A 71,523-nucleotide genomic window follows, 5' to 3' on the forward strand; every position below is an offset into this window, starting at 1 on the left:
TTTCTTTCTGACAGTAGCATCTATGGGCATGGAACCGAGCATGTATAAATCTGACTGCAGTTCCAAGTCCATTTAATTGCCAATTAAAAAGCCTCCATTTCTGGCAGAGATAAAACTAAATAATGCAGGTGGCTGGACTGATTGGCTCAGTGGATGATGAGAGAGCAGTGGATGTTGTTTACTTTAAGTCTGTCAAGGCTTTCCACCCTGTATCCCATAACATCCTCATAGACAAACTAATGAGGTAAGGACTACATAAGTGAACAGTGAAGTGCATTGAAAATTGACTCACAACTCAAAGGGTTATAATCAGCAGCACAAAAACCAGCTGGAGACCAGTCACTAACAGTGTACCACAAGGGGGTGGTCCACAGGTAGGTCAGCACTGCCTAACTCCTTCATACATTTGGATGATGACACAGGTTGCACCTTCAGCAAGACTGCAGGCAATGTAAAACTGGGAGGAGTGGTTGATGCACCAGAGGGTCGTGCTGTCATTCAGAGAAGAGTACTGGGCCAAGAGGGACTTCATGAAGTCCAAGAAAGGGAAAACAGGAACAAGTTCTTTACCATGAGGGTAGTGGAATGCTGAAACAGGTTGCCCAGGGAGGTAGTTGAGGCCCCATCCCTGGAGATATTCAAAGTGAGGCTCAGAAGGGCTCTGGGCAACCTGGTGTAGTTGAGAATGCCCCTGCTTACTGCAGAGGAGGTTGGACTAGATGACCTTTGGAGGTCCCTTCCAACCCAGGCCATTCTAGGGTTCAATGATTCTATGATCCTATGAGATGTCAGTTCCTGCTCTTAATAAGAAACAACCCTATATACCAGGGCAGCTGAACCTGAGAAGGACCAAGGAGTTCTCGTGGACACTAATATCAATATAAGGCAGCAATGTACCTTTGCAGCAAAGAAGGTCAGTTGCCTCCTGTTCTGACACCTGCAGGTCGAGAAAGATGATCTGTTCCCTCTGTATAGCACCCATCAGACATGTCTGCAGTGCTGTGTCCAGTGCTGGGTTTCCCAGTACAAGAGACATGGATATACTAGAGTGAGTCCAGGTAAGAGCTGTGAAGGTGTCTGAGGGCTTGGAAAATCTGACATATGAGAAAATGACAGAGCTATAAGCCTGAAGAAAAGAAAACTGAGGGGGAATCCTGCCAATATGTAGAAGTACCTGGTGAGGAGGGGGGAAGATGAAGCCAAACTGTTCTCGGTAACACCTAGGGACAGGACAAGATGTAATGGAAACAAATCGAAGGGCAGGAAATACCACTTCCATGTTAAGACAAAATTGTTTCATGGCAGGTGTGGTCAAACACTGACACAGGTTACCCACAGCAGTTGTAGAGCATCCATCCTTGAGCATATTCAAAACTCAACTAGGCAAGGCCCTGGGAAAAAGCTTTAGCTGAGCCTACTTTGAGCAGGGATTTGGACTAGGCATTTGCAGAGATGTCTTTCCATCTCAACTCTTCTGTGGTCTTAGGTTTGTAGAGTGAAAAAAAAACAGACAAACTTCTCTTTTGTCCTCATTTGTACCACAGGTTTTGAGATGCAACATCCTTGAAAGACAGACATTAGCCTTTCTGAAAGGAAGTAATTTGGCTAATGACTATCATTTGTACACTCTCTATTTCCTTAGTCTGCCTTAAAGTCTTAGGTGCAGAAAGATGCTTTTTATACACCAAATGATTCATCCCATCTTGCTCTTGGTCATAAAAAACCAATGAAGAAAAGTCCTTTTGAGAGTCTTCATCATGAACTGTATGTACTTCCCTACCCATGTCTCCATTCTCTATGTATCTTAGATGTCTGTTATGCTAACATAATTGCTCTCATACCTTGTTCACCTTGTAACCATGTATGCTCTTGTGAGCTGTAGAGGATTTTCTGGCTCCAGTGCACTGTAGAATTCACCCTTCTAGAAGTCAACAAAGCTGGATCTCTCACAGAGACCAATTATTGTAACACAAATGGTTCTCACTCTGAATTTAGTTTGCTAGAAAACCACTATTTTTTATATCATTCTACTGTCTAGGCAGTTTACTAACAGTTCTCCAGAATCTATTTTATGTTCATTAGGCCTTAGCAGTATGTCTAAACTGCTCTCTAATTTTTCCTTGCCAGCATGACCAGAAATTGTACTTTAGCCTTTCTAACTATTTTTACTCAGAGCTTGCAGCAACTGCAGCCAGATGTAGTTAAAGAGAATGGCTGTGCTGTGTCATTGCTTGCTCCAGAGTCTGAGCCCTAGGCTCTTCTTTGATGAAGGAAGAAGTGAGTTTTCTTCACAGATAAATTATGTGGCAGAAACCCACAAAATGTCTTTAAGTTCACTAAGAATTATGCTGAATTGGATACCACAGAACTTCACCCCATACTGCCTAGACCGCTTTCATTCTTTGAAATCATCTAACAGAGTAGCTCCAAATATCTGGAGCCTTTCAGTTTTAGTGACAGACTTAGAAAGAGCTCATCAAGCACAATGAGAACGTTATGAGTTAAAATAGAGTGCTAATGCCTCTTCTGAGCTCCTAATGTCTATTTTGCAGCTGATAAATTCCCTGGGCTAAATTACAGCCTTGGACAGGAAATGGCTATTGAAAAAAACACCAATGGGAGTTTGATGTGGTCATCAAGGAATGGTAAGTAGCCTCCAGGGAAAGCAATATAAACATACTGCTGCTTCTACTGGTCTATTCCACTAATTAAGAAATCAAAATGTGATAGGAAAATATTGATAATGTACAGATGCATTTGCTGAATGATTATTGCAAGTCTGTTGTCTAAAGCTAACATACACAGGAGAGAACTCTATATTTTACCATGAACTTTAGAAGTCTAATTCAGTGTTGCTATCAATTCTGTGCAAAGTGTCAGAAGTGTGGCAAGCATTTTGCTAAAGGTCACCTCTACATATGAAACATTTTGTGTCTAACTTAGCTGAAAAACAGCTAATACACTGATCTCATTGGCACGTTGCGTTCTCCCCATCTGTTATGCCAATGTGGTTTTCATCTCATTTTGTAAACAGTTCAGGATGTTATCAAAGTGGTTGTGATCCTAGCAGTCCTGAACTGAACTCTAATTTTAGGTCTCCATGGTATAAGAGAGTCATTCCAAAGTCTCCATTCATTCAGCTTAAACAGGACTGTATAAGTAGTCCTACTAGAAAACCAGAAACTGAGACACATTGAAATTCAAGTTCATAGTGAGCATGAACTGTCACTAATATGCAGATGGTCTGTTTGGTCTCACATTTGGGTTGATGAGAATTCTAAGTAAGCATTGAGGATAAGATCACTCACATTTCAGTGCTTAGAGAGATGCTCTTAGCTACCTAAGCTACCTAACAGAAAATTCTAATAGCAAATTTTGGGCCACACATTCATGAAACAGGCTTTGTCTCTTACAGCTTCTGCAGTCTCCTTGCTGTGTAACATGAGGCATTCAATTTAAGAACGCTTGCAAAAAAAGGTAAGGTTCATTTCCTTGAGCTGTGATAGACCAAAGAAATTTGTCATGAATTGTCATTGTTCTTCATATTTAGTTATACACATTTCCTCATTTCTTGACAAGATATCTACCCCTCAAGAAGACCTGCAATGACTTTATTCCAATTCTGTGCTTTCCTTTCAAACTGTGGGTATTTATAAGTGACTGCTTTGTACCTGATGCTGGAAGCATGCTACCTTGTACAACCAACAGAACAAGGAAGGATGTTGACTTGCTGGAGCGTGTCCAGAAAAGGGCAACAAGGTTGGTGAGGGGCTTGGAGCACAAGCCCTATGAGGAGAGATTGAGGGAGCTGGGGCCAATTTCCTAAACCCCAGTGATTTACAGAAGTTATTTCATAGATCAGAATTGGCCCAAGCATGAGAAGCTGCAGACCTTCCTGACAAAACAGATTGTCTGAGAAGCACAGTCAGGCTTTGAAGAATATGTAGAATCCAAAGTTGGATTTTTAGCTGACTGAGACTGCAATAAACTGTTTTTAAGAACCTCAGTATGGAGTTGGTACCTACTCATTTCCAGAAAATAAGGTGAATAATTCAGGTACCCTGGGGCTGTCATCTCCTGGTGGAATACAAAGTCCATATGCAGCAGGATCTGCCCTTTGATGGCAGTCTACAGGTCTTACATTAGCTGTGTCAACTTTTCCTTTTCTTTAGGCTCACATCAACATTTTCTTCAGAACTGGACAAGCTCCCTTGTGCTGTTCACCATCTAGAGGAGCTGATTAACATCTCACATACAGAACTGAAAGTGTGCTCATGCAGAAAATTGAAACAGATTTTAACAAGAAGAGAATACAGTGCTGTGCAAGATGGGGCACAGGGTTTGGCCAGAGGTGTTAACCAGCCGCTTGCTAGCACACAATAAGCTCCTTTTACTCTCCCTTCTCACTTTTCCCAAGTTTGGGCTTTTCCAGCCATCTTCATGCTTCCCTTTTTCTAGCCCCACATCCTCACAAATAAACAATGCTGACAGCTACTTTTCTCTCTCAGTCCCATTTTTTGCTACCTTTGTACCCAAAGCTGGAATTTCTGATGCTGAAGAGGAGACTCAGGGGTGACCTTATTGCTCTCTACAACTACCTGAAGGGAGGTTGTAGACAGGCGGATGTTGGTCTCTTCTCCCAGGCAGCCAGCACAGTCTCAGGCTGTGTCAGGGGAGGTTCAGGCTGGATGTTAGGAAGAAGTTCTACACAGAGAGAGTGATTGCCCACTGGAATGGGCTGCCCAGGGAGGTGGTGGAGTCACCATCACTGGAGGTGTTCAGGAGGAGACTTGATGGGGTGCTTGGTGCCGTGGGTTAGTTGTTTAGGTGGTGTTGGATTGGTTGATGGGTTGGACGTGATGATCTTGAAGGTCTCTTCCAACCTGGTCTATTCTATTCTATTCTATTCTATTCATTGATTATCTTAGTTACACCAAGCATTTTTTTCTCCAGCCTTTGCCACCTCAGTTCCCCAAAGGTCTTTAATGCTCCCCCTCTACATGTCAGTGCCTGTAAAATTTATCCATTCCTTGAGGTGTTTTTTGTCACCTTCTCACCCTGTAATTTGTCACATATAGCAGTTCCTCATGATCTGTCCATTTAGCTAAGCCAAAGGCCAGGGCCTAGTCATCACCCTGAGCACCTAGCTAGGGATATTTTTATTGATGAAGAGTCATCTTTGAGTATTAATTTTCCTGCTATTAATCACATTTCTTTGGACAAAGACTATTCTAGGGGTAGACTTCTGCATGCAGTACTATTACATATCCTTGACATGTATGTATTAAATGACTATAGTAAGAGTGATAGTCATTTCACTTAAATACTCAGAAATAAGTCATCTTTGTGGTCTAAATACATGTGACTTCTGCAAACTCCTCACAGGTAGTGAGGGAAAATGGGCAACTCTGATTTGATTTGATCCCATTGACTAGTCCTCTGAAAGCAGTTTACACTAATATATACCTTTTCTAGAGGTGATCTCAGATGCAATTAATTCAAGCCCAAGTGCATTCAACACTGATTAGTCATCTTAATCACTGCAAATATTAATTAGAAGCCATTTTCTGTTTACCAGTTTTTCAAGGTAAATTGTTTTCTCTCTCAAATTCTTTGGTTTGCAACACTAATTTGGTATAAACCTCGAGCACACACACTGGTTGCACAGTACCTAGTTCAAAAAGAGGAATTGCATTTCAAGCTGAAAAAGGATGCTCTGAAATTAATCCATCAGTTACCATTACAAAATGGAATCCATGCTTCATAGGAAATGCTTCACGCAGCACTTGTAGACAGTGTGCAAGGTGACTATGCATAATTTGATCTGGACACATGAAACAAAAATAGCAGATCTGCCTGTAGCAAAACTTCTATCTTGTGAAGTTACTTCTAACCAAGTGAGCTGCAATCCTCCAGGGTGAGCAGATTGTAATCAAAGCGACTAGAGACTATAGGGTGATGTTCAGGAAAGACAAGAAGTCAGCCAAATAATTATAGCTGTGAGCACTTTTGGTTACCTTTCACATGACAAAAATTATGCATTTAAAAAGCTAAGAACTTGACCAGTGAATCCTTTATTGTAGTTTTTATCTTGACATTGACAAAGTGCCTCTTAACTAAGGCATCCTGGCCTGGATCAGGAATTGTGTGGTCAGCGGGAGCAGGGAAGTCATTCTGCCCCTGTCTTCAGCACTGATTAGGTCACACCTTGAGTCCTGTGTCAAGCTCTGGGCCCCTCAGTTTAGGAAAGATGTTGAATTGCTGGAAGGTGTCCAGAGAAGGGCAAGAAAGCTGGGAAGGGGTCTGGAGCACAGCCCTGTGAGGAGAGGCTGAGGGAGCTAGGGGTGATTAGCCTGGAGAAGGGGAGGCTTAGAGGAGGGAGACATTATTGCTGTCTACAACTACCTGAAGGGAGGTTGTAGCCAGGCAGAGGTTGGTCTCTTCTCCCAGGCAACCAGCACCAGAACAAGAGGACACAGTCTCAAGCTGTGCCAGGGGAGGTTTAGGCTGGATATGAGGATGAAATTCTTCCCAAAAAGAGACTGGACGTTGGAATGTGCTGCCCAGGGAGATGGTGGAGTCACTGTCCCTGGAAGTGTTTAGGAAGGGCCTGGATGAGGCACTTAGTTCCATGGTTTGGTTGATCAGATGGTGTTGGGCGATAGGTTGGACTCGATAATCTCAAAGGTCTTTTCCAACCTGGTTAATTCTATTCTATTCTATTCTATTCTGAGACTTATTTTGATGACTTTTATATTCTAAATGTATTTTTAGTAATTTTATAGACTATGTATATATGTACTTCAATGATTCAGAAATGTAATTGTTCCCAAAATTCTATTTTATGGAAAAAATACTTAAAAACCCCTTAAATCTGTCTTTTCAGAATTCAGCACACAGCCTTGCTTGGAGAACCAATTTCCTCTTTTCCAACCACCTATGCTGAGGATCCACACCATGAATGCTTTGTTTAAGCTTCATTGCTATGGTAAACTCTAGACAGCTGGCCTTCTGTGTGACAAAAGAGGCTCATAAATACAAGCCAGATGAAGGGAAATATTATATAAAGACAGAATGAATTTTCAACCAGGGTTTTCACAGCAAAAGTCATGGAGGTTTCTGGTTTTCAACTTTTCCATCTTTGAAGAGTTTCCAAACGAAGTCCCAAGTCAGCCAGCCTCCTCAGTTAAGCGTTTGCAAACTCTGCCTGAAACATGATTCATCTCCCAAGGATTATTAGGATGCAGTTTTCACATCCCAGCTAAGGGCCTTCTTTTCTTTGGTCCCACTAGATCTCTCAGAATATAAATGAACACGTTCAACCTGCAAATTGAACAAAACCAGGGGAGAATTACACGGCTAAAAGCAAACCAAGGCCAATCCAGCCTGTGTGAGAAGGAACCTGCACCAGAAACTACCATGTTCTCTCTTTCAGAACAACTAAACACAAAGTTAGGGGTGCAGGAAGGAAGATGTTCTCTGGGGATTTTCTTGAGTGCAGTGCCTGTGCATCTTTCTTTGGGACAATGAGGCAAATGTGAACAACACTTATCCCCAGGCCACAGTACATGAATCCAGAACAGGAAGGTAAAGTCGTACTTCTCCTTGCAAAACATGACAGAGAAATTCCTACCCAGGGTTTGAGTATGAGGGGTTTGTTTGAAAAGGCAAATATTTCACACTTTAAACAAAAGAATTTTGGATCCTAGCATATTATTTCCAAATTAATTAATTTGTGAGCCACGGCTCCACAGCATCACAATTAATTGGTTATTATTCCCTTATTTTACATCTGGGAATGTGAAGCAATTGCCAGCAAGATTGGAAGGAAGACAGGAAGGATTCACAGGATCCTAGTGATAAGCCACTGTGCTGTTTCCTTGACAATTCGTGCTGGATGAAGTTCTGATGATGCCATTCTGATCTGGAACCCTAATTCTATTCCCACCTGGTATCTCATCCTCTGCTACAAACACTAGGTGAGACTATCTCATCAACAGCACAGACACTATCCTGGCTGAGTGAGCTACAAAGCTAGCAAGAACTGCAAACTCTTTTCATGCTAAATTGAACTTTGAATCACCTGTACCTGTAGTGTTGGGAAAAACAGGTCAATACTCTTTGCAACAGGTTCTTGCTGATATGTGATGTGTTTTGCACTGTTAACACACCAAGTATGGTTGCTCTGTAAATAACTTTTTTGCTGGCACTTTCCTGAGAATGTTGAGTTGTAGTGTTTGTTGGGTTTTGTTTGGGTTTCATTTGGTCTGAGGTTTTGGGGGGTTTTTTGTTCAATCCTGAATGTGTAAGATTTAAAATGAATCTAATGAAATTTACCAGCTTATAGGCATTGGACTGGGGATAAATAAAGCAAGTGGGGAGATTTTTAAAAGAAGGGCACTAATTTGGCCTCTAAAGAGGGTCAAAGGTAAATCAGCTTTTAGAAATGAGACAGTCAGTTGCAAAGCTCCCTGACATCAGAAGATAATATTTTAGCTGCACTTTGTCCTCTTTAGGGGGAAGATTTAGACCTGATAAAAACATGTGATAGAAACTGGTAAGAAAAGAAACATGAGTGAACAATAATATCACTTAAAACCTGACCATGAACCCACTGATTAGGGCTGTGTCACTTCCCTGCTACCCCTCTCTTCAAACTGCAGTTGCAGGTCACCTGAAGAGAAGATAGCAATAAAAGTTCTATTGTGAGATTAGCAGCACAGCCCCAGGCTTCAAAGTGAGGAAACTCTATCAATTCACATTTCACCAGAAATACTGGTAAGGCTAATTTACTATCAGCAGGTTCTGAGCGGCTTCTGTCCAACACATCACTAATATTATGGCATTACCAGGTACCACGTGTCTTCCACAGTCTAAAGCATAATAAAGAAGGGGGGTGGGGGGAAGGAGGGAAAAAAGACCAACAACAAAGTCATCACAATGAACTTTCAGATTGATTCTGCAGGAGTATGACTGCATAGAGTGCATTTTGCTGCATGGTCCAGCAGTAGCAAGATCAATAATCATGTAATCAGACCTTCAGCAGTGAGTTATTGCTTGCTATTCATGGTTTGGCAGCACAATTGCTGTATCCCCTCTGTGTTGCCCACCTAAGCTCTTAAAACAGCATTTGGCTCCTTATTTCCTTATTCTTGAATAACTAGTACTGAGGCATTAGAAAGGGATGTCCTAGGAATCACCCTGGAATAGCCCTGATGGGTGGAAGCCTCCTGTATTTTTTAGCACCATTTGTAGAGTTCAGTGAGAAGGAAAAAACACTCTTTCATGGAGCAATTTGCAAATGCTACACCTAGCTACACCTAGGTAAAGGACACAGCCCCACAGGGTAGTGAAGCCTGCATCCATCCCATCTATCTTTCAGTACCTAAGAGTACATCTGTGTTGCTAAACTGAGTGCCAAAAAAGTAAGCTGAAGCAGGTTTGCATGGCTGGTTAGCTCTCTGTCCTCAGAGTGCTTTGTTCAAGGCCAGTTCAAATATCTCTCACCATGAAATACCTGCTATGTGGAAGGCCAATTGCAAACAGTGTGAAAATGAGGTAATACCTGGCAACTGATTTAACAACACAGTTTATCTACTCAAGCTAGGCACATGGTTATCCATATTGACCACAGTCTGAATTCTGTATTACTGTCTGATGGCTTCTTCTTTGCTGGCAAAAGGTAGGAATGCATTTTACTGGCCTACATTCCTCATTTAAGCATTTAAACTTGTAGCCTCCTGCAATCAGACAGTCATCTTAGTAATAAACTAGCAAGAAAAGTGTAGGTGTCTTCTTCCCCTTTTGCTAAGGGATGCTTACCAAAATTATATGCAGAAGATTCTGTGGAGTGGAAGTGAAACCATCTGCCAACAGTGTTACAAGTATCGTGTCTCATGACAAACCTGAGAAGGAAGTTCAGTCTAAATACACAAGCAGAACCAGTGCAAGGGATAGTAGAAAGCACTGTAAGGGTTCTGGGAAAGTATGCAAGATATGTATTTTCTGCCTGAAGACAGGGTGCTGCATATCAGCACCCTTCAACAGGAAGTGGCTTCTGTTGGTTCTTTCTCAGAACTGTGAGTCAAGAGTTAATCATCCCCCTGAAGTCACAAGGTATTAAGCTGTTGTTTGAATGCCTCAGCTCAGATCTTTCCTGGATCCTGGCTGCTAGTTAGCAAGGCAACAGCTACTAGATCTATTGATTGCAAATGCAGGGTTTGTAGGATACATGCATCTTTTTTTTTTCTCTCATTTGAACAAAAAAATCAAAAGACATCTGAAAAAGGAACAGTAGCTTATTTGTTATGGTTCTCTCTGACTGCAATTACCTTGCTCCTTTTCCCAATTTGTTACTAGACCCTTATTCTGCAAAACTGCTCTAATAAACCTCTGGGCTTTATTTCCTGCTTAAAGCTTACCTCTTGTTTCTTTCCCAGTCCCTATTATTACACCACAGTCATCATCAGCATGCATGAAGGCAGTTGTCAGGTTCCAAGCAATATTTTATTGGCAGCTAGGCTCATGGAGATGCATGAAACATTGCTGAATGAATATATTTCATTATCCTTTATTTCAGCACAATCAAAACCAGCCAGATGCTGCTTGAAGAACACATAGGCAACAGCCTGGGGAAAAATCTATTAACAGAATTGAACCGAGTTGGCTGGGGGAGACACCAGGAATGTATGCAGCTTGGCCCTTTAACTGTCACTATAAATGCTAGGCATTTTCTCTGGGAGGTATAGGTAATGGGCTGGACAGCAGCTGGGTGATTATACTTTTGATAAATTAATGCAAATCTTTGAAGACTTTGGCTCTCAAGTAATACAAGGAAGTCATATTTCCCTATCATCGTTGCCTATTTGGGACCACCTACCAGAACATCTCTGCCTGATAATTACTTTTGTTTCTACCCTGATTAATCAAAATGTTAAAGTATTGCCCAGCTTCACAGATGGTGAACTTGCATGCTTATATGTTAGAATAGAATAGAATAGAATAGAATAGAATAGAATAGAATAGAATAGAATAGAACAGAACAGAAGTGAACTGAACTGAATTGAATTGAACTGAATTGGATTGGATTGGATTGAATTGAATTGAATTGAATTGAATTGAATTGAATTGAATTGAATTGAATTGAATTGAATTGAATTAACCAGGTTGGAAAAGACCTTTGAGATCACCAAGTCCAACCTATCACCCAACACCATCTAATCAACTCAACCATGGCACCAAGTGCCACATCCAATCCCCTGTTGAACACCTCCAGGAATGGGGACTCCAGCACCTCCCTGGGCAGCACATTCCAATGGCCATTCTCTCTTTCTGGGAAGAATTTCTTCCTAACATCCAGCCTAAACCTCCCCTGGCACAGCTTGAGACTGTGTCCTCTTTTTCTGGTGCTGGTTGCCTGGGAGAAGAGACCAACCCCCACCTGGCTACAACCTCCCTTCAGGTAGTTGTAGAGAGCCATAAGGCCTCCCCTGAGCCTCCTCTTTTCCAGGCTAAGCCACCCCAGCTCCCTCAGCTTCTCCTCCTATGAGTCATATAAAGTCAGATGTGATGCCTGTGACTGTCCTGGTTTAAGGCTGGAGAGATCCTCTATTGCCCCTGAAAGGGATGAAAGAATGACATCACACAAATGGACTGGAGAGTGATGGAAAGTTTTAATGGAAAAGCAATCGGTGTTCTACAGAAATCTACAAAGCATAGTGGCAAAGAATCCCAAAGCATACAGAGTCCCTTACAGCACACCCAAAGGCCCCCAGCACTTCTGGAGGGGATGGAAGGTGTCCAGAGAAGGGCCACGAGGATGATTAGAGGGTGGAGCTCCTCTCCTATGATGACAGACTGAGGGAGTTGGGGCTGTTTGGCCTGGAGAAGAGAAGGCTCAGAGGTGACCTAATTGTGGCCTTCCAGTATCTGAAGGGGGCTACAGGAAAGCTGGGGAGGGCCTTTAGGGTGTCAGGTAGGGACAGGACTAGGGGGAATGCAACAAAACTAGATAGATAGATTCAGATTGGATGTTAGGAAGAAGTTCTTCCCCATGAGGGTGGGGAGAGACTGGCACAGGTTGCCCAGGGAGGTGGTGGAAGCCTCATCCCTGGAGGTTTTTAAGGCCAGGCTGGATGTGGCTGTGAGCAGCCTGCTGTAGTGTGAGCATGGCAGGGGGGGTGGGAACTGGCTGATCCTTGAGGTCCCTTCCAACCCTACCAATTCTATGATTCTGTACTGGTGAAGGGAAAAATCATAGAAGCACCCATACCAAGAGATTTTTATTTAGCAGCCATTATTTTTCCCTATAAAATAAAGTACAAAACAAAACACTGCTAAAGCAGACACCCACTGTTAATCTTCATTGCAGTGAAAGGGGAATCACTGGAAGAAGAAATAATGATTCAGAGAAGAGGTTAATTACATGCTTTCATGTACTACTAGGCAGAGTTCAGATGCTCTAACATAAATAGCCCAGATTCTTCTTCTTTGTGTGCTTCATTTCTAAGTTTATATTCTATCAAACATCCTGCCAGAATTCAGGCTGAGCAGAAAACCTTCCAGCAAGAGTGCCTGAAATACATTCAGGCATCCCTAGAATTAATATTCTCTCAGAATTGTTTAGTTTTTCTTCTGTGTACAGTAAGAAAAAAGAAAAGGGTTTCAGGATTTAGTCCTTGCAGTGAGATCCTTCACTCTGTGGTGGTGAGTGACTCCAATCCCCTGTGCTTCCACCCACACACAATGCAAATGCTGACTTCCTCTTAACCTAACAGACTTTGTCCAGCCAACTGCTGGGTAACGACTGCTGCTGCTTGCAAACCAGGAACACAAAAGAAGTGTGTGGTACAGGCTGAATTGTTGCCTAGTCCCTTTCAGGAGCAGCTCTCTCCAGAGTCAGAGGATGGTGTTTTAAACCCCATGCACTCTGCCTAAGACTTCTGAACAGAGTTTGGCAGCACACTCTGGTTTGGTGGTGGGTTTATTTTGTGGGTTTTTTTTTCTTTTACAAAGTCAGCAACAGGACAGCCCAGGTCAGGCAAGAAGATCTCTTTAGCTAGATCCATCTGTGTGCTTCCCAAAGGCTGACCAGCAATTCACCTGGAAAACACAGAAATTCAGGTATCATGCATCATTCAGTATCAATGTAGCATTTGAATGCTAGATGAGTTTTTAGCAGAGCAATCTTAGAATCATAGAATCAATAAGGTTGGAAAAGGCCTCAGAGATCATCAAGTCCAACCTATCACCCAACACTTCATGACTACTAAACCATGGCTTCGAGTGCCATGTCCAGTCCCCTCCTGAACACCTCCAGGGATGGTGACTCCACCACCTCCCTGGGCAGCACATTCCAATGGCAAATTACTCTTTCTGGGAAGAACTTTCTCCTCACCTCCAGCCTAAACCTCCCCTGGCACAGCTTGAGACTCTGTCCTCTTGTTCTGTTGGTGGTTGCCTGGGAGAAGAGACCAACCCCCACCTGGCTACAACCTCCCTTCAGGTAGGTTTCCTACCTTTCCTACTGGCTACTTTAGGAAAATAAACCCTTCATAGGCATCCCCCCCTCCTTGAGAAAGAGTTTTATTAAACATGAAATCCCTGGAAACATGCTGAGGTTTAGATCTATCTGGAATCATTAAGCTAATCCCAAAAGTTGATGAGCTGCAAATTTCAATATGCAATTGGATTGTCTGAGCTCCATGGTTTGTGTTCATGAATATGGATCTACAGCCACTCTCCCAGATGCTCACAGGAATGTACTGCTTGGGTAACCTACCTCCACCACTCCAGCCTCAGCGTGAGCTCTTCTATCAGGCTGTGATGAAGCAAGGCTGTGCTGCATGTGTACTGGAGACACCAGTGAGATCTGTCAAAGCCCCAAATTATACTATTTTCCCTTTCTTCTTCCACCTGTTGTTTGTCTCAGATGTTACTTTAAATAATGATGAATCCAGGTACATCAGTTTGCCTGCAGCCTGCAGATTATGTCAAGATGTTAATAATCAATCTTCTAACTTCTTTGAGAGTTCTGTCTTAAAAATGAAAAAACAAACCCAGCTGGTCTTTCTTGTTCTGCTGTTATGGAATTTCCTGGTTTTCTTCAGACCTTGACTCCATAGATCTTCCCTGAGAGATGTAGCAAGCTCTCCACATCAGCAACTTTGGTAGGACATGCAACCCAACTACCACCCTAAATACATAGGTGTGGCCTCTATCAGGAACAGTGTGGCCAGCAGGAGCAGGGAAGTCATTCTGCCCTGTACTCAGCACTGGCTATGCCACACCTTGAGTCCTGTGTCCCGTTCTGGGCCCCTCAATTTAAGAAGACAATTGAGACACTTGAATGTGTCCAAAGAAGGGCAACAAGGCTGGGGAGAGGTCTGGAGCACAGCCCTGTGAGGAGAGGCTGAGGGAGCTGGGGTTGCTTAGCCTGGAGAAGAGGAGATTCAGGGGAGACCTTCTTGCTCTCTACAACTACCTGAAAGGAGGTTGTAGCCAGGAGGGGTTTGGTCTCTTCTCCCAGGCAACCAGCACCAGAATAAGAGGACACAGTCTCAAGCTGCACCAGGGGAGGTTTAGGCTGGATGTTAGGAAGAAATTCTTCACAGAGTAATTTGCCATTGGAATGTGCTGCCCAGGGAGGTGGTGGAGTCACCATCACTGGAGGTGTTTAGGAAGAGACTGGGTACGACGCTTGGTGCCATGGTTTAGTTGATTAGATGGTGTTGGGTTATAGGTTGGACTTGATGATCTCAAAGGTCTTTTCCAACCTGGTTAATTCTATTCTATTCTATTCTATTCTATTCTATTCTATTCTATTCCATTCCATTCCATTCCATTCCATTCCATTCCATTCCATTCCATTCCATTCCATTCCATTCCATTCCATTCTATCTTAGCTGTAAACTAACAGCCAGCAAGATTATAGATGACCAATAAAGAAGGAATTGATTTAGTGCTGGTGACACATTTCCATGTTTTCTGGGGCTTTTTTATGCTTGTTTAAAAACTCAGAACCAAACCATCCACTGGAAAAAAAATAAAACCCAAACCAAACCACAACAGAAAAACAAAACAGCGAAGTGAAAAAGTGAAGTGAAACCACTGAACTGAATGTCTTCCTGCAGAACGCAAACCAAACACATGGCAAAGCTAGTTATAAGAAAACCTTTAGTTTGCACTTACTTGTTTATAGCTAGACAGGCTCTTGCTCAATCAGTTGTGTGTCTAACTGGCTAGCAAATTTCTGTAAGATTGTCTTAATATGAAGGCAAGTTTAATGGGTTTTATCTTTTAATGGCAGTGGTTAGCACAGCCTTCCTACTAGGTGAGGAACAATCACAGGATTATAAAAGAAGCCCTGACTGCTTCAGTATTCAAATAACTCATACACATGCAACAGATTTTTGGGTAGCACCATTAACTTCCAATTTGCACTAGGCTTTGATGTCATTGCGCACTCAGCAACAGATGCCCTTTGCTGCAGCTGTGCAGTCTGCAGTTCATCAGTTTTTCCACTGGCAGGGAGGTAATTGCCCAGCAAAGGAAAGGATAGAATAGAAAAGAATTAACCAGGTTGGAAAAGACCTTTGAGACCATCAAGTCCAACCTATCACCCAACACCATCTAATCAACTAAACCATGGCACCAAGCACCCCATCCTGTCTCTTCCTAAACACCTCCAGTGATGGTGACTCCACCACCTCCCTGGGCAGCACATTCCAATGGCCAATCTCTCTTTCTGTGAAGAGCTTCTTCCTAACATCCAGCCTAAACCTCCCCTGGTGCAGCTTGAGACTGTGTGCTTCTGTTCTGGTGCTGGCCACCCGGAAGAAGAGGCCAACCTGGCTACAACCTCCCCTCAGGATGTGAGAGATGTGTACTTGGATGGTAGAGAAACAGGCAGCAAAGCAGGAGTAAGTGTGAAAAGCAGTGAATGGGCACTTCACACTGGGAAAGAGAAGGCTAAACTCTTTTGAGTGCTTTTGCATGTAAACAAGTGATAGAATCACTTCACACTTGCCTGGAATTTCTTTGGACAGAAGTATCATTTATTTGTCTAAAATGAAGTACCCAGCCTGTTCAGTCCCTGCTGCCAGGAATGAGCCTTTGGAGACTCTGGAACAGGGACTCCACTTTGCCTCTCCTGTGAATGGGGGAGGACAATCTTGTGGAATAAATATCGCCTCAGAACTGCTGTTGAGCAGAAAGAGTCCAATATGGTGACAACACTTCGGGCTACATGTCCCAGAGCCCTAGCACACTGAGTGTCTTTGAGGTGTGTGAAGCACTGTGTTGTAAGTACCTCCCTGAATAAGTGTTGGTACTGCCTTAGGAGGTGCTAAGGTGTATTTAGCAGGTCAGAAAAGACCAGAGGTTTCATCTCTCAGTATTGTGAGAAGTGTTAGATTTATTCCACAGAACACCAAATTTGAAAGCCCCCTTTCAACAGGCATTCAGCACCAGAAACACAAAGTTGTTTTCAATGCTTTAAGCAGGCTTTTTCACTAACATCACAGACTGCCTAGGGAGAATGATTCCTTACAACTTCAGTGACCAGGAAGCCAGAGGGGGATTTTGATGTACACAATACAATGCAAAACCAGAAGTTGTGTCCACATCATTTAAAGAAGTCTTGGTTTCATCAGCACTCAAGACAAAAATCCCCATGTTTCTTACAATGGTGTCAGTGATCAGAAAGGGACCTTTCCCACCACTGTGCTTGTGTGTGCTGAAGTCGGTTGTGGCCTTGGAATTATCATACTGAAGTCATCATCAGTTTGGGTAAGTATGGATCAAGTGATATTTGTTGCAAAATTGGAAGATGTTCTCTCCAGTGTCTTTCCCTGGTGTCTGTGATGGTAATGCTTTGGAACTGCATGAATATGTTCTGCATTTTTAATTCCTCATGCAAACTGGCCATCTATGGCCAGACCCTGCTCCTGATTGCAGCTTCATACATCTGTCTATACTCATGCAAAATGGAGGTTACATGCGAAGAGAATGTCCCAAAGTGTGGCTCGGTGCTTCAGGACTCATCCCTCTCCTCTCATCTCAATTCTGCTGGGGTAGTGTAAAGAAATACAGAATTAACCAGGTTGGAAAAGACCTTTGAGATCATCGAGTCCAACCTGTCACCCAACACCATCTCATCAACTAAACCATGGCACTAAGTGCCTCACCCAGGATGGTTTTAAACACTTCCAGTGATGGTGACTCCACCACCTCCCTGGGCAGCACATTCCAATGGCCAATCTCTCCTGTGAAGAATTTCTTCCTAACATCCAGCCTAAACCTCCCTATGCAAGCATCACTGCGTGCATCTCCAGAAGACAGTGTGGGGTTTCCCCACATGGTGTCATGCAAAGACTCTATTGAATGTGGGTCAAGACAGGAATGTTATCACTATGAAAACAATCAGGTCTGCAGGGCTAAAAGCAGGAGAACATGTGAATTCTTAGTCTTACAGAAGCCTTTCACCTGCTTTGGCGGTTGCAAACTTACACGAGGTTATCCAATAAACCAAGTGCATTAAATAATGCATTGCCTGTTGTGCAACAGTACCCAGGAGTTGCAGGACTCTTGGGGCAGGTCCTGTACAAGAACAAAATGAAGAGATGACTCCTAACCCTTGTGCTCTGGCTCCCCTATGCACTGGACTAGACAATAACTACAGACAACAGATGTGGAGTACAAATCTGTAGCCAGAAACCAGCCGTCAGTTTCTTATTCAAAGTGGTGTGAAGCAATTCTATGCTTAATGAAAGAGAGTCCTGCAGCTCTCTAATAGCTAAGATATTGCTTCCAACAATGATTGCTTGCAAAAGGGAACAAGCTGAGGAGAATCACAGAATCATAAAATTGTTGGAGTTGGAAGGGACCTCAAGGGACACAGTACTCCAGGTAGGGTCTCACCAGAGTGGAGCAGAGGGGGAGCATCACCTCCCTGGCCCTGCTGGCTATGCTTCTCTTGATGCAGCCCAGGATGTGATTGGCATTCTGGGCTGCAAGTGCTCACTGCTGCCTCATGTTGAGCTTCTCATCCACCAGCACCTCCAAGTTCTTTTCTTCAGGGCTGCTCTCAAGCCAGTCCCAGCCCAGCCTATATCAGTGCTTGGGATTGCCCTGACTCAGATGCAGGACTTTGCACTTGGTCTTGTTGAACCTCATGAGGCTGGCTTGAGACGACCTCTCCAGTCTGTCCAGGTCCCTCTGGATGGATCCCTTCCCTCCAGCATGCCTGCTGCACTACACAGCTTGGTGTCATCAGCAAACTTGCTGAGAGTGCACTCAATGCCACTGTCCATGGCACTCACAAAGGTGTTAAACAAGCCTGGTCCCAGGGCTGATCCCTGAGGGACTCTACTTGTCACTGGCCTCCACTTGGACATGGACCCATTGACAGCCACCCTTTGGGTGTGGCCATCAAGCCAGTTCTTTATCCACTGAATGGTCCATCCATGGAACCCATCCTGCACCAGCCTGGAGGCCAGGATGTTGTGCAGGACAGTGTCAAAGGCTTTACTCAGCTCCAGGTAATCAAAGTGGAAATATGAAGGGCAAAACTGAGAACAGCATTGGAATGAATTGGAATGCATTGGAATGTGCTGCCCAGGGAGGTGGTGGAGTCACCGTCCCTGGAGAGGTTCAAGAGGGGACTGGACGTGGCACTTGGTGCCATGGTCTGGTCATGAGGTCTGTGGAGACAGGTTGGACTTGATGATCCTCGAGGTCACTTCCAACCTTGGTGATACTGTGATACTGTGAAGAAAAAAACAGACTACAAAACACACTGGCAGAAGAGGGAGAAAAAATAGAGATGGTAGTTTTAGACTTTTCAAGGCTGTGGCATGTGACTCCAGTTACTGGCAGAAAATTGCATGTTTTGCCTTTGTTTCTAAAAGAGCAAATTCAAAAAAAGGCAGAGGTCTAATTTGTCATGGGTGGTATTTCTGTTTGCTGGTGATTAAGACATATCTACTGCCCAAGAGATAAGTGAAGGTCTGCAGCATGTCCCCCTGCTTTCTACGCAGTACCACTTCCAGCTGCATGAAGTGGCTCACAGTTGACATGAGTTGGAAGAGGCTCAAATTTGGAACCCTGGAGCCTTCTCTGCTCCATGATTGTTCTCTCCTCCCCTGACTAATTAATTGTTGATTTTAATAGACAAGCTTTTCTGTGCTTTGTGTGTTATGTTTTGCGTTTATGACAACTTCACTCAGAGCAAACCACCTTCTCCTCCTTTCAGTTATTTCATGCCACACAAAGCAGGTGTGCCAGTTCACAAGAAAACTCATTCTTGTAATGTGGCATTTGAAAGAAGTGAAATCCCTCCTGTTAATGTGATGAGGCCCAAATTCTCATGTGTTTATGTGTTATGTTCCAAAGATTGTTGTGGCAGAATTTCAGAGCGTTGGCACATTTTAAAGCATCTCAACATAGGTACCCCTCCTTTTAAATGGCTTGGAGATAGGTACAAATTACCTCTAAGCATCATGAAGTTTTGTTAACAATATTTTAGAAAATGATGTTAGAATAGAATAGAATAGAATAGAATAGAATAGAATAGAATAGAATAGAATAGAATAGAATAGAAATAACCAGGTTGGAAAATGTTGAGTTGCTGGAACATGTCCAGAGAAGGGCAACAAAGCTGGGGAGGGGTTTGGAGCACGGCCCTGTGAGGAGAGGCTGAGGGAGCTGGGGTTGCTTAGCCTGGAGAAGAGGAGGCTCAGGGAAGACCTTCTTGCTCTCTACAACTCCCTGAAGGGAGGTTGTAGCCAGGTGGGGGTAGGTCTCTTCTCCCAGGCACCAGAACAAGAGGACACAGTCTCAAGCTGCACTAGGGGAGGTTTAGGCTGAATGTTAGGAAGAAGTTCTTCACAGAGAGACTGGCCATTGGAATGTGCTGCCCAGGGAGGTGGTGGAGTCACCATCACTGGAGGAGTTCAAAAGGGGATTGGACGTGGTGCTTGAGGCCATTGTTTAGTAGTCATGAGGCTGGACTTGATGATCTCAAAGGCTTGCAAACTGTGGAAACATTTCCTTTTCTTCTAAGGAAAATGAATGAATATGCACTTAATGTCTTCCTGCAAGTTTCTCAAATACATTCACAGCTAAAAGTCTTATGTTTAAAGATGACACAGACTCAAGACAACTAACTCAGTTGCTTTTTAGATTAGAAAGCTTTTTTAGATTAGAAACAGAACTAGCAGCTTCTGACACTCAATTTATTTTATTAAAGCTAAGCCTGATTGAGTTAGGATTTTCTCTGAAGAGAAACTTTGGTCTCTTTAAAGAAAGAAAATTGAGTCACTTAGCTCATTCAGAAAACAGACAATTTAAGCCCTAGTGGTATATGTCAGTGCAAAAGAAAGAGGCTTCTTCAAAGGACAGTTCAGAACAGGAGTCTAAATTAGGTTTCTTAAAGTGCTCTTTATATGTTTTATACACGTGCCTACCTATCTGCTAGAATTCTAGGATTGGAGATGTGCCTCTAGGTCACTGAGCTCAGTCTGGGCTGTGGCAAACATGTCACCCTTCATTTTGTTCTATCCTAAAGGCACTCTCAGTTTTCTGCTTCTTTAGGATAACTCAGCTGCTTCCAGGTCAGGAATCCCCTTCTGATTTCCCCTAGCAACTATGTGCCCATTTGCTGCTCTGCCAACAGTCATCTGGCTTCAGGTTACACAGATCCTTTCCTCTGGTGTCACCTCCCCCAGTGGCAGAGCCAGCAATGATGCGTCCTGCATTTCGTAACTGTCTGGATGCAAGGAGTGAATGGCAGAGCTGATCATAAATTTCTTTATCTCCTTGAAATGGAGACAACCAAAGTGCACTTGCAAAATCTGTGAGTTGGATTGAAGTCTGATTGCATGTGTGTCCCTGAGGAACAGGCTCAGATAGAATGCTTTTTGATTTCACATGTAAAACACGGTGAAAGAGTTGAAGAGTTCAGGAGTTCATTCTGCCACTTTCTGCTCCAGATCTGTGGAAAATTTTAAAGTTACAGCCTAAAACTACCACAACAGGCTCCATTTTTCTGTGGGTCTGGTGTTGAAGGAGTGAAAACCTGAGAGCCTGAAGCTGGTGATAAGCAGGAAGGCATTCACAGAAAGTTTGCTGGGAGAAGACATTGGGGCTTTTCCTGCCAGCCTTCAGGTTTGAGCGAAAAATGGAAGGTTTGGGGCGGGCAGCATTGCAGAAAAAGTGCTATGAACTGACAAGCTCTTGACACACTTGAAAATGCATCAGCTGTATAATCCACAGGGCATCTTAGAGTAACAAGCAATGAAATGACATAAAAGAAATAAAATAAAGTAAAATAAAATAAAACAAAACAAGGTAAAATATAGTAAAAAAAGGTAAAATAGAATAAAGTAAAATAAAGTAAAAATAAAGTACAATAAAACTAAATAAAATAAAGTAAAATAAGGTAAAATAAAATGAAAGAAAAGAAAAGAAAAGAAAAGAAAAGAAAAGAAAAGAAAAGAAAAGAAAAGAAAAGAAAAGAAAAGAAAAGAAAAGAAAAGAAAAGAAAAGAAAAGAAAAGAAAAGAAAAGAAAAGAAAAGAAAAGAAAAGAAAGGAGAAGAAAAGAAAGGAGAAGAAAAGAAAGGAGAAGAAAAGAAAGGAGAAGAAAAGAAAGGAGAAGAGAAGAGAAGAGAAGAGAAGAGAAGAGAAGAGAAGAGAAGAGAAGAGAAGAGAAGAGAAGAGAAGAGAAGAGAAGAGAAGAGAAGAGAAGAGAAGAGAAGAGAAGAGAAGAGAGAAGAGAGAAGAGAAGAGAGAAGAGAAGAGAGAAGAGAAGAGAGAAGAGAGAAGAGAAGAGAGAAGAGAGAAGAGAAGAGAGAAGAGAAGAGAGAAGAGAAGAGAGAAGAGAAGAGAGAAGAGAAGAGAGAAGAGAAGAGAGAAGAGAAGAGAGAAGAGGAGAGAGAAGAGGAGAGAGAAGAGGAGAGAGAAGAGGAGAGAAGAGGAGAGAAGAGGAGAGAAGAGAAGAGGAGAGAAGAGGAGAGAAGAGGAGAGAAGAGGAGAGAAGAGGAGAGAAGAGAAGAGAAGAGAAGAGAAGAGAAGAGAAGAGAAGAGAAGAGAAGAGAAGAGAAGAGAAGAGAAGAGAAGAGAAGAGAAGAGAAGAGAAGAGAAGAGAAGAGAAGAGAAGAGAAGAGAAGAGAAGAGAAACCTACACAAAATAAACCAAACCAAACCCAAAAAATAATCCAGCACTTGTTTTCCAAACTCAGGGTGGGAAAGCAATACTGAGTATTTGGCACACGGCTGTGGTTCTTTGGTCCACACAGACTTTAACTGGCACTTGGCTTTTGAAGTTGCACCCCAAGGCTGCGTGTCTGTACTCAGCCCTACGTGGCCCCATTTCAAAACCCTGCAGCACTTGAGCTGAGCTCTGGGGAGTAATAATGCAGTGTCTGTTAGCACTTGTAATTGCCACCACCTTTTGTTTTTTCATCCTTTCTCAGACAGGAACACACACGATAGAGTACAGGAAGATTTCTTGTGGTCTGCAGGCAGCAACACACAGCAGTAAAACGAGAAGCCCTGGTGTCTGAGTGGGACCATATTTCCCCCTATTTAGCAGCTGATGAAGCACAAGAATAATTTATGGGTGTCTTCAGCTCACCAGCTCTGACCAGGCAATAAGGGTCTGTGGTGCACTGGAAATACCTTTTCACCTGCCAAGTAAATGTGCTCTACAGACTTGTGGTGGTTTTAGGCTATGCCTTTAAGATTTAGTTACAGATTTCCAGCAGAAAAGTAGAAAAATATAAATCAATCACTATTGGGTGTGAAAAGGAGAACAAAATATTATTCTAAACAAATTCATTGGGTAAATAGCTGGAATAAGAGGAGCTGTACCATAACAATTCTTCCCTTCTCCTCTTCTCTTCTGATCTCTGGCTGTTTTATTTTGCTCTGGAGAGATAACCTGCTTTTGGCTGGCCTTGGCTAAGCCTAACTTCACAGTATCACAGTATCACCAACGTTGGAAGAGACCTCAAAGATCATCAAGTCCAACCTGTCTCCACAGACCTCATGACTAAACCATGGCACCAAGTGCCACGTCCAATCCCCTCTTGAACACCTCCAGGGATGGTGACTCTACCACCTCCCTGGGCAGCACATTCCAACGGTGAACGACTCTCTCAGTGAAGAACTTTCTCCTCACCTCGAGCTTAAGCTGCCCCTGGTGCACTTTAAGACTGTGTCCTCTTGTTCTGGTTCTGGTTGCCTGGGAGAAGAGACCAACCCCTTCCTGGCTACAACCACCCTTCAGGCAGTTGTAGAGAGCAATGAGGTCTCCCCTGAGCCCAGGTCCCTTTCTGCCTGGCTGCTCTCAGCCACTCTGACCCCAGCCTGTAGCACTGCATGGGGTTGCTGTGGCCAGTGTGTAGAACCTAGCACTTCGATGTGTTAAATCTCATGCCCTTGGACTCTGCCCATCTGTCCAGCCTGGCAAGGTCCCTCTGTAGAGCCCTTCTACCCTCTAACAGATCAACACCTGCCCCCAGCTATCTAAATAGGAGTGCAAATTCAATGCCATTCCAATTAAGACATGCTTTTTCCAGGAACAAGGGGTTTATATTTGTGTACACACACACACACACATGCATGCACACCGGCTATACAGTCAAGTATTCTATGTATCATCTTTCAGAAAAAGTTGCCAGGAAAAATAAGTCATTGGCAGACAAAAGCCAAGCAAGCTGACTGAAAGATGATATTTATGTTTGACTTATGGGATCAGATTCCACTATAATCTCTGACCTTGCAGTGTGTTGTAGGTAAAAACAAACCTCCACTGATGTCCTTCTACAATTTGGGTGCTCCAGCAGCAATTGCAATGAACAGGGTTTCTTTCTCCCTACCTCCAGCCCCATGCTTCAGCAGAATGATTCTTCCAGATGGACCAACAAGCCTGGTTTGGATACATGCTAAAGCCCAACTTGGTGAATTTATCTGAATTAAAGATACCCTCCCATTTCGCTTTCTTCACTCCCTTTATTGCAGGTTTTTATTCAGGTGCATCGTTCTCCTAGTGCATCTCACTATGCTGCACCACAGACAGGTGTGGTAGTGTACCTGGAGGAAAGATGATCTCTGTCAGAGAACTCACCAAGATTAAACCACAGGCTCAGACTCTGCTTAAATCCCACCCTAATACTATGTACTGTTGCTATGATTGCTGTTATTTAGGCTTTGGACCATGGTAGCACTTTAGAAAGGTACCTTTTAGCCCACTACAGACAATAAATACAAATAACATTGGAAGAATTTAAAGAAATACACTGAAAAGAAAAAATACTCCCCCTCCCCCAAATAATTTAAATGGAATTCTTCCACATTGCTTTTGCTTGGTTTATTATTAATTTTTCCACTGAAATAAATAATGAATTCCAGCCCCACCCCTGCCCCAGAAAACCAAACCCAACTTTCTGAAAAGCAGCAGTTCTTTCCCAGGCAACTACAAGCTTCAGTCATTAATTTAGATCTAAGCAAAGTGCTGTGCATCAAGATCTTTCTCTTGAGAAGTCATCATTCTCATTCTGTTCATAAAAAAATTAATTCCCACCATTGCTAGCAACTGTTTGAGTTGTTCCATACAGCATGAGACTGCCCCTAAAAGGCCCCAAGTTTATAGGTGCAACAAATGACCAGATATTAGCCTCCTCTCACCTAAAAACCTTCAGAAACAAGGTTCTGCAGTTTCACTGCAAAGTAAACAGGATGAGTTCATTCTTGCATAAAAGCATACAGTGCTAAACCGGCTTAAGTACCCTGCTGTAAAAGAAAGGTGAAATTTTATAGTGAGGTAATGATCATGTCTGAATGAATACTCTGAAACATAAGTCTTGGAGCACAGCTCTTCACGTTTTAAAGGCACTTAACAAGGACACCGCTCTTGCAGAGAGCCATCTGCAGAGCGGCAGCAACTGCCTCAGTAAGGAATTCATTTCAGAGCCTACACAGGACCATAAACATGCTCATATTCTTGCACCTTTCCAAAACAGGCAGAGCAAAAAGCAGACTTGAGTTACGCCGAGGTTCTGCACGTTTAAATATTAGTTCTGTTCTGCTGTGCTGAGGACTTCATCGTCAGTGGAAGTTATGATGCACTGATAACAGTGCAGCAGGGTTTGTAGGGAGAATTTGGGTTGATTACTACATACATCTAAAATAAGTGGGTAGCTTTTCTGCACAAGGAACCTTTATTCAGTCCATTTCCCCCTAAAATTAGCTTTTTGTTAAGAACTCTGGGCATGCAATCTTTGTGTTGTCTCCTTTAAGGCTGCAGGTGGCTCGTTACCACTCGGGTCATGCTTAGCTCCCAGACTGGGGAACTGACCTGACTGGATAACAACTGCCCCTGGGGTTTTTGCTCCCAAGATTGTTTTCAGCCAGATCATTCCTTCACATCACCATGCAGCCACACAGCACTTCTACTTACAGAGACAATGACAGGTCAAAGTGGCCAGGACTGAAGCAATCTAGAAATAAGAAAAACCCAAAACTTTTATTATTTTGTCATTTTTGCCAAAATTCTGTTTATAAACATCACCAGTTTGCTGAGTTAATCTTCACATCTGTTGAAACCAAAGGAAAATCTCTCTTCCCTCTCAGGCAATTGCTGCTGGCTGTGCTAGCACCCTGAGCTAGCTCTGGTGAGCCCTGGATCTGTTGCTGAGCTGATTCAACTCACTAACCTAGCATCAATCTGTTACATTCCTGGAGAATTTTAAATGCTTATTTGTGAGAGGTTTCCCCCCACATAGCAGCGATTTTAAACTGCCTTACAAAAGATACCACTGCATACAATAGCTGTCAAGAAGTTACTAGCCCAACCACTCCCCTTGGGAACAATAAGCAATCACATTGACTCGACCCCTCCTTGTATGATTTTGCCCTCAGTATCAGGAGCCTTGTAAAACACTGCTATAATAGTTTAGTGAGGTCTTGTGAGAGATTTTGTAACACTTTGGATCCAAGAGAACAGATAAAAGGTCACCTGAATGTAACTACAAAGGATGTCTCTCACCAAACACAGAGGATGCCCCATATGTCTCATACATAGAGTGGTACTAATTAAAGATTGTATTGCCCTGGCAAATCCAGGCATGTCAGTGCTTGTGAGATGGGAAGGTTTTATTCCATGAAATTAACTCAGAATTACTGTGGGAGACAAGTCACTGGGAGTTTTTACCTTGCTTAAAAAGGCAAAGTAACCTAGAGCTGAAGAGCAGAACTGAAATGAACTCAACAGGCCAGACTGAACTTAAAGCACCTCTGTCTGGTCTCAACAATGATTTTAAATCTCCATTATTTAAAATACACTTTATTTGCAATAATCCATTGTGATTCTAGGGCGGTTAAAGAGCAACTTGGACGTTTTTGCACAACCAGAGTCTGCAGTGGCTGCTACAAATTGAAACAGAAAATCAAGGTTCAAAGCGCAGCAAAATGAAGGGGCAGAAGAATAGAATAGAATAGAATAGAATAGAATAGAATAGAATAGAATAGAATAGAATAGAATAGAATAGAATAGGACTAGACCAGGTTGGAAGAGACCTTTGAGATCATCAAGTCCAACCTATCACCCAACACCATCTAATCAACTAAACCATGGCACCAAGCACCCTTCCTAAACACCTCCAGTGATGGTGACTCCACCACCTCCCTGGGCAGCACATTCCAATGGCCAATAACTCTTTCTATGAAGAACTTCTTCCCAACATCCAGCCTAAACCTCCCCTGCTCAACTAATGTCCCACTACCACAATACCACAGACCTTTTCTGGTCCTTCACATGAAACATGAAGAACTACAACACAGATGTTTTGCAAAGGTCACTGGGGACTTTTGGGCTTAGTTTGGGAAAGTGTGGAGCCAAAGAAATATCTCATTGATAAAGAAAGGAGACAGGATGATGCTGTGTGGTCACATCTCATTAGGCAGGTTTGGTTAGGAATGGCAAGGCACATGTACCTGTATGGCAAATCCAGGAAAGTGTAGCTGCCTATGGAAGAAAAGCTGGAGCTCTTTATTTTCATGCCCACAGAAGACACCACTGGCCAACAAAGTTTTACTGAACTAAAACAGCATTTATTTTCTTGTCTGTAACACAGAGGAAGTTCTGCTTTCCCTACCAATTAGAATTCTTTGGTTTAGGATCCTTAAAATACTGTCCCAAAACAAGCACAAAATGTTTTCATATCTCTTGCCCTAAGAGAGTCTATGAAGTAGTTGCTCTAAGAATCAGCAACAAAATGTCAAATTAGTCCTTCCACAAAAGGTTGAAAAGATGGTGTAAAAGTAAAGTGTTGGTGGTAAAATAACGTATTTCTTAAACCAGCTGAAATTTATTGATGCAATTCTTAATCTCCTGATTTAAATCCTCCATAATAATAATAATAAAGAGACTTCAATTTCAATCTAGTTTAGCCTGTGAATTCATTAAAACTGAACTGTTGAAATCAGTAATGAGTCACTACAGGGAGATTTATACCCATTTAACAAAATTGTTTTAAATTTCTATCCATAGGTAAGCTAGTGCCATCATTTTCATAGTCAACATAGTACTGTATGCATTTATCATTCCTCTGAAAGGGATTCTTTCATTTATTTATTTATTTATCTATTTATTTATTTATGTGAAGGTATATTTACTCACTAGTATGTCTTTAGTCTTCTTGATTGTTTATATAACTCTGAGGATGTGGAAACATGCACATTTTGAATCTGCTGACTGCTGCTGTGAGTCTCAAACAGGCACAGGTTTTGGAGTCCACACCCCATGCAGCGCACGGACAGCGCATGGTTTCCCGACTGCTACATGTGGCTGTTGGAGAAACTGTGTCCTTCTGAGATGCTAAACCTGCGGTAGACAAGAGGCTTTGTCCGCCACAGCCACAAGGCACTCTCACCTGAAGTAGCACAGAGAACCAACCCCCACTGCTCTGCCCCTCTCTGCAGCGGCTGAGTGCAGAGGTCTGGGGCTGGGTAGCAGGGCAGGAGGCTGCCCTTTGAGGGGGAAGGATGTCTTTTGCAAAGGTAGATGGGCTTTGGTGAAGAGTGACCTTTGAGTGAACTCCCTTTGGACTGAAGGGTATTTGCTGGAGGGAGGGATGCCTTTTGGCGAGGAGGATTCTCCTTTGGGAGGACACTGTGGGGAAGGTGACTCTAGGTAGAAGAGGATGCTCATAGGAGAAGACGACTCCTTTTGTCTCAAACGACCCTCAAACGACCACATGTAGACAGACATCTTCTAGGGGGGAAGATGCCTTTTGATGAGGAAGATATAGTTGGGGAATACGGGTGCCTTTTGCAAGAGAGGTAGACTTTTGCGAATGATACCTTTGGGGGCAGAGGCCATTTTTGGGGGAGGAAGACGTCCTTATGAGTTGGGTGAGAGCCCATCGCCTTGTCACAGCTCTCAGGAGGGACACTGCCACCCACAGCAGGTTGCATACCCCATCTCTGCCGGAGCTTGGGCACACACAGAGATACGTGGGCACACACAGAGATACGTGGGCACACACAGAGATACGTGGACACACCTCGGCCTAGCCCTACCACCCCCCACGCCTCGCAGCCCAGCTCAGGCTCCTCGGCAGCGGACAGGCGCGGAGGCCCGGCCCCCCCCCGGCGCTGTGCGGCCGTCCCGGGGCGGGCCCGGGGGCGGAGAGGCGGAGGTGCCCGGGCCCATTTCAGCGGCAGCGGCGGCAGGCGGCGGGAGCGGCGTCATGGCCGGGCAGGCGTTGTGGGCCGCGTCCGTCGTGCTGTTGGCGGCGCTGCCCGCGGCGGTGCGGGCGGACACGCCGGCCAACTGCTCCTTCAACGATCTGCTGGGAGCCTGGGAGCTCCGCGTCTGGCGGAGCGGCGGCCGCCACGGCAACTGCTCCCTGGCGGGTGAGACCGCGGCAGCCCGGCCCCCTTCCGCTTCCTCGGGGTCCCCGGAGTCCTGGGGTCGGCCGGGCCTCGCTCTGGGAGGGGGTCTGTCGTGAGGGAGAGGTGGAGCAGAGGCGGGGTGGCGGCTGCTCCGTGCTGCGAGGCCCTAGGAGCGAAACGGGCGGCGAGGAGGCGCCTCCCGGGCTCGGTGGGAGCGGCCCCCGTCCCTGGCCGGTGCTCTGCCGCGCTGATGGCCTTCGTTAGGGGCTCCCTGCAGGGCTTCCGACAGAAAAAGGTTAATTTGAATTAAGCAGCGTGAAACACCCACGTTAGTCTGGTGACCGCTGCCGGCAGTATTTTTTTTGGTGTTGGGTGTTTGGTTTTGTCTTGGTTTTTTTCATTCTTTTTGGCTGTGTTCTGCCTTGGGCTCAACTCGGCCTCTTCACTGGCACTGCCGGGTGATGCCAGTTCACTCCGGCCTCCCTCATAGCCCACAGCCACCTCTTCTCTCGGCTCAGCCTCTCCTGACCGTGGCTGTTCCTATCAGGAAAGTGTGATTCCCCTTCAGGGTGACTCCCAGCATGTGAGAGATTACTATGCAGAGAGTCTGATAGCATCGGGAGAAACAGAAGTAGCACTTCCCTTGAGGGCATGATAGCAGTAGGGATTTATTATCTGACAGTTGTGTGAGGCAGTAAAAGCGGTGGAGGTTAGGTGAATGGTAGAGTCAGAGCAATGGTGTGGAGAGGCGGGGGGTAGCAGACAGCTCGTTTTCAGCGCTGTATGGGAAGATTTGTATTTGCAGACACTGCCCGAGTGACCGCATCGGAGTGCTGAGTACCTGTACAGCATGTCATGCTCAAATAAGCTGATGTTTCCCAGAAACTGTTCAATTTCGCAGACATTCAGTGCTGCTGCTAATTGAATGTGCAAATACTGTAGCAGTGGAAGAGAAAAAATGAGCATGTAGATGCACTGACAGGTAACTGAAGTCCCTGAAGTGCTTGCTTGATGCCTTTTTGCAGAAGCCTGTTCAACAAGTGTATTTTAGAACAAATGTTACTACATTCTTTGTACTTTTTTTTTTTTTTTTCAATATTTTGCATGGAATGATCATGCATTAATGTTTGTATTGCAGGTCCCGTGGAAAGAAAGGTTCTTGTGAATCTTCAGAAGTTAGATGTAGCTCAGGACAATCTGGGCAACTATGGTTTCTTCACTTTGATTTACAATCAAGGCTTTGAAATTGTGATAAATGGCTACAAGTGGTTTGCATTTTTTAAGGTGAGTTAACTTGGTGTGTTTTGTGTTGCTGACTGTTGCTAAAATGGCCTGTACTTAGGCTTCTCTTTAGTCCCCAAGTGCTGGGGTGGGGTTGTTGAAACGCTTTCTTATCTTTGTCTCTAAGGTTTGCTTGAGTTATCACATATGGCACCTTTTTTTAATGTAAGGGATCTTATCACTGGCTGGGCAGGGAGCAGGAGGAGAGATTTATTTGTATTCCACACTGGGCATTATCTGAGAAATCTGTTAAGGGTTGCTGGTGCTGTCTCTTCTGGGCATGCTTAAAGCAAGTAAAGGCCTTCATGAAGCTAAGTCTTCTGTAGCTTGGAAATTTTAAATTTTTTTCCTTTAATTTTCTTTCTGACCCCGTGGACCCAAGTGGAATAGCAAACATCATTCCTTTTGTCTTTCCTTAAAGATATTCTCAAACTTTAGAAAGGCCTCGGTGGAGGATTTATTTGATCTGTAAATTTTATTTCAGCATGCTTCTGTAATACCTAAAAAATGTTTCTGCTGCCTATAATTGTTCTTTACTGTTATCTCCACTCCTCGTTAATGACTTCAGATAAAGCTGAAAGCAGTGCTGGCAGGCAGGGGGTAGACAGGGAAAAATCCACTTGCTTACTAAGTGCTTTGCTCCTGTACTGATGAGAGGCCCTTATGAATCTGGAGGGTGGCTTGAAGCAGTCTCTGTAGATGACTTTGCTACATGGGAGACGGATGTTTTGTGCACCAGGGCTGCCCAGTTAGCAAGTGCAGCCCTAAGCAGCAGCAGTGACCCTTGTTCCTTGGTAGTCTCAGGAAGCATGATCTCAAATCTGGCTTCAGATGAGCTAATAGTAAACAACCTGTCCTTGTCCAAGCATAAAACCTCAGAACCTTGGCTGGTAGTAAGGAAGGCGAGGAAATGACTTTTTGCTTTAAATTGTCTTTCTGGTTTATTTCACGGTAACTGTTTTCAAGGTAGTGTTTTCAGATGTTAACAAAAGTGAGTGATCCACTCTTCCAGGAGAATTGTAATGTTTATGGAGTAGAAATGATGTAGCAGGCTCCATTTAACTGCAGCTTCTTCCCTGCAGTTGGAATTCACTTAGGGAAAAGAGCCTTGTATGCTTATGGAGAAGTTGTTTATGGTAATCTTTGTTGTGGATTAGCTCCAGTAGGCAGCTAAGCACTGCAGAGCCACTCATGAGAATCAGAAGAGTTAGTGTGGAAACACAAGGGCTGAGATAGTAGGTAAAGCAAAAGCTGCATATGCAAGCAAAGCAAAAGAAGAAATGCATTCATCACTTAACCACCAGCAGGCAGGTGTTTAGCAGGAAAGCAGAACTTCCTGCATAGCTGTTACTTAGGAAGGCAGATGCTATTATTCTGAATGTCCTTCTTTTCTCCTTTCTACAGCTTTTATTGTTGAGCATGACATGGCATGGTGTGGAATATGCCTTTTGCCAGTTAGGGTTAGATGTCCCAGCCATGTTCTCTCCCAGTTTCTTGTGCATCCCCCAAGCTTACTTTCTGGCAGGACTGTCGGAGAAGCAGAAAAGGCCTTAATGCTATGTTAGTACTGCATAGCAATAACTAAAACATCCCTGTGCTATCAACACTTTATCTACATTTCTCCAAAATACTGAATTACATTAGTTACTATAAATAAAATTAACTATCTGCCAAAATTAGGGCATTCATAACTATAAATGATGAGGATAATGTTTCTGCATAGGACAAGGTCTTACACTTGAGGAAAAGTGTGAGAGAAATAGCTGACATTCTGTCATTAGTGTAAGATAGTTACACTAAATTGCCATGATGTTCACTTGTCATAGGTTTGACAAGTGAAACAGCAAAAACTACAGACCCCAAAGACTGAGTGGAAGTACTCTGAAACTTCTCAGATGTAAACACTACTGCAAACTACAGTGGGAGGGCCTGCTTCAAAAGTTGCAGGAATGCTGCCTCCCCGAGGACAGCAGAGCAGTCTGTTCTAGTATTGTGCATGAACTCTGGCTTGAGGTGTCATGGGCAGGTGGAATTCAGCAGTCATTGATGGCCTCGATGGATTTGTCTGAGGAGAATATAGTTGAACTATTGGACTGGAAATCTTTAGGCTGATATTTCACATGGGAATATGGGGCTGATGTAAAAGCCAGTATAATAAGCAGGTCTAATTCTTGGATGTGAGGAATTTGATCATAGAAACGGTTATTGAATGTAAATGGAGTTGTTAGGCACCAATTTGAAGAGAGCTGAGTCACTGAAGGCTCTACTGGTGCTGTCTATACCTTGTGAAATAGATCCCTGGAAGCTGAGCAGTGCTGATCTCGTGTATTCCTCTATGCTTATCAAAATGTAATGCATTGATTTACAGGAATAAACTTTTTTTGCAACTCTTAAGCAGTATAGTAAAACTGTCTTGTAGAATAATTTAGACCTGAAGGAGCTTCTGTAGGTCATCTGATTCAACTTGCTGCTCAAAATAAAACCAGTCAAATTACACACCTTAGCAGCAGCAGTACACAACAGCTTGGATTTCGTGGTCATTAGTGTCTTAGCCCTTTGTAGGCAAATGAATTAATTGTTGGCTTTGCAGTTGCTTCTGGTATTGAGAAACAGCAAGCTTCTTCAGCTCCTTGTTCAGTAGTAAGGAATCCATCAGCAAAACATGCTTAACTTAAAGGCTTCTTTTCTTAAATATTATAGAGAGGATTAGAGCCCAATTCAGTTAACCTCTCTGTAATTTTGCTGCTGTACAGGAAGCAACAGATTACCACGATGCAAGTGTAATGGCCAAGAAGCACGAAGAAATACCTCAGCACTTAGTAATTGTGGGTTTTTTTGCTGTAGGCAACTAGTTGACTTTGTTAGGCAACAACTTGCAATACTGTCTCCAACTGTTATTTCACAACTTGCCAGTGGGGACTTCAGGGGAAGAAGTTTCTTATGAGCGATCTGACCTTGTAACCTGTTTAGATAGGTGTGTCTGTTTACTTTTAATCCAGTAAATACAACCTTGTATATGACTTGGAAATACAAAATATCTAGTCCTGCTATAAACTGAAGATGTGATTTCTTCTGTCAAATGCAGCTAAGGTTGTTTTGGGACTGTCTTTACCATCTTCTGTAAAGCTTTTAGGGGACCAGTAATAGATTCTGCTCAACTCATGCTTCAGAGGCTTTTAAAGAATGATTGCTTATTGTTTAAAATACTCCTACCATTTTTACCTGCAAGTAATGTATACACAAGCTGGTTTTGCTTAGTGTTGGTCATAATCCAGAAGCCCTTGGAGTAAACCAGGATAAGTTTGAATGCAAGCTGAACAAGGGTCTTCCTCCCTGGAAGTGCAGCAAGAGGAAAGCATAAAAGCTGTCTCTTAGAACATTGCTTAGCCTCAATCACTATTGAGAAAGAAGAAAATAGTTTAAAAAAAGAGCCTGTGGAATTTATGGAAAGAAATTACCTCACAGAATCCTAGGATGCTTTGAAGTTGGAAGGGACCTCCAAAGGTCATTCAGTCCAACCAATCACCCAGTCCAGCAAGAAGGTACAGAACTAGTGTGTTTAATTTGGAAACATTTACTACTGTTTTTACTACATGCTGAAATGACTTGGTGTCAGTCAGAAATAACCTTCCACTGTGAACAGTTGTCCTAGTTTAGAGTGGGACAGGTTGCTGTATTGCCTCCTAAGGGGCAAATGAGTGACACTCACATAAATGGATTGGATAGTCATGGAAAGTTTAAATGGAAAAGTGATTAATGTGCTACAAAAACTACAAAGCGTAGTGGTAAACGTAGCAAAGTTCCTTTCACCAGACCAAAAAGCCCAGTGCTTCCCTTCTCCCCACCTGAGGTTCACCCAAATCCCTAGGGCTTGCTCTTCCCTCCCCCATTGCTAGGCTGGTTGCAGGCTGGCCAGGCCTGAACAGGCCAAGATTGCACAGGGGGAAAAAAAATGACTCAGGCCAGAGAGGCCTCTGGTACTCCCCCGCTGTTACCAGATAAGAGGGAAGAAGGAGAAAGACAATAACTTTGCTGCCAGATTTATAAGGATGCAGGATTTATGGGTAGAAATACACTATTTCCTGTGTCCACCCACTGGGCTGGCTGCTCTAAGCACTGGAGGTCTCAATTCTGCAGCCTAAATGGCCACAACAGCTTTCTTGAGTTACTGCTTGGCTGTGGGATAACTTTTTGGTTCATGGAATAGTTGCTGTTGGTGGAGCAGCCATAACACAGTCTTGCACACACATCCTTCCATGGCTGTAGGTTTGGGCTTGTCAGGAAAATTTTTGTGGCTCAAAGGCTGCTTATGACTTTCAAGTGCTTTTTATGTTTCACTAAAGTTGAATGATATGGCTGAAACCGCATGGTGGTGACAGGGTGGATAAAGCACCCTGATTTACCTACTATGGTGCTGTAACACTTCCCTCATTCTGCCATTGAGTAGAGAGGGTGGAGTTGCTAGGCAAAATGAAGAGCAGCATTGAAGCCTACAGAGTAGTTCAGGTGATTCAAGCATTAAAAGTGCAACTGGTGCTAGTTGAACTGCCAGTGTATTTTTGCTTAATGTTAAAGAAAGAAGCTGTTAATTGTGGTCAAGAATGCTGTGAGCTTGTCTAAATGGTGGTTTTAGTAGAGCTGCTGGTACTATGTGGATGTAGACACAGCCTGGGTGATTTCAGTGAGTTGTTAACAGCCTTGCTCCTGTGGCTTACTAAACAGACATCCACTAAATTTTTTTGTAGGGCTTCACTGCCTTTACAAGCTATTTGTTCTTTCACCAGGAGGCTGTGGAGGAATTGCTTTCCACACCAAAGGAGTGGGTTGAGTGAGCTTACCAATGTATTTTTCCCTCAGTTTGCTTTGATAGTTTATGTAGAAACTCTGACAGTGCTAAGTTCTTCGTTGTGCATAGACTGGTCCCTCAAGGCTAGCCAAGTTGAGTGAATTCTGCCTTTTAGAAGTCCTACTTACTCTGTGTTTGCAGCACAGAATAACTTTTTTGGTTTATGGGAATGCTGTTGTTTCCCCACTTATTGTGTGTTGCTGAAACACTCCTCTACTGAGCTTGGATGTGAAGTCAGACGCTTGGCAGAAGCTTGAGGTTGTGCTTCTGCTGGATGATACAAGGTTGCTGTAGAGATATGCATGACAAAACTTTAATGATTCCCCTCTCCCACTCAGCCCATGTAATAGCAAAAGAACTAAGAACAGGATAACATCAAAAGCTAGAGTGAGGCTGAAAGTAGAGATTAACTTTTTTCAATGGCTTGATACCTTTGTAGTAGTTATTTAATGTCAAGACTACCACTTCGAAGGAAGACGAGTCTCATAGGTTTCCCAGTGTTCCCACTTAAGCTGAGTGGTACTACTGACTTGTGAGATGTTCTCTAGCAAAAACTAGAAGTCTGGCAATTTTTTTTTTTCTGTCTTAACACATTAGCACTACTTCAGCAAAAAAAAAAGAGCTGGATTAAAGACTATTCCACTCCTGACATTACTGATCTTTTCCAGACCTTGTGACATCTTTGTCACATCTTTTCCTCTCTTCCCCAACATCCCCAAATTTGTTTAAAACCAACAACTTATGTTCTGAAAGAAGCAGCCTAGGCAAGTAGCTATGGTTTAAAATTCATAACACAAACCAATCTGATTTGCTAATGCTATGTAATCATCCTGCAAAACAAATGAAGGTTAATTTCTAACCTATCCTGGTTGGACTTAACCAGCGGTGTGAAACTGATACTTTCCTAAAGTGTAAATCTGAAAGCATAAATCTCTGCAGAATCTTACCTAGAGGAAAGAAAATGCATCTGCAGTCAATATTTGCTTGCATTTTATATCAGACAGCAAGATGCAGTTCTGGTAATACCTTCTGTGTTTTTGTACAGCAGGACACCTGCTGGTCTGCAGTCCCCTTCTAATTCAGAATGTGCTTCCCATATTAAAATGCCAAGGCACACTTACATTTGGGGGCATGTGCATGGTAAGTTTCCACCAGGCTTGATGTCCTCAGTTGGCTTACTGCCTGAAGGTAGCTTAAACTGAGAAATACATATGTATGAGAGGATGAGATGGCAGCCTGTGACTGTAGCACTGCTGAATCCCTGTTAAAATGCTGTGTTCAATAAGGTCTCCAAAACTAGAATTGAGCAGGCAATTAGATTGTCGTGATGGCCAACAGAGGAAATACTTCACTAAAAGTATGCTGTACCAGAAAGCTTACACAGAATCAGGTATCCAAATAGCAAGCCTTGAAATTTAGGTACATGAAGCCGTTAGTTAGAGCTACTTAGGTCAATTCTGGCATTAATAGAATAGAATAGAAGCCTCCTCCTGAACACCTCCAATGATGGCGACTCCACCACCTCCCCAGGCAGCCCATTCCAATGGGCAATCACTCTCTCTGTATAGAACTTCTTCCTCACATCCAACCTAAACCTCCCCTGGTGCAGCTTGAGACTGTGTCCTCTTGTTCTGGTACTGGCTGTCTGGGAGTGAGGTCAGATGACTTGAGAAAAATATGAATTTGAGATAGAATTAAAATTTAACATTTTCAAACTGCAGAATTTGAGCTGTGAATGTAGCTTGGATTTCTTTCTACAGGAGTTGTTTCAGATTGGTCAGATTGCTGGCTGGGGTTTATTTAATGCTGCAGATGTGAGCACCGATGAAGCTATCATATGTGCTATGGCTGCAGTGGTCACTTATTCAAAAATGAAACCCATCCCCTTAAGTATGCAGAGGAAATGGGTGCAGCAGGTATCCCACAATTGCTGGTGGTCACAGCTGTGTGGCTGTTGTCCTGCATGAAGGCTGCTGTTCTGTGATGGGTTCTGCAGACGTGACGGGTACCGTGCCAGCAGCGTCAGTGGAGTGTGGCGTTGTAATTTGCATCCACCTAAGTCAACAGTTGTTCATAGCCCTGTGTGACTGTTGGCTGGGTAGGCATATTCATAACAGATCCTCTGGTGTAGTCAGATTTGCTAATTCCAGGCTGTTGGAGCCATTTTCTGGTAGCAGGAAGAAATGCTACATGTGGAATTTTTAAGCAATGAAACACTGATTGAGCTGTGTACCTTCTGGTAGTAACCAGTGCCTGTCCTTGTCGTGGCACCAATGACTTTCCTGTCCCACTTCAGTTTCTGTAATGGGTAGCCCACTTGAATTAATTACTTTGTAGACATTAAGCATAGGTATTGGAGTTTTTAGAGGGTCCTCCATCACTTCTCTCCATCAATGGCTCTAAATTAAAAGTTGGGGGGGGTGGGCAAACAGATTGGGACCTTGTGAGTATACTTTTATTTCCTGGCTGAAAATGGTTCTTATTGTTCAAATACCTTGATCTAGATGTCATTGATGGGCTATAATCTCCATCTTCATATCTCCTTTTTAAAACTAGTTCAGTAGTAGCTTACAGTCTGCCAGCCTACTTAAAGGTAGCTATAGAGGATTTCAGTTGCTTAATTCCAGGTTTCAACACAGACTGTCTGAAACTGACTTTTGTCTCTTGTTTATCCTGAGGCACTGTCAGTGGCTGGCCCCTCACCTCTTTCCTAGTTTTGCTGGTATGCTTCAAATGGAAGAACAGCATAAGGAAGTTGCTAAATGGTGTGAATACTCTTGTGGTTCTTTTTCTACATCTTAAAGTACTAAATTTAATCTCCAGAGAAGAGAGAGGAATTTCTGGGTTGGGGAAAAGAAAAAAGCAAGGTTTTTTTAATTTGCTAACTAGAAGATAACTTGTTGCCTTTTCCCCATGAAGGTAAGTCCCAAATCTCTTCTTCACTCCATGTAACTCCCCATGCTGGACAGGATCTGCATCTGACTGTTGCTAAAAGCAGGTGTATTCTTTGACTAATATTCAAGGGTTCAGGCCTGTACTTGTGCTTGGTCTTGTTTTTCTCTGTGGCAGCTTTTAGATGGAAAAGACAGGTATTAATTTACACTCAGAGTCAAAGAAAGCACTCTTATAGGACTTTAACTGATGTAAAGTCAGCAACTTTTTGCTTTTGCTGGTGTCTGGATTTCTAGCAATGCTGCTGTGGAGAGGGTATTTCTCAGAGTCTTCTCTGGACCTTGCCCTTGGTATTTGGCCAAGTGTAATGATTTCCCATATTGCACAAGCCTGAGTAATTTACCATATTGTGAACTCCTGCACAGTAAGGTAGGATGAACAGAACAAGGTAACAGCTCAACCTTCTAGTGCTCCTGTCCTGCTCCAGTCAGCAAGCATGCCTGCCTTGCTAGACAAGCAGAGGTGTAGGTGTGATTTCCCCTGCAACCTCTGAACTCTGGACAAACCAAATTGTTCTAAAAGTCAGAGAATGGAGCTTTAATTTTATCCCTCTGACAAACTTAATTCTGTGTTCTCCCTTAAGATTCCTTAACAGAGCCTTGACATAGGCACAAACCTCCCAGTCAGTTTTCCATCACTGTAAGCCATTACTCTCTTCAGTGAAGAGGCTAAGCAAGCATTTTGTTGAAATGTAGCTACAAAATCCCTCTGCTGTTGTATATGGCTGTCTTCATTGGGATGGGATTTAATTTATTCTTGGACTAGGAAACTTGGGTTCTGTTGAAGTGATTTGCATGCTTAGAAGAGTCAAGTAAAAGCTTTAATTGCATGGGGGTTTCAGATTCCTGTGTAGCTTAATACAAAGCAGACTACACCCACCCACCACCTTTTTTTCCCCTGTCTTTGCTGGCACATTCTGCTGTCAAAGAATTGCTAATTCAGGAAGGTTATGCACCTGGGTGAAGTCTGTTAGTGCTAACTGTTTTAAGAAGACATATTTTATTAAGGAGATAACATTACTCCAGTGGTAGCCTGGAGACTTGTGTGGCTGAATAAGGAAGTATTAGGACTTGGGGCTTTAATAACATCCCCTCACACCAACTTCAAATTATTTGCTCACAATGGATCATAATTTCTTATTGTCTCACTTTCATCTTTTATGTTCTGCCTGGGAAGTAGTGGCTGAACCCAATTAGCACCTGTTAGGTAATATTGCTACCAATGCATGCTTTGCTGCTAAAAGTGCGAGTCAGAGCCTGTTTTCTTTCCTCTAGCACTTTGATAAAGATCAGTTTCTTTCATCTGCTTAACCTTTTGCTTTGAAATAAAAAAAAAACAAACAAAGTATGCTAACTGGTCTGAAATACAGCTTGGCCTCTTGCTCTGAGACACAGGCAAGCAGCTACTGATGGAGCAGGAACTACTGCAGTGCTAATAAATACGTCTGCTTGACACAATTATTGCCTCTTTACTTCACAGTACAAAAAAGAAGGCCAGAATGTAACCAGCTACTGTAATGAGACTCTGCCAGGATGGGTACATGATGTCCTTGGCCACAATTGGGCTTGTTTCACTGGACAGAAGATCACCTCTTCTCCCTCAGATGTGCACATAAATGAACTACCTCTCCAGAAGCCCAGGGGAAGGTAAGCAAAAGATTAGTGACATTGTACTGGAATGAAGTGTTTGAAAAACTGTGCTTCAGGTTTCACCCAAAACCATATGGACCAAGTGTGTTATTGAAGGCAAAGTTCATGCCAGTGATGGTTCTGGGTATGAACCTGAGTGCACAAACCCGGAGGAAGGTGTGCCCATCTCCTCACGGTTTCTCCTTCACACTGTGGTGAAGCTCAATTGCAAAACTGGCAGGTTTAAAGGTGGTGATTACATCCTCTGGTTTGTCTGCCTCAAATTGCAGAAACCTTGCCTTGGTTCAATCATATTTCTTTATCAGTACTTACCAGAAGACACTTTGAGAGTTGGAAAGTTTTCAATGTTGAGTTTCGAGACCACCTTTACTTTTCAATCTCAGTCCTTTGCCTGCTGTTGTATTTTCTCGCTTCTGTTTGCAGACTTTCAAGCAGACGTTACGTGCACAACTCGGCCTTTGTAAATGCTATCAATGCTCACCAGAAGTCCTGGAGAGCAACAAGATACAAAGATTATGAGAATTTTGCCCTGGAAGACCTAACTAGAAGAGCTGGGGGTCTCTATTCCAGAACTCCAAGGTACTAAGGCTTTTTGTTTTGCCATAAACCCTTCTGCTGCAAAGAATCTGCTTGTATTTGTCCTGGCTATTTCTAGCTGTGTTTTGGCTTGTAGTTAGATGTTTAATCAAGTTTCAAGGCCTTCCAGCTCATTTTCATGGAGTGCCAACATATTTCTTTATTTGAATGATTAATTCTGAGCATCTGTTGTCTCAGGCAGTTGAGACAAGTAAGGTCATCTACCCTTTAATCTTGTCCAGTAACTTGCTGCTTAATTCATATGTGCAGGGAAGAAATGGGTACTGTCTTGGTTGTGATCTCACCCTCCTGTCTACCTGTCAGCTGCTTGCCACAGTCAGGATTTTCTGCTTGACTGTCTTCTTGGTTCTGCTAGCTCCTAATTGCAATCAAAAAGAGACAACCCACGTTCTGTTACTAAACATGAATAGAGATGATTTTTGGAGGGAATTCTGTGGTGCTTTGGTAACATGCTGTGCCTGCAAGCACAGTCATTTAGCAAGACTGCAGTGTCTTGCTGAAGAAGCATGAAATAGCTCTGAGTCCCTTCAGGATCTATCAGATCAGAGTGGTAATGGGGATGGACACATGATCTTCTATACTATCTGAGAACTGGAATTCTTTGCTTTAAAGATTCCATTTCTTACAGCTGTTTTGCCTTTGTGTTTTTGCCATTTGCAGTCTGCTACTGCTGGGGTAGGAATGTTAGTTACTTTTCTGAGCTGTGGCAATCGTACCTAGAAGAAGGTTCTACTATACATTAAAACTGCTGCTTTGCATGGGAGTATCATGCAGGTTATCATGGGTACATCCTAGTGAGGGAAATAATCTTCTAGATGGTCTTAAACACAGTAATCTCTTTGGAAGCTCTGTTGCACTGTGCAATGTCATGGCAGTGTTTTACAGAATTAACCAGGTTGGAAAAGACCTTTGAGATCACTGAGTCCAACCTATCACCCAACACCATCTCATCAACTAAACCATGGCACCAAGTGCCTCAGCCAGTCTCTTAAACACTTCCAGGGATGGTGACTCTACCACCTCCCTGAGCTGTTGACCCTCTCATGTTTTCAGAACAGGCTCCAGCATCTGGCGTTTGTGACTGGCGCTTGCGGGCATGACTGACTTGTAGTGCATCTATCAGCTTATGTGAAAGCTGAATACAGGAAGCTCTTGGCCTTGCTGATGTATAAGCATCAGTTAGCTGCAGGTGGTACATGAGGGCAAGTAGCATCCAGCACTTCAACAGTCAAAAGCTTGCTCCAAGGAAGTCTCTGGGGCAAGTGGGACTGCAGTTACTGTAGAGACGATGTAAGCCACGTCTGTGTCTGTTATTCCACAGTCTGTAGCTGCTGTCAGTGCATGCTGCCAGGGCGGGATGCCTTCTGCAGTCAGTCTGCACAGCTCAGGAAGGCAAAGGTGTAAAATAGCTGTTGCAAAGCCACATTGTAACAATCACCGAGAGTTACCTCATCACTTCAGATTGGTTCAAAAGTATTTGACCTCACCAGCTTGTGGATAGTTCATAATATAGTTCCCTCAGGGAGGGATTTGAGTAGGTTGTGCATCCTGCTGAAACTAATCTCTTGAGATTGACACCCACTCATCCTAGATGGAGGCTTTTTCAAATAGCTTAGCATGAAGTAAGTGCAGCTAGCAGAAGCCAGAAGCTGACAAGTGAGCATTACATGATTGTTTCCTTGCCTAAGAGTATATATTACTCAGAAGCCTTTTCTCCTCTGTAGACCAAAGCCTGCACCTCTAACGCCTGACTTACTAAAAAAAGTGTCAAGCTTGCCAGACTCTTGGGACTGGAGGAACGTGAATGGTGTCAACTATGTCAGCCCTGTTCGGAACCAAGGTAAACAAATTCAATCAGGACTATGAGTGAGATGCCCTAGATCTCCTTTGATGGACTTTGTAATTTGCTGTAAACAAGAAGGTTTTGTTTGGTGCACTTCTATGAATAATTTGCAGAAACTAGGGGAAGTCCTGGCTGACAGCATTGTGCCAAAATAGGTGGTGGGCCTGGCTTATCCAAACAGCAGGCTCTCTTGCTGGAGTGAGAACCAGTTACCACAATGCCTTTCATAAAGACAGCTGCCAAGTTTTGTCTTAGTAGTCTCAGTCGTGGTTGTCTGTGTGCTGACACAAGTGATGTACACTTAATTATTTCCCTAATTCCTGCTGATGGCAAATTACTCAGCTTTAATGAATAAATCCATGAGAACTGTTTATACTGTCTCCAAATCCTGTCACCCCTGTAACTTTGAGTTACTTGTATGGCTTACTAGCTGCAAGTCACTGGAAAGTGTGGACACTGATAAATATAGAAATACTTGTAAAAAAACTTTCTGGTTTGCTTACCCCTGTGGTAGGCACATACTTGGCTCAAAGTAGACATAAAAGGATGTCATTCTGGTACATGGCTATGCTACAGGGAGTGCTGTGAACAGCACTGTGGTGTGAGATAGATGGTTACATACTGGAGACCCTACGTGCTCTACTCAGTTAATGTGACCCTTTCCTGCTCCAGCGCTTCTGGTTGCAGCTTGGAGGGGAAGGGAAGATAACATGAGCATGATGGGGAGAGGATGGCTTAAATCACTGGTCTCTCATGGCTTGACATTGGGACTCCCAGTAGCAGAAACAGCATGGGAAGGCTTGTGGGGGAGTTCTGGTTCACAAGCTGAAGTGTGGTACCACTGAAAGATGATCACAGGGAATTGCACAGTCCCATGCAGAAGTAAGCCTGTACTTCACTGTGATCTTTGGCTATCCCAAGGGCTCTTTTACCTTCCTGATGGTTGAATACTGTTCCAAACTTGCCTTTTCTCCACTGCATTGCTTTGGTTTCTCTAAATGAAGAACTAGCCTGTTGCTTGCAATAATAAAGCTGCCTCTGCTTTTCCTGCAGTCTGGGAATCCATGCTGAGGATGGTAAATGTCTGTAGAATATGCATTCTGCTCCATTACAGAAGAATTTTAGCTTTCAGGCTTTCAAAAGCACCACAGAACAAAACCTCTGACAGATGACCTTGTGCAAAATCGTGCTGACCTACAAATTAAATCTTACTTCTGGTAGTCTTGTGAGCTTTTCAGGGGCACTGGATATCAATTCTTCATTAGAATGATGGTATCAGAAAGTCCTAGTTATATATTAAGACTATTAGGTGATTAATTAGAAAATGTGATGGGGCAGAAGGCTGCTAGTAACAAGATGCAAGTTGCCTGGAACACATGGAGAGAATTGTGTGATTTGCAAGATGATGGCTTCCCACTTCTCCCATGCTTGTGGAGTCACTGCTCTTTACCAAAAGAGAGGGGGAAAAAAAATACAGCATCTGAATTGGACAAGGATTAGAAGTGAAATGTACACTCTCTGTAGAATATCTTGAGACATGAGAGGCTTCATGCAGTTGCAGTTGTCTTGGATGGCAATATTTACTGCCAGGATGTTAGCATCCCTGCTAGTATTTCCTACAGTTTGGAAAGTAAAGGTTGAGTTCTCAGGTTGTTATGGAGAATAGAATAAACCAGGTTGGAAGAGACCTTCGAGATCAGCGTGTCCAACCCAACTCCATCTAATCTGTAGCAGCATCTTGGAGGCAAGGGATGTGTTGCCTTTGAAGATGGCTCTGTCATTACTTGTTAAATTTACAGGAGGTAGATGAGGAGAGCCTCCAGATTTTGCTAATGTTTTAGGGCTGTTCTGATTTCTTGCTGGCTTTTCTGCAACATTTTTTTTTTCCCTGCAGGTCAAAGTAGGTCATAAGCCTGGTCAGTGATTCTTCACCAAATGCCCAGTGTCTCCTCCTACTGCTCATAATGTAACAGCCCTTTGCAGCAGAGGAAGTGGAATAAGATGTGACTCAAACTTGAATTGACTCTGAGAAAGACTTTATGGGAAGTCTCACAAAAGCAACTACTGTTGCAGCTGTGTTAGCTCTCTTCTGCTGCAGTGTGGTTGTCATGCTCTGGGCCTCAGGAAAAAACACTGCACTAGCAGAAAAGAAACTTAGCAACCACCTCACCAGGCTTCAAACTGCAGTGGTTTGTGTCAACTATGGTTTTTACATTTTTTCCACACAAAATGCACCAAAGTGTTCAGCATGACCCATCTCAGGTGCTGTAACTGTACAGTGAGTGGGAGGCACCTTTCCACTGTTCAGCTTGCCCTGCTGGGCAGAGACTGTTCATTGTTCATGTTCAGGCTGATTTTTGCCCCTTCAGAAATATTTCTGAGTGAGTGAAGGTGCAGTTCCCCAAGTCTTGCTTTTGTAATAGCTTTGCTTTTATACACCTACACAGTTCAGGAGAAAGTACTTTGTTTTGTTCTTCAAGCCTCCCTCCTTTTCATAGCTCTGCAATAGTTTACTTTCCTACTGTCAGGAAACAAAAGGAAATTGGGCACCTTGGTGACAATCAGTAGATAAAGTAGGACTTCATTCAAGTAATTGTCCTTCCCTGTAATGCTTGTCATTCCACTTCCAAGGGGTTTTAATGTGTTTCAGGAAGCTCCTAGGGAGTAAAGAAAGCCTAAAACTAGAAGCAATACTAAATTTTGTTGCAAAAGTAAGGAGACTTAACTCTCTGCCAGGAAACAGAAGGAAAATTAAGGTGCCTCTGAAAAGGCAGTGTAAAAATTACATGCCTGTGGGAAGTAAGGGAGGCTGGGATGAATCCATTCTGTCAAACCTGCACTATTTATACCACCAGACTTTCAAAAGTCAGTTATTTTAGGGGGAGTTCTAGGGGTGGATTTTACATGAAGTCCATTGATAGGCTGAAATAATCTAGAACAATATTGTCAGCATTCACTTAGAGTCACTTATTGACCCTTAGCATATGTGCTTCATGCAGGGTTAACCGTCTGAGGCGGTAGGTCATGGACATCCTCAGCCCTGCTCATATGGTCCCTGGAGGTTAATTCTGAAAGAGCAGCATGGCTCTTAAATGATACTACTGAGAAACACCAAAGAGCAGTACACTCTTTCTTATTATGAGTAAGCTCAGTATTCCTTCAGAAGTTATTAGAACTGGTTTTGAATTGCATTGCTTAAAAGCTAAGTGTGTATTTCATGTTCTTGCTCGATGAATGTCCAAGTTACAATCACTGCCAGGGAGGTTTTGACTCTTTTCACAAGGCTTTAGTAATAGTTGCTCCTGAATGCAAGTGACTTGCCTTGTTTATGTTGCTGACTGCTTCTTGTGGTTCTCTTTTCTTGAGGCTCCTGTGGCAGCTGTTACTCATTTGCCTCCATGGGCATGCTGGAAGCGAGAATACGTATCCTTACAAACAACACTCAAAAACCAATCTTCAGTCCCCAGCAGGTTGTGTCTTGCAGCCAGTATTCTCAGGGTAAGTACACTGGTATATCCAGAGACAGCTTTCAGTAATAAGAATAGAATAAACCAGGTTGGAAGAGACCTTTGAGATCATTGAGTCCAACCTATCATCCAACACCATCTAATCAACTAAACCATGGCACCAAGTGCCTCATCCAGGCTCTTCCTAAACACCTCCAGTGAGGGTGACTCTACCCCCACCCTGGGCAGCACATTCCAATGGCCAATCTCTCTTTCTGTGAAGAACTTCTTCCTAACATCCAGCCTAAACCTCCCCTGGCACAGCTTGAGATTGTGTCCTCTTGTTCTGGTGCTGGTTGCCTGGGAGAAGAGACCAACCCCCACCTGGCTACAACCTCACTTCAGGAGACTCCACATTCAAAAGCTTCCATTCCTTCCTCATCACCCACACTTTACCTTTTTCAAAGGCTACCTGGCAGGCTATACTTCATAGTAGTTCTTTTTATGAAAGATTGCAGAAAATATTCTAAAGTTGTCAGCCTGTCTCCCCATAGGGTTGGGGCTGAACTAAGAGTGTGTGGCTTCATGCTGAGGATGTTACTGGGTTTTAGGTAGATCTACCTGGGAGAGAAAATAGAGCTAAATTGCAATGCATGCATAGAAAGTGGAACAAAATATTCTCCCGAAAGCGTATTCAGGGGAAGATGAGCAAAAGCAATGCCTAAAGCTTTCCAAAGAACAATACCCCTGTTAGGCTGGGGGTTTTTATACTGCATGTAGCTCACTGCTTTTCCTAATGTGAAATGTCAGGAGCAATTGGACGATAATGTGATCAATGCATTAGTGTTGCCAGGGTAGCTCCCATTGATGTGGGTTTTGTCTTGTGTGTTTCAGAAGGCTAGGTGTAGCTCATGGGAATATTATCTGGGATCACTGCAGTTAGTGTTCAGTATGTATCTAAAAGTACTCCATAAGATTTGAGTAGTAGAGTCTCCCACCTCAAATAACTCTTGTAATGGTTTAGGGATTTACCACCACATTAGCAAAAGCCCAGCTGGCTCAGTCAGGAGAGCAAATGGAAGCTGTATTGACAAGCAATAACTGCACTCTACAGTGGAGTGCAATGAATAGGTGCAAATACACAGTATTTACAATATCATACAGCTATTTATCTCTTCTTTTCCTTTTTTACACCCAACTGTGAATTGTTTATACTTCTTCACTCTTCTGCTGGAAAATCTGCAGCTAACTTTTAAAGGCACAGCCTAAAACTGTCACAAACTCTCCAAGGGAATAAGCAGGTCTGTTTTTGTTTAGGTTGTGATGGTGGCTTCCCATACCTGACTGCTGGGAAGTATGTTCAAGACTTTGGTGTGGTGGAGGAAGACTGCTTCCCTTACACAGGCCAGGATTCTCCCTGCACTTTCAAGCGCAGCTGTTACCACTACTACACTTCTGAGTACCACTATGTCGGGGGCTTCTACGGCGGCTGCAACGAGGCTCTGATGAAACTGGAGCTCGTTCTGCATGGGCCCATGGCTGTTGCCTTTGAGGTTTATGACGATTTCATGCTTTATAAAGAGGGGATTTACCATCACACTGGACTGCGGGATGAATTCAATCCTTTTGAGCTGACCAATCATGCCGTCCTGCTGGTGGGCTACGGTAGAGACCCGGCAAGCGGCGAGAAGTTCTGGATTGTGAAGAACAGCTGGGGCGGCTCCTGGGGAGAAGACGGGTACTTCCGCATCCGCCGCGGCGCCGACGAGTGCGCCATCGAAAGCATTGCGGTGGCTGCAACCCCCGTTCCCAGACTGTGAACGCAGGCAGCTTCACCCAGTGCCTTGTCCCCAGCCACAAGAACGTACTGACTGTTAGAAACTGCGGGCCAAATCTGTCACCTGGCCTGAACAGCGGAGCTCTAAGGACATTTCCCAGAATACGAGCAGCTCCCATAGATGAGAGGATGAGTACTGTCAGCTCTGCTGTGTGCACTGAAGGCTTACTCTCAAGTCTGCCCATGGGTCACCTACAATGCAATGGCTGTTTTGGTAACAGTGGTGATATTTATGCATCACTGCATCTTCAGTCACCAGCTGCATTTTCTGCTGTGGACTATCTTGAACTTCAGATCTCAGAGAGAAGCATCTGCCATGATAATCTGAGTACTCTGAAAGGACATTGTAGTGCCTTACCTCTGAGAACTAGAGAAGTCACTGCAACTTAGCACATGTGTGTTGGGGAGGGAATGGGCAATCACACTGATCAAAGGAAATGTTAAAGCTTTGTGTCCTGCAAAATCTGCATGTCAAACCCTTATGAGAGTAAAGAAAATCAATTACACATTTCAGGCTGTTACTGAATGTTCCAGTTCTGGATTTTATTGCTGTACTTTGCAATTGATCATCTCAGAGTTCAATAAAAATTTACCCCCACTCCTCCAGGAGTTTATACTTGTGGAAGTGGTTGGTTCTTTATTTCAGGGACCTGTCTTAAGTTTCAGACTTGCCGTCAAAAACATTTAGCAGGATTGAACCTGGTGGAGAAGGAGGATGAGAGGGGGGAGAAGCTAGGACTTACTCAGCTGAAGCCAGAATTCTCACAGCAGCATCGGACAAGGTTGTTCAGTAGCCCTTGGTGGGTAGGGGACAACTGACTGAGGAAATCAGCTAATTCCCCAGTAATCCTGCTGAAGTCCTGTCTGTGGATCTGTTACTCTATTCCTTTCAAATATGCAAGGTCGGAAAACAGAGTTGAAGTGGGGATTGCAGCACTTCATAGAATCACAAAATGTAAGGGTTTGGAAGGGACCTCGAAAGATCATCCAGTCCAACCCCCCACTGCCAGAGCAGGATCACCTCTACCAGATCACACAGGAATGCATCCAGGTGGGTTTTGAATATCTCCAGAGAGGGAGACTCCACAACCCCATTGGGCAGCCTGCTCCAGGGCTCTGTCACCCTCACAGTGGGGGAAAAAGTGGTTTCTAGATGAAACTTGGCTGCAGCACATGATTTGGCTAATGCAGCACTGGCCTTTGCTGGGTTTTACATGAGTAAATAGGGGTGACTTGAAGGTAAGTCCCTGTGCCTGTGGTTACACTGCACAGATACAATGCATTTTGATTATCACGTGTGCTTGGAAGGTCTTCATCAGAATAGATTCAAACCAGCAGGTATACTCATGAAGTTGTGTGGGTGTGCTAGGTTCTTGGGTTTTGTTAACCTCTCCAGTATCTGAGACTAGCTGAAGAATACACAAAACTAGGTATTTCTTACTATCTGTATTGGGTTCAGCCAAGCTGGAGTTAATTCTCCTCACAGCATCCTTCTAGTGCTGTGTTTTGTAGCAGTAGTTGCCAAAACACCACTGTGTTATCTACTGCTGAACAAGTATCCAGGCTATGTCTTTCCAACATTTCCCTGCCCCAAGAGTATGCTGAAGGGTGGGTGAGATCTTGGGAGGAGACACAGCTGAGCCAGACTGGCCAAAGGGCTGTTCCATGCCTATGAGGTCAGCCCAGATATAAGAATGAAGTGGAAGAAGGAAGTTGGGGGATTTGTCCATGGCATTTATCCTCCTAAGGAGCCACCAAGCTTAGGGAGCCCTGCTGCCTGAGACTGACCCTGGGAAGTAGAGACTAATGTCCTCTCTCTGCATTCACTTCTGTGCCATCTATTATCTTTGCCTATTGCTTCTATCTTATTACTGGCTTTTGTTCTGTTTTTCCCCTCTCCCCTGTCCATTTAAGAGGGGCAATGAGAGCAGCTTTGGTGGGTATTTGTTCCCTGGGCCAGGTCTAAATCACTGCATTACCCTTAGGCCATCAAGTTACCAACTCATTGTCGTTAAACTTTTGCTGACACTCATGGCACTGAATATAAAAATCCTTGCCATTCACCATGCTTTGTCTCATGTTAGCCTCATGCCTTTTGAATAAGGTTGCATGATTTAATTAGCAAGTGCCATGGCTGGCTGTCACTGCTTGTATGTGGCAGCTGCACTGGTGCTAATGTGAAGATGGGAGAGGAGAGTGCTCAGAGTGGTCTGTCACTATCGCTGCCCCCAGCTACTGTCATCCACCTCCTTGTTTGCCTCTAGCTGACTGCAGTTTGTGAATGTCCCACTTTTCTCTGTTTCAGAGTTGAACAGAGAAATGTCAGTCAGCCTGACTGAGTTAGGATGTGGCCAGCATGACAGATTTGGAGTCTCAAACTTATTTTCTGAGTCACTGGCTGAAGGCCAGCCAGAGCATTTCCTTCCTGCAAGCCAAAAGGCGTGCAAATGCAAGAGTTGGTAAACCTTGGAAGTGGGGAGGCACTGCTCCACTGGGATGGTCATACAGAATGCAGAATTAACCAGGTTGGGAAAGACCTCAGAGATCAGAGTCCAGGTGACTTGCCTTGTTTATGTTGCTGACTGCTTCTTGTGGTTCTCTTTTCTTGAGGCTCCTGTGGCAGCTGTTACTCATTTGCCTCCATGGGCATGCTGGAAGCAAGAATACGTATCCTTACAAACAACACTCAAAAACCAATCTTCAGTCCCCAGCAGGTTGTGTCTTGCAGCCAGTATTCTCAGGGTAAGTACACTGGTACATCCAGAGACAGCTTTCAGTAATAAGAATAGAATAAACCAGGTTGGAAGAGACCTTTGAGATCATTGAGTCCAACCTATCATCCAACACCATCTAATCAACTAAACCATGGCACCAAATGCCTCATCCTGTCTCTTTTTAAACACCTCCAGTGATGGTGAATACCCCACCTCCCTGGGCAGCCCATTCCAATGGCCAATCTCTCTTTCTGTTAGAACTTCTTCCTAACATCCAGCCTAAACTTCCCCCTGGGTGCCTGGGAAAAGAGACCAACCCCCACCTGGCCACAACCTCCCTTCAGGTAGTTGTAGAGAGCAAGAAGGTTCCCCCTGAGCTTCCTCTTCTCCAGGCTAAGCAACCCCAGCTCCCTCAGCCTCTCCTCACAGGGCTGTGCTCCAGACCCCTCCCCAGCTTTGTTGCCCTTCTCTGGCATGTTCCAGCATCTGAGGTACCCAGAACTGGACACAGGACTCAAGGTGTGGCCTAACCAGTGCTGAGTACAATGATTGTCCTGCTCCTGCTGGCCACGCTATTCCTGTTGCAGGCCAGGATGCCATTTGCCTTCCTGGCCATCTGGGCACACTGCTGGCTCATGTTCAGCCTACTGTCAACCAGCACCCCTGGGTCCCTTTCTGCCTGGCTGCTCTCCAGCCACTCTGACCCCAGCCTGTAGCACTGCTTGGGGTTGTTGTGGCCAATGTGTACAGCCTGGCACTTAGATGTGGTGTTCAAGAGGGGATTGGACGTGGCACTTGGTGCCATGGTTTAGTCATGAGGTCTGTGGTGACAGGTTGGACTTGATGATCTTTGAGGTCTCTTCCAACCTTGTTGATTCTGTGTGTGTGATGTGTTAAATCTCATGCCCTCGGACTCTGCCCATCTGTCCAGCCTGGCAAGGTCCCTCTGCAGAGATCTCCTACCCTGTAACAGATCAACTCCTGCCCCCAGCTTGGTGTAATCTGCTAATTTACTGATGGTGGACTCAATCCCCTCATCCATTTACACCACTTCATGCAATCCCACTTCCAAGAACAGAGGAAATGCTGGTTCTCTTATGACAGGTGATGGCCCTCTTTTATTATGGATCAGATAGAGAGTCATAGCTGGTAGCCTGGTTCCCAGTGGAAAGGGCAGCAGCCTCATTGCTAAAATGACTTTCAGTTTGGGTAGGGTTTTTTGTTACTGTTTGAAAAGAGTGCTAAAACAGGAATAAAGTGGTCAAAAAATGTTAAAAGCTGTCCTGGCATTTCTAAATTACTTGTTGGTCTTTTCTTACTTTGTAATGTGGTCATCAAAAGCTACAAAAGGGAAGATGTGAGATGTGTATAAAGTTTTGGCTGCTTGGCAACATGTCCTGGCATCCCTTTTTGTATATATATATATATATATAAGGAAAATATTGTGTGTATGTATAGATACACAAACAGAAAGGGCATTTTAATCACTCCCAGATCACAGCCAAACATCCCAACCTGGAAGCACTTCACCAGAAAGACCGAGATCCACACAGCGTTACTTATCCTCCTTATCTCTCATGTTCCCTTGTCTTGCCTGTGGAGATAAGGCTTCCAGGACCAGGCTTGGTCACCATCCAGAGCCTGAGCAGTGTTCAATATGCAGGAGCTTTTCTTGCTGAGCCCTGAAGCACTATGCTGAGAGCAGGATAAATAATGAATAGAAGGTGGAAGGAACTCAAGCCCAACACTGTCTTTATAAACACTTTTGTTGTGCCTTATTCCCTTGTCAAAGTCTTGTCTCTGGGCATCAGGAATAGAAGTGGCTTCCTGGCAGCTGTTTTGCAGTCAAATGGTTCCTTCTGGAAGGACACTTGACTTGCTCCTTCCCTAAAGCATGAGTGAGGGTGGTGGGCAAGAGAAGATCTCTAGAAAGAGAAGTGGCAAAGGGAGAGCCTAAAGGATGAGGGGGAACTAATCAAAAGGGCAAATGACAGCCAGTACAGTCAGGTGTCAGAACAGCGAGGAAAGGTCTTCTCTTGGTGTTCAAAGGATTCTCCACAGAGGTTGCTGAGAGTGGGGAAGGCTCAAAACCTTGCTGTGTGCAGGATGAAATGACAGTGGCCCTGTGCTGCCAGGAGAGGAGGAGCATATTTTAACCTCTTTGAATTTCCAAAAGCATAGCTTTGTTCCCAGCCTTGTTGTACTGAACCCTGCCTTTAGCATCCTAGGTCCTTTTGGTGAGCTGTGAAAACTTGCAGTCACAGTGACTGATATGGCCAGCCCAGGAGTCCTTTCTCACATAAAGGTTAGCTCAGTGCCTGGTTTCGCTCTTGGAGGGACATGCAGACCCATATGCTCCACTGAGCCATGGCGTGTTCAGAAACTAAGAGGATTTTCTGGGGCAGAAACTGTGATGGAGGCTGGCTAGAATACACCAGAAGAGGAGCTGGCTCTTTGGTCAAGAGATAACTGCATTAAACTGTTCATCAGGCAAATATGCCCACTGCCTTTATAACCAATGTCTCCTCTGAGATCTGTGCAGCTTTTCTGGCTGTTTGACATTTGTGGCAATGTCTTGCAGGTGGTTTGTATGAGCTGCACAGGGCCAGATGTTGGCTCTTGCAGCAACATCATTGCTACATGAGATCAGCAGAAGTCTTCAGACAGAAGGGATTGTCTCCTTGTCTGTGTGGAGCAAGGTGCTGTTGGACCTAAGGAAACTCTGGGTTTTGGTTGCATTAATGAAAAATGAGATCCTGGTTGTGGCTAAGAGTGAGTAAGACTGAGGGTTCTGGGCTTTGCTGTGTTACTGATGAAAGCTAATGCAACCAGGGACTGCATGGTAATGTAATCAGAGCGTGGTCTTAGTTCTTCATGCAAGGGAGATTTTGTGCCAATACATTTAGAGTGTGCCTAGAGAAATTATTTCTAAACCCTTATTAAGAGGAGAGACTGATATATTTGTGTGTGTGTGTGTGTAAAAGTGTCTGAAATCATTATACTTTCCTAGGAAGAAAAAGGGGAACAAAAAAAGCCTTTTTTTCAAACCTCCAACCCCCAACCCCTCATCTCTACAGGTACAAACCAAATCCTTTCTTTCCTGACCTTTCACTTGAAGAGAGCAGTAATAATGCTTCAGTTGCTGCAGTTCAATACTGCTCTGCCTCTCTGCAGCTGGTAACAGAGGAGAGGTTGCTGCTTATTTAGGAATTCCCTGGCTGGGTCATGGTATATTTCACTTGCACCTTATGATCTTGCATCCAAATATTGAGGGCTGCTCCCTGATAAGACGCAGTAAGTATCAGTAATGACTGGGTATCACTGTGGCTGTCTGTGATTCTGAATCTTGAACAGCCATGGAAAGCTCTCCAGTAAGCTAGAGTGAATTTCTGCCAGTGTTCAACTGTCCCCATCGGAGAGAAAATGGGGGAGAAGCTCAGGAAATCATCTGTAATTTTCAAGCACTTTATTCTCAGACAGATAAATGTTACTTAGAGTGAGCAAATCCTGAATCCCTGAGCAATGTCACTGATTTCAGTGCAACTGTTCAGGCCACAAATTATCATCAGTCCCTGTGAGTAACAAAGGAGGAGCTGCTCTCCCTTTGTCAGTGGACAGGTACCCACAGGCAGCAGACTTGCTAAGCATCTCAGAGAGGTGTTCAAAATTGCCCTCACAAGTGTTTTACACAACTGCTTCTGTGCCTCTTGCAGCTGTTCTCAAGATGAAGGAGGTTTGTTGTGGGGTTTGGATTTTTATTGTTAAGACCCTTTTGTTGGTGTTTGTTGTAATTTTCATGTCTGAGTAGGGCTTGGTTTGAATCAATGCTTCCTTTATAAAACTTGTCCTTGGGGCCTCAGGTAAAGGCAGCAGCTGGTGGCACTGCTCATCCCAGGCATGCTCGAGGCACCACAGAAGTATCCAGAAAGCCTACCCCTCCCCACATAGATCATTGTTGGATTTGTAAAACCCTCTACCCCTTCCCAAGAGCACTTCTGCTCTTGCAGATTTGCTTTGTCAGCCAAGGAGGCTTGTTCCTATCAGCAGTGAGGCAGCATTGATGCATCCAGTGTTAGACGTGGTGGACTGTTAGCAAGCCAGCAGAAGTCCCTGCTCACTTCCTCACAGCTCACCTATGCTTGATGTAGCAGCATCTGTGGCTGAGATGAGACCTGGTATCAGTTTTCCTTTTTCTCATTGCCTGAATCCAAGCAGATATTGAATTTTATCTGAAAAGAAAGACTCGCTTGGACTGAACAAAAGCTTTGATACAGGAGTGCTTCAGGATGTGATCTGTGGTCTGTGGAAGGGTTTAGCAGTCCTGGTTGTAGCCTGCCAGAGAGACACTAGAAAGAGAAGCACAGATCAGACTAGCAGAGCAAGGGCACTGTTGCAGACAGAACAGCAGGTGATTCCCTGCTGTCTCAGCATGTGTCATTGCTGAGAGTGACATTTTACACAGACAAACTGCTCAGCATCCTGTAGGGTTTTAGAGCCCTCACACTCCTGCACAGCTCACCTTTTGAGCCCATGAACAGGAAACTCACAATTAAGCATCTCTCCGTGCATGCCTGCTTTTCAGTGCCTCCAGATGCAAAATCTACTGACAGTACTATGAGTACGACTTGACTGTGCTATGGACGAGTCTCTAAGCCCATTGCACCAGCAGTCTGATTGATGGATTGGTCAGCCATTAGAAACCTCTGAGCTCTTCTTCTGATATACCCTGAGGTGTTCAATTTCTCTGACCTGACAATATACTGTGGATATTTCATGTCTTCCATGGAATAGTTGGGACCACATAGAATCAGGCCCTCTGGGTGTTCATTATTCCATGCCAAACATTATTCTATAGTCTATTCTAGCACAGTGAAGCTCTTGGGAGCTTTGCTGTGTACACCATCCCCTCTGAGGCAGTTACAGCAGGAGACAAATGAGGCAGAGAGGATTGCAGCTGACAGTGCTGTATGGATAAATCACTTGGTTTCTCATATAATGGACAACTACTATAAAGCTCCTATCCATAATGACCTAAATAACTTAGATGGAGCTGCTCCTTAAACTGATTCTATTCCTGAATGTCATTTTTCCTTGGCATTAGAAATATTCCTACATATTATAGCCTTTCTCAGATGCCTCAAGCTTGCAGTCTCTGGTCCTCATGAGTGACTTCAGTCACCCCAAATAGTCACCCCACACGCAGTGTAGCAGGGGACAAGCAACTTGAGAAGTTTCTGGAGTGCACTGATGGTAACTTCCTGCCAGATGTGACTGAGGAGCTGACGAAGGGAGGTACCCTGCTGGACTTGGTACGTACAAACCAGGAGGAAGTGGATTGGGCAGATGTGAAAACCAGGGTCAGCTTTGCCTGTGGCTATCATGAGAAGGTGGAGTTCAGGATCCTGAGAAGAGGTAAAAAAGCAGGATTGAAAGTCTTGAGTTCAGAAGAGTAGACTTCAGCCAGCTCAGAGCTCTGCTTGGATGAGTCATCTGGAGACCCTGGAGAAAAGAGGGGTCAAGGAGAGCTAAGTCATTTTCAGGAATGGTCTATCCCCACCTTCAGAAAATCAAGCAAAGGCAGCAGGAAGCCTCCATGGATGAGCAAGAACCTCCTGAATAAACTCAATCATGAAAATGAAACAGAAGAGGTGGAAGCAGGGACAGGTGACCAAGGAAGAATACAGACTCACTGTCCAAGCCTGCAGGGGTGCTACCACAAATGCCAGGGGAGCTGGCTGGTGGTGTTGTGAGGCACTCTTGATTATCTTTGAGAGGTTATGATGAAAAGGAGAGTTTTCTGAGAACTGAAAGAAAATTGATCCCACTGCTGTCTTTAAGGAGTGCAAGGAGAATCTGGGGAACTGCAGACTGACAACCATCACCTCACTTCCAGGAAAGGTGATGGAGCAAATCCTCCTGGAAGCCATTTCAAAACACAGGAAGGACAAGAAGGTGATTTGGAGGAGTCAGCATAGATTTCTGCAGGGCAAATCATGACTGACCAAATGGATATCAACTGCTTTGAGCCCAGAGATTGGACTCAGTGATTTCCAGAAGTACCTTCCCACCTCAGTGGTTCTGTGGTATTTTAAGTTACAGCTTATGAATTATACTGCTGATGAATTGTTGTCAGGTATGAGGAGAGTCTTCTGTTGTTTTGCTCCATGATTTAAATTTGCCGTTTCAAGGGAATTTTTTGAAGCCAATCTGTATTAATTTAGGACTTACTCTTACAAATCTTCCTTCACATGCAGTTGGTGATGCAGGTGAGCACCATTAAAGATTGAAAGTCTTTGAGAATCAGATGGACATCTACATGGCTCAGACAAAAGTTCTTCTGATGTGACTCAGTCTCATTTCATCTGTGGAGGACAGGGCAGATTAGCCTCTAAGCTCCTGCTGTGGGGATTTCATAGGGGCCTTCATGGCAGGCCATAATACAGATTACTGCGAATCAGAAACTTTATGTCTTGATTTAGACTTACTGTAGCACTGTAAGTGTTTGAACCTCATCACACACATAATTCACAGTACCTGAAGAGGGTTAAAACTGTTGCATGGACAGTTTGATCCAGGCTTTTGCTGGTAGCTCCATAGCAGCAACCCTGCAATGAGTGTGAAGGTTCAGTCTACAACCTCTCTTGGCTTATTGAATCTGCTACACAACAATGTTTGTTTGGAGCCAGCACATTTCAGACTAGTTTTGTGGCTGTGTGATGCTTTCACTGCTGTCTGGCCTCAGGAACAAGCCATTTTACTTTTCCTGGAGTGCTACTGACCCCTTGTTATTAGTTTTTACACTTGGCAGATGTTCTGGTCCTTCCCTTATTGCTTTTTGAGTTGCATTGTGTTCATGTACTCCCAGGTGACTGCTCAGATGCACTTGGTGTAAAATGCACTGCAACCCATCTCTGGTTTTGCTGCAGGCTCCACAGGGCAGCCTGTGTGCATCTCTACAAAAAGAAAAGGAATTCAGCCTTGAGAAAGGGAATTGCATCAAATTCTTACTTTGTGAGTCTAATGGGATAGAAACCTGTGTTTGCATCTGAGCACTGACCATGTTCACACAGGTAACTAAAACCATCTGAGATGTCCTGAGGCATTTGTGCAGGCTGGTGGTTATGGAAGTGATATTGGAATATGCAGGAAGTGGCCAAGCCCAGTCTCTAGCACACTGAGGGTTTGCAACTGTGAAATAGCCATAGTCTCTCACTCTTTCACTACAATGATTCATGCACCCACAGACTACTAACATTTGGAATCTCTTTCCCTTGAATTTGCCCTGAATCTGATCTTGTGGTGTCTCTGACAATAGAATAGAATAGAATAGAATAGAATAGAATAGAATAGAATAGAATAGAATAGAATAGAATAGAATAGAATTAACCAGGTTGGAAAAGACCTTTGAGATCATCAAGTCCAACCTATCACCCAACACCATCTAATCAACTAAACCATGGAACCAAGTGCCTCATTCAGTCTGGCCAATCTCTCTGTCTGTGAAGTACTTCTTCCTAACATCCAGCCTAAACCTCCCCTGGCACAGCTTGAGACTGTGTCCTCTTCTTCTGGAGCTGGTTGCCTGGGAGAAGAGACCAACCCCACCTGTATACAACCTCCCTTCAGGTAGTTGTAGACAGCAATAAGATCTCCCCTTCTCTAGGCGAAGCAACCCCAGCTGCCTCACCTCTCCTCATAGGGCTTGTGCTGCAAACCCCTCCCCAGATTTGTTGCCCTTCTCTGGACATGTTCCAGCAACTCAACATCTTTCCTAAACTGAGGGGCCCAGAACCCCACAAAACAATCCATGGCTCTAGGAAGCAAAAATTTACTCCCAAGCAGTAACTCATGCCTGTTTAAGGCTTTTATAACAGGGTTGTAATGGTAAGGCTTCAGCTGTTTGTAAGAAGGGCACAGCCACTGTTGTGCATAGACTATTCCTGCCATCCAGTCCTTGTTTTTTTAGGACAGCTGGAACATGTTTCCCAAAAGATAACGCTTGGGCAGGCTCTTTAAATCCATACCATTATGTTATGGACAGAGTGCATTCAGCAAGGGTGTAGGGTGAACTTTTAATGAGTGAGAATAATTGAGTGCAGGAGTTATAATCAATGTCAGAACAGTAACATGGCATCTGACCATCAAAGCTACCTGGTATTTCTCTTGGTTGCATAAACATTTGTGTAGATACTCCTTGAGGGATCTGTCCTGATAAAGTGCATTTTCTTCGAAGGTAATTATAATTTAAGAAGATCATAACACAACCAAAGGAGAGCTTTAGCTGTGTTTGACAAGTCAATAACCATTCCACTCTGGGTATGTTTGATGAGTCAATAGCAATTTTTAACTACATGCCTTAACCAGAAGAGCCTTGGGAATGGAAGAAGGGAAAATCCAACCTAATTAAGTCTTCCTAGTCTAAAAAACTGGGGGAAATGGACCATTTGGCTGAAAATTCTTTGGTGCAGTTGTGCTGGCCTTGATTCACGTCAATGCAACCTGTCACAGTAACCTGGCTGTGTGCCTAAAGGGATCAGGTGACATTAAACAAGTGTTGCAGTGGTGGCTTACTGCAGTGCTTACTGTTCATGCAGCACCTCACATCAACACCTCTCTGCACCAGCACCTTCAGGTGCCACAGAAGCCAAACCAGTGCAGACATTTAGCTCAGGGTGTGGCAACAGCCCTCCAAAAAAGGTGGAACAAGGCAGGGCTGAGAGCCTTATCCTGCCTTGGAAGCATCCAGCTGATGGTGTCTGTAAAAGCCAGTACACCGTGGAGTTAAGAGATCTGGGTGCAACTTTTACTCATCGAGACACTTCAGTCCGTGCTTCACTTGAGCTCAGCAGATCTTATCTCTGTGTGCAATTAAGCCTTCTACACACTCACCCCACATCTGAACATCTTGCTGGACTCACTATACTTGTAGCCCTACTACCATCCCCATGGTGGCCTTCACTAAGCCTAGGAAGAGCTCATTGTACCAGGGTGTTGCTGGGGCCAAGAATTTAGGCAAGTTCAAAGAAGAATTGGAAACAAACAAGTAACACGATTATCCAGGGTTATTATGGCTAATGCTTGCAAAAACTTTGGAAGGGAAGTAAGGCCTCATGCTTCTGGATGTAGGCCAGTCTCTAACTACACTTACCAACAGCCTCAGACCTGCACTCACATAGTATCTGCTCACAGGGAGCTTCCAGGCAGTGTTCTCTGGACACTGGCCATCATCAAAGGAGGATAAAAGATCAGACATAATTACAACCTCACCCAAAACATCTGTTTCATCATTTCCTGAACTGCAACACCTTCTCAGTCTGCTCCCTTTGAAGCTATAAACCGATAAATCTCCTGCTTTAGAGGGGAATCGTGACTGCTTAGAAGTGCTGGGGTGTTGGATCCTCTCTGGAAACAGCAGGGCTGTGAAAGGATGGTTCACAGACTGCACACAGCCAGTAGCAATGATAATAAGCTTGACTTATGCAAAAATAGTAACTGATTGGAGTGAACTGATTTGCTTTTCAAATTGATGGTGTCTGTAGCTAACAAGGCTAAGCCCTTTAAAATTGTCTCTCCAAACAGAAGAATACAAAAGACAACTTGGTTGGTTTTGTTTATTTGTTTGTTTGGGTTTTTTTTTTCCCCAAAAAAAGTAATACTAGTGAATCACAGAATGCTTTAGGTTTAAAGAAACCTTTAAAGGTCATCTAGTCCAATGCCCCCTGCAGTGAACAGGGGCATCTTTAACTAGAGCAGGTTGTTCAGAGCCCTGCCCAACCTCACCTTGAATGCTGCTAGGGTTAGGGCTTCTGCTGCTTCTCTGGGCAACCTGTTCCAGTGTTTTAGCACTCTCCTTGTAAAAAAAGTTCCCTGTATCTACTCTAAATCTCCCCTCTTTTAGTTTAAAATCATTATCCCATGTCCATTTGCAACAGACCCTGCTACAAATATTGTCTCCATCTTTCTTGTAGCCTCTCTTAAAGTACAGAAAGGCCACAATGAGGTCTCCCCAGAGCCTTTTCTTCCCCAGGCTGAACAACCCCAGCTCTCAGCCTGTCCTCACAGGAGAGGTACTCCAACCCTTGGATCATTTCCCTCTAGACAATTGAACTTCTTGAAAAAAACCCCACAACTTTTATTGAAGATAAAAAGTTCCAGGGAAAATGACACATTTTCCTCCTCAAACTACCCATTTCAACTTTATGTGTGTGTATATACTCAAACTTTGAAGTTTGAATCTGGAGACTGGTTATAAAAGATTGTATAATGTAAGTGTTCTGAATTCTTTGTCTACTAAAGTCTGGCTCCTTGGATAGATGACAAACCTCTAACGCCATTTCAGTGCACATTTGGAGAAGAACTCCTCCATCAAATAATATTTCAATGTGTTTTTCATCTTCTCAAGACCATCAATACGTGTGAAAATCATTCATGGCTAAGTTTCAGACAATATTAAAATTCTCAGGGTATGCTATCAAAGCTGTTGAAAGAATGAAGCATCTCTAGGCAATGTATGGGCTCCCCAGCGAAGCTGCCAGTTGTCTCCTTCCTTTACAACATGGGGGCAGTCACAGCAGTGCAATGATTTACTCAAATGTGCTGAACTGTTTGCAAGTTTGATATAAACAGCTGCTGAGACACTGGCACTCCTATACTCTAACGCTGTGCAGCATTTATAACTTCAAACCATCAGAGCCATGAGGTAGAAGTGGTTAACTTTTACTTTCCTTTTAGAGTATGGCAAACCAAAGCATTAGCTGTGTGCTGCATTCAGGTGTGAGCATGCTTATAGCTGCAGACAGGCAATCACAAATACCTTAATGAAATGAAAAGTGTCTGTTACAATGAAATTCATACATCCCTCCTTAATGTGGACACATGTAAAGGTGCTTTGTATTCCTGTAACTGCCACTTCTAGTGGCATTCACTCTGACTTGTATTTATTAGAACCAAGTCACAGCCAAAGGTAAAGTACACTGGTTTACTTTTTACACTTTAATGGAGGAATGAAACCTCTGAAAGGAGCCTTCTGCTTCCCCTTCCCCCGCCCCCCCAGTAACTGATGTTTTATAGGTGTCTGAAAACAAGCATGGGATGATAAAGTATCACCAAGAAGACAGTAATTTAAAAGAAGCATGAAAAACTGATGCACCAGAGAACCACTCTTGTGTTTCACTTCCAGCGAGGAGCAGAGCAGGGAGCAGAACTGCTGCATGAGTTTTCCTGCAAAGTCTTTAGCAACCAGACTAATCCCAGACACACCTCGTGCTGACCTTTACACACAGGCACACAAAACTTTCTGGGAGACTTTCTTCCCCCGATTCCTTGCTTACTTCATCCCCCTGCAGGGCTGCCTGCTGGACCTGGTGATCCTGCTTCCGTACAAAGGGAAAGAGCCTCCACCTACCTTCTCTCCTTCCCTCCCCGGTTCCTCACTCCCTCTCTCCCCCTCGGGCTGGCAGGATTCCTCGGGCAGAGCATGCAATCAGTTTGCAGGGAGCAGCCGCAGCCAGAGGAAAGATGCAGAAGCACAATCAGAAGGAGCACCTCTACAAGCTGCTGGTGATCGGGGACCTGGGAGTGGGCAAAACCAGCATCATCAAACGTTATGTCCATCAGAACTTCTCCCCCCACTACCGGGCCACCATCGGAGTGGACTTTGCCTTGAAGGTGCTGAACTGGGATGCTGAGACTGTAGTACGGCTGCAGCTCTGGGATATTGCAGGTGAGTGCAGAGGAGAACCCTTTGCCACATAACCTGTCCAGAGACAATACTAAATACAGACTCAAATTCCTTTGTGCTATTCTTGAAGGTGGAAACTACCTGTGCCTCTGTGGTATGGGAAAGGAGATTGAGGAGAAAAAACTTTAAGGGCAGGCTGGCATTTAGGAATTTCCCTGAAGCCAGCAGACCCCCTGTACAAGGAGTGGCAGAATGAAACCTGCCCTGCCTGACTAGACACGTGTGGCAACTCTCTCCAGGTGCCCCAGTTCTTCCCTTATAGCTTCCACTGTTCAGCTTCCCTCATTAGACTAATAAATCTCCATCATGGGAGGGAGAATAACAAGAATTTCCTGTTACCTCTGTAGTTCTTTGGGAGAGATGAGGGATTCAATAAGGTGGTTAAAATTATTTTCAGTTTAAGGAAAAATAAGGAAAAAGTCTTACTGAGCTGCTTTATGAAAATATCTTCTTCCTTTCCTTCCTCTCTCTTCTACCTTCTTTCCTTCATCCCAGTAAAATGTAAACAGCTTCTGACATGCTTTGAAAAGAGAAGTGTTTCACCCTGGCAATAATCCTGGGTGTTAAAACCGCATTTACTCAAGTTTACTTGTCCTTACCCAACATCAGGCAACAAAAGGCAATTTGCTCTGTGCAGGGAGGAACAGAATAAAGAAATCCATCCAGCTTCTCATGCTTAGGTAGTTCCAAAAATACAGAATTTGGCACTGTTGCTGTCAGTGCTTCAGAGTTTGCATATTTAGCTCCCAATTAAACCCACAACTTTCTTTGCCACCCTCCTGACTGGGAACTTATAACTACTGATTGATTCAGACTACGAAACTAAAGTATATCTTGATGGCCCATGTCACATGCTGGTAAGCAATCATGTTCTCTTTAGTGCACGCAGGAATCCGAGGGCAGATGCAACACAACAGCTTAAAGGAGGATGTTTTAAAAACTCAATTAAATGAAGAAGTGACATTTATCGAGCAGGAGATGGAGGTGAAAATTGTGCCAGCTGTTAGGCAACTGTGCCAGTGTGTGACCTGAGCTGTGGGTTCAGTGATCTTGTCTGAAATGGCACCGAGTAAAACTAGTGAAATGAGAAAATTCTTGGCATTCTTATCGGTGGAGGGAGTGCCTTCCTTCTATACTTAGCTGCCTCATGTCTGAGCTCTGAATTTGGCACCAAGGTACTAAACCTTATGCAACAACGCTGCTTTATGCAAAACATGCATAACCTCAGCCCTTTTTATGCATCAGTTTAGCCCTATGAGGTTTATGATATTAAAGAGGTGTGTGCTCAGTTTTCTTTAGTAAAGGTTAGAATAACGTCGAAAGCATTGCTTTTGTGGCTCACCAGTGGCTGGAGATATAGAAGATGTACACATCCAGCAAAAGTTTTTCTGCATGAGAAAAAAAAATATTTGATAGTAAACTCTGACTGCATCAGGGACTTAAAGAATGCATTTTGCATGCCTTGTTTCAGAGATTTATTATACTACTAATCATGTGCTGGCGGATCATATGATGTAGCTTTCAGTCAGGCTGCAGAAGCAATTACACCAAGTTGTAGTGCTGAATGACTAGCATGCTTTCTGAGTTATCACACATGACAGAGAGAATTACAGCACAGTACTAAATTTCATATGAATTGCTCAATTCAGAGCATCTCTGTGAAGGTCAAGACAGTGGCCAGCAATAAAAAGAGTTGCTGTCTCAGTTTTAATGACTTCTAAGGACCTTTAGCTGTTAATGGCTGTACATAGAAAATAAGTTCTGTGAGCAACGCACTGAATTCAGATCAGCATGGTGCTGGTGTGGAAGTTATCATGAGTAAGGCATCTGGATGGTGAGAAAAAAAAAGTTGCTTAAAAATGATAATAAAGTGATTGGAGAGAATGGCAGTGTTTTATCCTGGCTGTGGCTCGTCATATATCACCAGGAAAAAAACCTGGAGATATGCAAGGGAAAAAAGGAGTAAAGTAAAATCTCTAGTCTCAGAACACCTTCTCTCTGATGGCAGAATCTCTTTCATTAGGTCATGTTCATTTTTGCAGATAAAGCATGAAATTGTCAGTCCCTTAGCAAGCTGAAGGTTGTTGACTTAGCATTTAGGGCATCTCGAATTGATGCAAGTGCTGCAAATTGTGTCAACGTGTGAACACAGATGTATGGATGTTTGTGTGTGCATATATATACACACACACACACACATATATCTCAGGTATCATTTTAGTTCTCATGTCCTTTCCTCCCACTCCATTACACAGCCAGTGAGCTTGCTGCTAAGCATAATGTGTGCTCTTCCTTTGACTTCACTGTGTGGATCAGTGGGTAGTAAATTGCTTATCCTCAAAAATGTTTTTTGCCCAAACTGGCTTAGCCACATCCTTAGCAGAATTTACATACATGATGGCTTCATGGGAGGAGTGACATACTCCAGCCATGGCATGACCAAGCAGTTTACTCCTGTTTATCCTTACAGACATAAGAAGAAAAAGGAACTTTGATTCAGCTGGTGCCATCTTGTTTCGTAGTTAAATACAGTTTATATTTCTGTAACCTATTTTCTCTATTCTATACTTTGGTAAACAAAACTATAACAAGATCTGATAGCTAAATCCAGAAATGGGATTTATTTGCATGAGAGATAAGTAGTGAACAGTAGGGATAGCAGCCAAGCATTAGAAAAACTAATTCAGGAATAAAGTGTACTCTACATCACATATTAGTACATGAAGACCTCTTTCTTTTCAACAGGTAACATATTCTTGAAGCAACAGGTCTTAGACAGGAATAACTGGCCAAAACTTCATACTTTGTGATGTTATGATACCTGTAGCAACAATCTGGTATTAAAATCTATGAATTTATGTTTGATTCAATGTTTCAAGTGACTCAGTTTTCACTATTCTGTATGAGAGGAGAGATACCTGAGTAAAATTCTCTTTGCCTTTAATTTCCTCCAGGAGTTCCATTGCAATTCATTGAGTGTCCCAAATTTTCAGGTTTGATGTTCATGTCCCTGCTGAACTGTGTCATCACCTCTACTGAGGTGACATTTAGCTTTAAATCTTGCTCCTCAGTCATCTCTTTTCTTACAATTCTCTTACCTTTCTACTGCCTCTGCATTAGCATCCTTCAAATTCATTAACCCATCATTTAGAAAGAAAGCTTTAAAACAAACTCTTAATAATAATTTGGACAAGGTTCCTGTGGTGGGGATGGCCTTGAAGATGCAGGGTGGGACAACCTTTGAAGCAACCGGGTATTGCAGGCAGCAGATCTGGGTGTATTTACTATGCACTTCTGTTCAAGGCTGCTCTCAATGATATCATCAATGTTTCATGTCCACATAGCCTTGAGTTTCCTCTGAAGACCAGCTTTAGCTGCAGATTTACTGCAGGGAGCAGCTCTGTGAGTGCAACAAAGGGCAGAGAGCAGCACTTCAGAGCCTTTCCCCTCCCCGGCTACTTTCTCACAGCTATGTCAGCATCATCGTTATCCCTCTGGCTGTGTATATGTGGGCTGGATTATTCATTGCTACCAAAAATATGTTAGTTTGCTTTTCCAAGGCTGGTGTTCATCTCATAAAAAGTTGGACCAATGCATTGGAGACATCCAAACCACGGCAGTCATGGATGAACAGTTTCATTTCCTTTCTCTGCAGCTTTCACGTTCAGCAACAGCAGACTTTGCACAGATAGAAGCAAATGTCTCTGCAGTGGTAAAGTTTTTAAGGCTGTTTCAGTCCAGAAGGAGTAAACAAGCTGTTCACTAATGCCAGGCACAGCACATCTGTAGCAGTTTAGGCTTTTTGTGGCTGCTAAGCATTGCAGGACATATGCATAAATAAGATAGTCATGGTGATTTCTAGGCTAAATTGCCCTGAAATTGCTGTTCCTCAAACATAAATAAGTCCCTGGCTCTGGTGCTTTGATTTTGTGGTAGAATCTATGGGCCTGATCTTGCTGGCAGCCTGCTTTTCCACATTCTGGGGTGATGAATGCCACCCCAAGCTTTGCTTAAGCATCAACCCATAAAGACAAAGGGTTTGAACTCAAGGGTTGAAATTCTGTAAGTTGTTTTAAAGTGAAAGGTAAAAAATGTTGAAATCTACTCCACTATTTCCAGCTTCTCAGTGCTGGCTAAAGTCTCTGTAAGGCATGGTGGTTCCCAGAAGCTTTTGACTCTTAGGATGAGGGATGGTGGCAAGAAGTAAACCTGGGCATCAGGCAGTTTAAATCAATTTTTATCTTGCACTACATTTCAGATGCTGTGAGCAAGATGGTGGAAACTATCTGAGTTTTAGCAATGTATCATTATCTTTTATACCTTTATCAGTGATGATAGTGATTAGTGGAAATTGTAGATTGCTGTAATAAGTTATACTGGCAAATTTATGTGGCATGCACTTTTATAAGCTATGAAAATTCAGCTGTTGATTGCTTTAAGGCCATGAAATGATACCTTGCCCTGATGCAGAGGTGCCACTGAGATTAGGATAAATGTGCAGGCAGTTGCCATTCAGACAGGGAGCCCTTCTCTATGGGAAATGTTGTTGCTTTGCACCTTGGTCTCACGGGGTTCACTTCAAACTAGGATAGGATTAATGTGGTTTAATATTTAGACAACTTGTACTGAACTGTCTGAGTATAAACTACTCACCCTGGGGCGTTGAAGGAAGAGATTAAATACTTCCATAATGAAGCTTATGTGATCACTCCTAAGTCTCTGACTAGAAAATGCTCCTAATCTATATACACCTAGTTAATTTAATGGGGCCAAAATTAGGTCTGATTAATCCCAAGATAAAGCATAAAATCCCAACAGTGGGCAAGGGCCATCGCTCTTGTGGGGTTTGATGCCAGATACTTTGCAAGGGCTGCAATGAAGTATAATGAGACAGATCATACAAACATTTCACAAGTTTCTGAACCTCTCAGTGCAAAGCAAAATCCATCTTTCCCAGTCCCTCTCACAATAAAGCAGATGCTTATGTTCAAGGCAGCCTGCAAGACAGCACTGAGTACCTAATGCTTGATCTATTTTCTAGCCTAATTGCTGCCCAAGCCATTGTGTGGCTGTAAACCTAAGGCTAGATTTTGACACCTTTAATACATCAAGCAGTTCCTATTTTCATGAGTAATTTTGCTCAATGGAAATGTTTTAGGACCCTCATCTATTAAGGTAGATATTTGTCCACATAAACAAGAACCTCTGGGAAAAAAAAATAGAAGAGTCCTCTTGGCTCCTTAGATACAATATTTAGCTCTCCAAGCACAAAGTTACTGCTAGAGATAACTTTTAGAATAGAAATAGAAATAGAAATAGAAACAGAAACAGAAACAGAAAAGAAAACAAAAGAATAGAATAGAATAGAATAGAATAGAATAGAATAGAATAGAATAGAATAGAATAGAATAGAACAGAATAGAATAGAATAGAATTAACCAGATTGGAAAAGAATGTCAAGGTCATCAAGTCCAACCTATCACCCAACACCATCTGATCAACTAAACCACGGCTTTAACAGTGTAAATTGAATAAAAGTAAAGCCACTATGCAGCAAAGGCATTATTCCAAACCACCTCTTTTTCCATTCTAAGTTGCATAATTATACCAACTGTTTGCACATATGAATTGCAACTGATGGGGGGAGAAAAAGACCACTTAAACAAAGCTTTTGGCACTTTATTCAGCCAGCAGCTCCATTGCTTCCCTCACTTTGAAGTGACTCATGACAGAAGATGGTGAGCTACATCCACTGGCATAAAGCTGGTTTTACTAACTAGGAGGAATCAGTTTTAAACCATTTGCCATGACTTTGTAGACCACTGCTAGCCAGAAAATCACTTCATAAAAGCCTTTTATTCCTCTAATGACTTTGTGGGGGTGTTATGTTGCAAATAAATAATTTAGTGCACATTCTCTGACAAGATGTCCTGCATGTCTTAGAGATCTGTGTCCCAATAAATATCTGTATGGCTCAAGTTTAGCTGTGCTTTTGTCATCTCCATTCCATAATGTCATGTACAGTTCATTTACAGTGCAGACATCTCAAGAACTTTGCATGAGAAGCATAAAGTATCACTGAAACAAAATATGCATCAAAACCTAATTGTTTCAGTTGCTGCTTGCCTCACTTCTAAGTTTTGAATCAGACCTTGGCTTTTGTTTGAAGGCACCTTCTTGCAGATGAAAAAAAAAATGGCCCAATAAGGAGATTATTGAATAACACATGACTTAGCCATTCATCTGATTAGCCCACTGACAGGAATCATAAGACATTTTAATAAAGCAGAGCCATAAGTAGTTTTCAATATGACCTCATGTTTCCCCAGAAATTACAGTGGAAATCCTTGCTCTCTCAATGAGATGCAGTTAGATGGCTAGATGTTAGGAAAAAGTTCTATACAGAAAGAGTGATTGCACATTGGAATGGGCTGCCTGGGGAGGTGGTGGAGTCGCCATCATTGGAGGTGTTCAGGAGGAGACTTGATGGGGTGCTTGGTGCCATGGGTTAGTTGTTTGGGTGGTGTTTGATTGGTTGATGGGTTGGACGCGGTGATCTTGAAGGTCTCTTCCAACCTGGTTTATTCTATGTATTCTATGTATTCTAAGGTGCAAGGGAAAAAAAAACCCAAACCAATCTAACCTGAATTTGGGAAATACAGACATCCAGTTTTGGTTTCTGTATCATCTTTATTGGTCTCTTCTCCCAGGCGGCCAGTACCAGAACAAGAGGACACAGTCTCAGGCTGCGCCAGGGGAGGTTCAGGCTATATGTTAGGAAAAAGTTCTATACAGGAAGAGTGATTGCACATTGGAATGGGCTGCCCAGGGAGGTGGTGGAGTCGCCATCACTGGAGGTTTTCAGGAGAAGACTTGATGGGGTGCTTGGTGCCATGGGTTAGTTGTTTGGGTGGTGTTGGATTGGTTGATGGGTTGGACGCGATGATCTTGAAGGTCTTTTCCAACCTGGTTTATTCTATGTATTCTATGTATTCTATGTATCTGCATGACTTTCTCCTTGCTCCAAGAGCTAGTGCATGAAGCCAAATATAAGCATCACAATCAGATGGTGTTGACCCTGTATGTGCTTTCAGTGCTATTTCCATTAAGTGAAGCTGCATGGTCTGGAAGCTCAGTAATCAGCACACTTCAGTTCTCAATCCAGCCTTACCTGTGACAGCACAATTTTCAAGAGATCAAACTTCTACAGTCAGAGGCAGACTGCCTAGGGTCAGAGGCAGACTGCCAATCACCTTGTCTTCCTAACCTACTCCAAATTATGCACAGTGAGAAAATAAGACCAGAAATAGGTTTCCATTGAATGTTGTCTATTTTTATAGCAGCTTTTCTCAGATGTAGCAGCATATGGTTGTCTTGCTGAAAGAGTGCTGCTGTTGTGAGATGATGCAGGAATTTATAGTTCCTTTCTTTTGAATCACAACTCACCAAGACACTTTAATGGAAATTCTATTTATTCACTTCAAGACAAATTCTGTGCACTTCATTCCCATTCTTGGTAACATTTCTTTCAAGTCTCCCAGGAAAACAGCATATGTATTGATAAACTCACAGCTGATCACCACACCGCAGCCTGACGTCAACTCTGGTGATTTTGATGCTGTTAATCACATAAAATTACAGACATTTACAAGTGCCCATGTTTGAATGTAATATATTGTGAGCTCACAAAAGATTATGTAAATAACTTCCCAGAACACACTTTGAATTCAGCAAGTAAAACTGTAAAGCTGCTGAACAGATCTAGGCTGAAATGTCTCCTCCTGAACCTTTTCACTGGAGAAATACATCTCTTCCTCTTGCTACTGCTGTACTGTTTCTTAGAATACTCTCCACATTTGTAAGGCTTTAAACAAACTTTTCTCACCTCTTTTATTTTGCCAATAAAAGTAAATTCATAATGACTCTAACGCTGGTATGGCTCCAGAGCTTAGTCAATTCAATTCAATTCAATTCAATTCAATTCAATTCAATTCAATTCAATTCAAGTCTAGTCTAGTCTGTTCTAGTCTAGTCTAGTCTAGTCTATTCTCTATTCTAGTCTATTCTATTCTATGTTACTGTTGATTATTATGACTTGCACGAGAGTATGAAGGATCTTCCTCATGCACAAGCAGATCAGTTGTGGTAGGTGTTTCCACAATATGACATGGTATCAAGGAGCTTCCATTCTGGAACTTCCCTGTTTAAAGTCTTATAATGTGTACCAAGACCCTTGTTACCATCCAGAGATCTAGCATTCTGTCAGGTTAATGTGGCTGTACACTGAAGTTCAAAGCTGGTTGTAAAAATGACCAAATTTTCTTTGATGCTTGCTTTAAAACTCCATTTTTCTGCCCTGCTCTCTTACATTTCCATACAAATGAGTCTAGCACTGTTCTCATCATTATTTAGGTGAAGAATAGCTTTCTGGAGACAGAGAAAATGAACCCCTCTTTTCAGTAATATCCTCTTAGAAGACCTGCTGTGTGAAATGCTGAGCTAGATTGGAAGCGGTGATTTTTACAAGGTGGTGTTTTTTCCCCCCTCCTACTTTCTTCATCACAGGTCAGGAGAGATTTGGAAACATGACCAGGGTATATTACAGAGAGGCCATGGGGGCATTTATTGTCTTTGACGTTACGAGACCTGCGACATTTGAAGCAGTGACAAAATGGAAAGAGGATTTGGACTCTAAGTTGGTTCTTCCAAATGGCAAACCTGTTCCGACTGTCCTTTTAGCGAACAAATGCGACCAGGGAATAGATGTTCTTATGAACAACGGCATCAAGATGGAGCAGTTCTGCAAAGAGAATGGGTTCGTGGGCTGGTTTGAAACATCAGCCAAGGTAATGTTTCCATTTATTTTCAAATGTTTCTCCAAGTACAGAGAAAATAGTTCCTACAATGGTTTACTTGGTGTGGTGGGTTGAAGTTTCCCCCAGCATTAACTTTAGCCACACTAACTCAGTTAGAAGCAGATGAAAGCTGTATTTACAAGCACAAACTGCACTCTACAATGGAATGCAATGAATATGTACAAAATATACAGGAGTTAGAATATGATACAGATATTTACAATTAGCAAACAACATAAACCCCACCCTGGTCCAAAAGACCAGGGAAGCTGCTTCACTGCCCTCCCCTCCTCCCACCCTCCCTTCCCAAACCACCCTGTACCAGAGAGAGAAAAGAGATGAGAGAGCAGCAGTGGGTTAGCTTATCTCAAGGCCGACCAGAAGCACCATTATCTCCCAGGTGAAGCAAAACAGCCAAGGTCAGAAAAGAAGAGAAAATGAATGGGAATGGAAGTGAAATGTGAAGAATTGTTATGATACATCTTCTCCTATCCCAGACATTTGTCCAATGAATTTGCTTAGAATAATGTTTTGGTTTCCTTTTTGCACCCAACAGTGATTTCTTTATATTTTTTCTAATTTTCTGGTCGAAATCTGCAGCTAAATTTTAAAGGCCTAGCCTAAAACTACCACACTTGGTCAAAGTCTATACCTTTCACAGCTCATCTCCTGGTGGAAATAGTTAAAGGTGATTTGAAATGAATACGTTTCTGTTTTCTTTAGGCCTTATATCGCAAAACAAATGATATGTGAGGTTCTGGAACACAGCTCAAATGTGGTAGGCCAGCAACAAAGCAACTAAGTGGTCAGCAACTGACTGTGCCATAGCCTGGGGAGGAAAATGATCTTTGGCAAAGCACAAAAGT

At 43.4% G+C, this 71,523-nt stretch overlaps 2 protein-coding genes across 2 annotated transcripts; both read left to right on the forward strand.

Moving 5' to 3' along the window:
• The first annotated feature begins 28,695 nt into the window (after nt 1–28,695).
• CTSC (cathepsin C) lies at nt 28,696–47,331 on the forward strand. Its single transcript, XM_054164780.1, has 7 exons — nt 28,696–28,918; nt 30,036–30,181; nt 39,456–39,622; nt 40,049–40,204; nt 41,947–42,062; nt 45,432–45,563; nt 46,829–47,331. The coding sequence occupies exons 1-7, from the start codon at nt 28,753–28,755 to the stop codon at nt 47,329–47,331; spliced, it is 1,386 nt and encodes a 461-aa protein (XP_054020755.1). The 5' UTR covers nt 28,696–28,752.
• A 14,081-nt stretch (nt 47,332–61,412) lies between these two features.
• On the forward strand, nt 61,413–71,410 carry RAB38 (RAB38, member RAS oncogene family). Its single transcript, XM_054164522.1, has 3 exons — nt 61,413–61,784; nt 70,368–70,648; nt 71,381–71,410. The coding sequence occupies exons 1-3, from the start codon at nt 61,580–61,582 to the stop codon at nt 71,408–71,410; spliced, it is 516 nt and encodes a 171-aa protein (XP_054020497.1). The 5' UTR covers nt 61,413–61,579.
• The last annotated feature ends 113 nt before the right edge of the window (nt 71,411–71,523 follow it).

This window comes from Dryobates pubescens, chromosome 10, assembly GCF_014839835.1.
Source record: "Dryobates pubescens isolate bDryPub1 chromosome 10, bDryPub1.pri, whole genome shotgun sequence".
NCBI classification, from domain to species: Eukaryota; Metazoa; Chordata; class Aves; order Piciformes; family Picidae; genus Dryobates; species Dryobates pubescens.

Coding starts and splice junctions, on each gene's coding strand:
- RAB38 (XM_054164522.1), top strand. CDS start 61,580: ATGCAGAAGCACAATCAGAAGGAGCACCTCTACAAGCTGCTGGTGATC. Junction 61,785..70,367: donor GCAGCTCTGGGATATTGCAG/GTGAGTGCAGAG, acceptor TCTTCATCACAG/GTCAGGAGAGATTTGGAAAC. Junction 70,649..71,380: donor GGTTTGAAACATCAGCCAAG/GTAATGTTTCCA, acceptor TGTTTTCTTTAG/GCCTTATATCGCAAAACAAA.
- CTSC (XM_054164780.1), top strand. CDS start 28,753: ATGGCCGGGCAGGCGTTGTGGGCCGCGTCCGTCGTGCTGTTGGCGGCG. Junction 39,623..40,048: donor CTCCAGAAGCCCAGGGGAAG/GTAAGCAAAAGA, acceptor TTCTGTTTGCAG/ACTTTCAAGCAGACGTTACG. Junction 42,063..45,431: donor CAGCCCTGTTCGGAACCAAG/GTAAACAAATTC, acceptor TCTTTTCTTGAG/GCTCCTGTGGCAGCTGTTAC.